Source organism: Canis aureus, chromosome 27 (genome assembly GCF_053574225.1).
Source record: "Canis aureus isolate CA01 chromosome 27, VMU_Caureus_v.1.0, whole genome shotgun sequence".
NCBI lineage: Eukaryota > Metazoa > Chordata > Mammalia > Carnivora > Canidae > Canis > Canis aureus.
Window position 1 is genome coordinate 44849703 of NC_135637.1, and position 71875 is coordinate 44921577.

General features: G+C 43.6%; 2 protein-coding genes, 1 long non-coding RNA gene and 1 pseudogene across 3 annotated transcripts; all 4 read left to right on the forward strand.

The window, feature by feature from the left end:
- The first annotated feature begins 7563 nt into the window (after positions 1 to 7563).
- Positions 7564 to 15884, forward strand: LOC144299396 (uncharacterized). The gene is made up of 3 exons (XR_013366135.1): positions 7564 to 7700; positions 8343 to 8437; positions 15555 to 15884. It is a non-coding gene; the product is annotated as an uncharacterized LOC144299396 (long non-coding RNA).
- Positions 11905 to 12881, forward strand: LOC144299620 (peroxisomal trans-2-enoyl-CoA reductase pseudogene; annotated as a pseudogene).
- Positions 15885 to 22546: 6662 nt separating the features above from the next.
- On the forward strand, positions 22547 to 27332 carry LOC144299375 (nebulin-like). Its single transcript, XM_077874930.1, has 7 exons — positions 22547 to 22698; positions 23359 to 23671; positions 24982 to 25086; positions 25193 to 25297; positions 26133 to 26240; positions 27020 to 27127; positions 27226 to 27332. The coding sequence occupies exons 2-6, from the start codon at positions 23531 to 23533 to the stop codon at positions 27038 to 27040; spliced, it is 480 nt and encodes a 159-aa protein (XP_077731056.1). The 5' UTR covers positions 22547 to 22698; positions 23359 to 23530; the 3' UTR covers positions 27041 to 27127; positions 27226 to 27332.
- Positions 27333 to 34349: 7017 nt separating this feature from the next.
- Positions 34350 to 56981, forward strand: LOC144299621 (nebulin-like). Its single transcript, XM_077875013.1, has 9 exons — positions 34350 to 34484; positions 34789 to 34893; positions 35523 to 35627; positions 36623 to 36729; positions 44559 to 44685; positions 44783 to 44887; positions 45730 to 45841; positions 53638 to 53744; positions 56840 to 56981. Exons 1-7 carry the CDS (start codon positions 34350 to 34352, stop codon positions 45733 to 45735), a joined length of 690 nt encoding a protein of 229 aa, XP_077731139.1. The 3' UTR covers positions 45736 to 45841; positions 53638 to 53744; positions 56840 to 56981.
- Positions 56982 to 71875: the final 14894 nt, after the last annotated feature.

Consider the following 71875-nt stretch of genomic DNA (forward strand, 5'->3'; position numbering starts at 1 on the left):
GTACCTGGTTTTGCTTTTTGTTACAAGAAGCGGTTACCGAAGGGAGAGATGTCACCCAGGAAAGAAAGGATAGAATCCACATTTACTCACCCTTTAAGGGGAGTGGCCCCCGGTTTGGGCACCAAAATGATACAGGAGAGCTTGGTTCTTGTCTCAAGGAGTCAAGGAATGAATCTAGAACAGACGACACAGAGTGAGCAAAGTGATAGAAGTTTTTTAAGCAGACATGCAGAGAAAGTTCTCAGAATTGAGACGGCCCCCCTGACAGGGGTGCCACTGAGGGCTTTTTATGGTCTTTTATAGGAAACTGCTCAGGGAACTTGGTAAATTTCTTGTCAGTATCTGGATGGATATTTAGAACAAAAGTGGTGGATTTGTAACTATCGTAATAACAAGATGTTCTTATAAATATCATGAGCAAGGTGTTCCTTTGTCTCTGGTTGATCCCTCCTCCATAATATTTCTCTACATCTGGGATATCTGTGAGCCTGGTCAGGTAGCCCATGAGCTTGCGATTCTTGTGATGTCTTGGTTTGAGCAGGGACTGTATTGAAAACATCTTAATGACCTATTTCTTTTTAGTCTGGTGAGTTTCTGTGATTACTTAGTAGCCATGCAAGGGGGGATAGTCCCTAGCATTTTGGAGTTAGGGAGCCACGTTTATTTCTTCTGTTTTTGCTGTCTTATGTCTGTTTTCTTGGGATGGGTAGGAGCCTGACTCTGGGGCCTTTCCTTGATCTTTCCCTGCTTAGGCCCCCATCTGCCACTAATTCGTTCCTACATCAATTCCATGGAGGTCAATTTGCAAATAACAGCATCAATCAAATTGAGTAAAATTAGTAAATAGGGAACATGTTGCCTTTGAGAACCCAAAAAGACAAAAAGATTTTCGACTTCTGTGCTGAGAAGGTTAACAACTGTTTCTTGACAGTGTCAGGGACGGTTTACCAAATAATTTTCAGGTACTTTAACTGAAAATGATGTGGTGGGACTTGCATTGTGTATGGAACATTGAGGACCCATCCTCCTTTTGTGAGCTCTGGGATTCATATCTTCATAACGAGTGTGTCAGAAGACTCTCTTTGGAGGAGGTATGTCATCAATATAATGTCATACCTGTGCGTGTCAAGAAAGTTGGGTCCAGTTAAGGTCTTGCCCTCAAAGATTGTATGTGATGGATCCCAAAGCTGTTGAGGTACCCATGAGGTACCCCCATGGGTAAAGGTGTATTGTATCCCTTGGGAGGTGAAGACAAACTATGGCTGAGAGGCATTGAAATAGACAACGAACAGAATTTATTAGCCAAATCTGTAATCTCAGAATATTTCTTTGTTACTGATGGGATGGACTTGGAAATTTCAATAATGTTTGGTAATGGAGCCTTAGGGAATGGGACCTCAGAATTAAGGTTGCAGTAGTCCACCATGAGGTGCCTGCCTTCTTTCCAAGTTTATTAACAGGCAAAGTTTAATAGGCAAATTTAACTTTTTAAACGGAGCAGTAGTAGGGATAATCACCTCTTCAATCATTAGGTTTTCCCAAAGTTTCAATCATTGAAGGAAGGCGTAATACCAGCCTTGGACCCAGAACCCTGAGACCAAAACCTGAGCTGAGATAACAGTCGGACCCTGAACTGACTGAGCCACCCAGGTGCCCGAAGGAAGTCCTATTTTATTTTTAATTTTTATTTTGCACTGGGCTATATTAACTGTTTTAATAGATGAGGGGCATCCATGGGGATTCACTTTTGTCAAGCCAATTTGTTACTACCAAAGTCTTTTTTTATTATTATTATTTTTAAGGTAAGCTCCATGCCCAGCATCAGGCCCGAACTCACGACCTTGAGATCAAGAGTCACATACATGCTCTACCAAGTGAGCCAACCAGGTGCCCCTGTAATTACCAAAGTCTTTTATTTATTTTTAAGATTTTTAAAATTTATTTTTTCATGACAGACACAGAGAGAGAGAGACAGAGAGAGAGCAGTAGAGACACAGGCAGAGGGAGAAGCAGGCTCCGTGCAGGGAGCCCGATGTGTGACTCCATCCCAGGTCTCCAGGATCATGCCCTGGGTCCAATGCGGTGCAAAACCACTGAGCCACCGGGCTGCCCCCAAAGTCTTAATTTTAATTTATTACTCACTTGGGCAGAGCTTTCTCACCCACTGTGGGATATTTTGAGGCAATGGGTGCTATGACTGTGCAGATTTACGCAGGACAGTAATAGTTTGGATGATTAAGGTAAAACTTACCTATTTGTCCTCCACTTCATATTCAGTAACTCTACTAAAGGGTTATAATGAGTACCTTGGTTAAATTTTGGGGGTCTCCAGATACAACTATAACTTGAGCCTCAGGATTAAGGCTGTGAAGCTTTACCAACTGACACATTTAAGGCAAATATTAAAGAATCAAAAAAAAAAAAAAGAATCTGTGTTAATAGCGGCACAAAGCCAATGTGTGTCTTTTTGTTATTGTGCCCAAGATGGCGTATCCGAGAAACCACCTAGAAGCCAACACTGATGCAAGCGCATGAGGGTTTATTTGCAAACTAGAGCTTGGGCCAAGTATACCCGACACAGTGGAGCAGGGACTTGTACCCCGAGGGTAAGAGGCGTAGCAGTTTTATAGGGGCCAGTGGCCAATGGGATTGTAACACACACAGACTTGCACAGTCATGTCGGTCCACACGCAGGTGGCCAATTGAATTACAGTTTACCCTACAGTGACCATTTGAACTAGCCTATCACTCTGGTCAGAATTGGCGCGCGGGATTGGCAAGCAAAAGGCGGGGTTTACATTCTTTGCGGTTTAGGGGTTCCGCATTCCTATATGAGCCCGTTTCCAGTAAGGGTGTGCTCAGTGGCTTTACTAGGGTGGGGGGAGTGCAATAAGTAGGTCTTGTGGGGGTCATACATGAGATGGCGGATGTAGCACAAAATGGAGTTAGCCCTGCTCTGCTTGTCCAGGGGTAGGGGATTTTTGTTAAATTCCTTGGGTCCCACAGTTATCATATGAAATTTTTAGTAGATTTTGAATTTCCAATTGGATCAAGTGGTGGATCCTTATTTTAGCTTTGCTTCAGTTCCTCACTGTCAGGTTTCTTCCTTCCTCTAGACACTCAGTATACACTTCAGTGATTCTCCTACATTTCTTCTCATCTGTATAAATTTCTTTCTCCAAAAATTTTCCAGTTAGCACCCTCAGGGTTAGGAGCCTCCCTCATGGTATGATGGCTTTATAGTGCTTAAGGACCCTGGGCTTCCAATTAGTTTGAATCAACCCCTTCACTGTGCTACAGGCATGCCGTAAGTGTTTTTTCCCTATAGCCCCGACAATAGGGATCTTTGTTACAACAGAGGAAAAGGTAGCAGAAGGGTGCTGGACCCCTAACCCAATGGTCAATGGATCAAGACCATCCTGTGCTACAATCCTGCTTTTTCTGCCAATGCCATTTTTTCTTCTCTTTTCTCTTTGTACAAAGATTATGTTGGGTTTCTGGCCACATAAAGTCATAGCTTTCAGTTTCTGTCTCTGTCCAGTCATTCCTACTGCAACTCTTCTGGGTAGTTATGGGAAAAGTTCAGGAACCCAGTAGCCAGGCTCATAGGTGGGTGTCTATTCCTCAAGAGAAGGCTAGTCAATCTCCCACAGAATGGAGTTCACATCCAGTAAGGTCATTTTGTCTATGGTATATTTATTACCTAAGCACTTATCTCTTAATTTCTTTCTAAGCACTGCTGTAGCTGTGCCCCACAGCAGGGCTCTTGAACAACATGTTTGAACTGCAAAGGTCCACTTAACGCAAGGGTGGATTTTCTCTTTTTGGACAGATACAGTACAACAGTATAAATGTGATTTTTCTTAATGATTTTATTTTCTCTAGCTCTATTTTAACAATACAGTATATAAGACTTGTAACATACCAAATGTGTGTTAATCGACTATTAGGTTATTAGTAGTTACATTTTGGGAAATCCAAATGTATATGTAGATTTTTGCCTGTGTGAAGGTTTGGTGATGAGAGGGTTAAATTTTTCAGCCTCATCCCTAACCTTCTAGGAGGGGAGAGGCATCAGAGATTGAGCTCAATCACCATGGCCACTGATTCAGCCAGTCACGCCTGTGTAATGAAACCTCCATAAAACCCCTCAAAACAAGTTCTAGAGAGTTTCTGGTTGGTGGGCACATGGATGTGTTGGTAGGGTGGCACCCTGGAGGAGCCCTGGAAGTTCTGTGGCACCCACCCTCTACAGTGTCCTATGCATCACTTCCCTTTGGCTGTGTCTGAGGTAGATCCTTTATAACCAGTCATTGTAAGTCAAGTGCATTCCTAAGGTGAGTCGTAATCATACCCGAGGGGTCAGGGGAGCCCCCACATTTGCAGTTGGCAGAAGCACAGGTAGCCTGAGCACCCCCCCCCATTCCTATCTGGCATCTGAAGTGCACATAGTCTTGTGGGACTGAGCCATTTAACCTGTGTGGAATGTGATGGTAACTCCAGCTAGGCGGTGTCATTAAATTGAATTTTTAGATACCCAGTTAGTGTCAGAATTGGTTGGTGTGGAAAACAACACATATTTGGTATCCGAGGAAAAAAACCACATTCTTCTCATCTTACTATTTTTATTCTGTTTGTTCCTTCCATTTTTCTATTCCTGTTTTCCCTTTCCTGCTGTCTTTTCCTTTCCTGGGTTCACTGTTAGAGGCGCCACTTGCCCAGGATGGGGAAGGGGCAGGAGGAGTGAGCTGGCTGAGGTCTCAGGCAACAGAGATGCTGACTTCCGGTTCTCCTGTCTCCCCCAGGACCTTGGAACCCTTCCCCCCATGGTGCCGCACATCAGAGGCTATTTTGTTGAGTTCCTCAGACTTTCTGACTCTGTGAGCCTTTTCGATCTGAACAATAGGCTTTTCTTCTCCCTGACAGGTGCTATTAAATTCAGTTTCTAGAAAGTACTTCTACCCCTGCCTAAACGAATTTAACAAACATTTTTAAGGACCTGAGCGATAGGTAGCCATCTCCCCGTGATATGCAGGGAGTGTTAAGTCTGCAGAGACCTGCTCCCAGCACCACTGAAGACAGACGACCCTGCTGTGAGTCCTGTTGGTCTTTGTTGGTGCCACCAATTCTTCTACCTACTGCTCACTTATACAAAAGCTCTCTATCTTAAAGGGTTAATAGAAAAAGAAACTGAGGGACACCTGGGTGGCTCAGTCAGTTAAGTGCCCTCCTCTTGATTTTGGCTCAGGTCATGACCTCAGGATCATGAGATCAGATCTTATGTTAGTTAGGCACCGAGCTGGGTGTGGTGCCTGCTTGGGATTCTCTGCCTCTCCCTCTCCCTCTGCCCTTCACCCTCTGGTCATGCTGTCTCTCTCAAAAAAATAAAAAATAAAATAAAATAAAGATTTTTTTAAAAAAGATCAAAACAAACTGAGGGCAGACCCCTCCTATTTGGATTGGTGGAGTTATTTTAAGTTTCATTCCAATCTCCTGATAGTGACCAACCCCTGCGTTTTATGGAATATAGGCTATTTATGGGAGTTGTGAAGTAGGCCACTGTGTAGACAGGCCTCAGCTCCTGTGACATCATGGAATAGCATGAACTTTGAACCAGGTTTTGGATGCTGTCACTTACCACCTTCGTGCCAGGAGCATCTTGAGGTCAGCACATTCCCCTAAAGGGACTGCATAGATCCAGAGCAGCAGGGAACTGCACAGAACAGGATGCAGAAGAAACCAGAAGTAGAACCATGAAAAGACGGGACAATCTGGTGAAAACGATGGACATGTATTTAGCCACCCAGGATCAGGGTGATGTCCAGAGTAAAAGAGTCTGTGGCTAGGAGTACGCAGTGGACTTGGTGGATAAGAGGTTTACGTGTGCATTGCAGGTCATTGTTACCGGAACTAGGATAGTCTGTGACCTGGCTTGTGAATTCAGTCATTTGAGAAGTAGTTCAAGTGATCTTATAAAACCAACTTGAAGAATCAGTTCCCCTCACTTTTATGAGGAGAAGACAATAACAAGTGGCTCTCAGAAAACAGCCGGAAAAAAAAAAAAAAAGAAAACAGCTGGAGCCTGGATACACAGTGCCATCGTGCCCCGACAAAGCTGAACAGAGTGTCTGCTACTTTGGCACCCCAGTCCTGCATGAGACCCCCAGGACACCACAACACTCTATGATGGGATCAGGGTCTTCAAGGTCCACACCATCCCTATTCCTCTTGCACCTGAACTCTTCTGGTCCCAAGCTTCTCAGAAGGCTTCCCTTCAAAGTCACCGGGGGAATGGTCCCCTGAGTCCACACAAAGCACTACTGGAATGCCAGGCGCTGCAGCCTCTCAGGCGGGGAGCCTGCTTCTCCCTCTCCCTCCCGTCTCCTCTACCCCCCACTCCTGTGTGCAGATACTCTCCCTCTCAAATAAATAAGATCTTAAAAAAAAAAAGAAAAAAGACTGGAGGACTCTATTTCAGGGTGGTCTTGGGAGTTAGCCTTTTGAGTTCTCAAACATATTTAATGGGAATATGGGAGGGGAACAGTCGATGAGCATTAAGCACAAACTCAGTATCCATTGCTGTTCCCCAAAATTAGTACCATAATAACTTGTAAGTTATTTTAACAACCAAGAAGGATCACAGTTCTCAATCTACATATCTCAGTCCTTCTTTGTTGCAGGGAGGAGATCATTGGGCCACAACAGGTTAGAGTTAGATATAAGCAGATGCCCATATCTTTAGGTCCAGAACACCAACTAGGGACCCAGAGCCTTAGGGGTCCTTGAACCTGAAGAAAGGAATAAGAGAAACTGGGAGGCTCCGTGGTTTCTGCTTATACCAGAAGCTGTGGCTCAGGGTGCAAGTGAGTGTGGCAAGTCGATCCCAGGGCTTTGGAGGGCAGCTGAGAGAGCAGACACACAGATCACTGGGCTGGGCCAGGTTCCACCTGCTCTGGGGTCTGAGTCCGAGGGGGCCGACCCATCTCTGAGGACTGTCCCTAAACTCAGTTCAGTGACAGGGCAACTATTTCCTGTTGAGGGAAAGAAGCTTAAGTTGACTTGCATCTAACTTGGGTTTACAACCTCCGGATGACATTAATTCATTCAAGCATATATTGAGTTCCTGCTATGTGTCAAGCTCTGTTCTAGAAGTTAGGGATATGGCAGTGAACAAACATCAGAGAACCTGCCATTCTAATGGAGGAAGGCAGACAATCTAGGAGGAAGTAAGATAATTTTAGGTAGTGATAACTGCTACCAGAAAACAAAACACATAATAGGGGAGAGATTTGGGGAGGAAGAACTCTGGTTAGGGAGATTCCCTAACTCTGGTTAGGGAAGTGATTTCCAATGGACCACCTGTGAGCAAGAATTTGTTCTCATTGCTAGGACAATAAGGGGATAGAATAGCCCCTTCTAGGAGAGCTATGTCTCTAATTATATATACGCAATTGATAATATGATTTAAAGATTACTTATTTGGTTAGTTTGGTTCATTTTAATAATTTCCAAGAGCCTCAGTAATTTTCCATAGACTGACTAAGTTGAGTTTCTGGACTGCAAGTGTTGAAAGTCAGACTCCAGAATGGAGTACCCATCCCAAAGTGCTGCCGATGGACTCCTGACCAGAACATTGTCCAGCAACTAGGATGGCCCTATTACCTATTACAACATCATCCTGACCCACAATTTCACAAATGGTGAGTTAAAATTTGAACTGTGAGTACTTCTGTATTCCTAGTCTTAACCCTTTATTAATTTATAATCACAAAGTTGGAGATATTCTCACTTGTGTGCTATATGATCTTGAAGTACAGGAATTGAATAAAACGGTTGGAAAACCTATACATAGGACCCAGATATGCACAATTAATAACTTAATTGTTTTATTTGTATTAATATAATTTAATATTAAATAGTAATGATTCAATACTAATGGCGATCATATAATGACTACTTACTCCATGGCAGGCAGGAGGCTAAGGAAACAATGTGCCTCAGCACATCTAATCCTCAGAACTGCCCTTTGAGTTCAGTAGCATCCCCAGGGTGAAAAGAGTATGCAATGTTAAGAACCCCTAGCTCCAATTACTAGCTGCATGACCTCAAGCAGAGCATTCCTCAGCTCTGAAATGGGAATTAAGATGCTATATACCACATAAATTGTATGTGTGTGAAGATTAAATGAGATAATGGTTATAAACTAATATTGAACGTGCTTAATGGGAGCTTTTAGAGTTACTGTTGTAAGTCTAAAATGTTCTGTACTGAGTAGAAATTTGGTAGTCATTCAGTTCCATTTTCTTTTTGCTCTCCATGTTTTTATATGACCAGTCTGGAAGGCTTCTGGCTGAATGTATGCCTGCTTACAATTTATCACAAAAAGAGCCTCGTGTGCACTTCCAGCCATTCCCCCAATCCCTGAAGCCGAAGGGAAGTAAGTATACGTAAGCCAGCTGGAAGGACTGTGTGAGCTAATGAGAATGTTTATAGCAGTGTGTGAAGAGTGAAAACAATAACATTTTGCTGTTTTTTCTTTAAGGTTTGTTTGGAGCATATATATCTGTTTTAAAAAGATTATTTATTTATCTATCTATTTATCTATCAATCAGAGAAAGAATAGTAGGGGGAGCAGCAGGCAGGCCCAACACGGGACTTGATCCCAGGACCCTGGCATAATGACCTGAGCCAAAGGCAAACATTTTAATTGACAGCTTCCCAGATGCCCCTGGAGCATATATATCTTAATAGATTCAAACACACTACAGAGAGAAAAAATTTTTTTGCTACACATAACTTTATTTTTCCTTTGGGTTAAGAAGCTTTATTACAAATTTGACAGCATGACCAAAACAAATAACACATGGATAATTACCATAAAGCTTTATGGATCTAAAAATATTTGCCATGAAAAATAAGTCACTGTGTATCTCTCGTTTTAAGAATCACAATGAGGAGCACCTGGGTGTCTCGGTTGAGCATCCAACTCTTGATTTTGACTCAGAGCATGATCTCAGGGTCATGAGGTCAAATCCCACATCAGGCTCCACATTCAGTGCAGAGACTGCTTGTCCCTCTCCCTCCTCAACTTGTGTTCTCTCTCTCTAAAAGAAATAAGTAAACTCTTTAAAAAAGAAAAAATCATAATGATACCACAATTTAGATTTATTGCCCACCTTTACAATTAAATATTAAAACCTTTTGGGAGATCCATGGGTGGCGCAGCGGTTTGGCGCCTGCCTTTGGCCCAGGGCGCGATCCTGGAGACCCGGGATCGAATCCCACATCGGGCTCCCGGTGCATGGAGCCTGCTTCTCCCTCTGCCTGTGTCTCTGCCTCTCTCTCTCTCTCTCTCTCTCTCTCTCTGTGTGTGTCTCTCATGAATAAATAAATAAGATCTTAAAAAATATATATCCAGCAATTTTACTTCTGGGTATATACCCCAAAGAATTGAAAGGAGGGTCTTGAAGAATTTGTACAGCTGTATTCATAAGCACATTTATTCACAATAGTTAAGAGGCGGAAGGAACTCAAGTGTCCATCAATGGATGAACGGATAAACACGATGTAATATATAAGTACAGCAGAATTTTATTTCAGTCTTTAAAAGGAAGGTAATTCCTAACACATTGTAAGCATGGATGAACCTTGGGGACATTATGCTAAATGAAATAAGCTAGTCACTGAAGGACAAATACTATATGATTCCACTTGTATGGATCCACTTATACCCCTTGAGTTGGAGCAAGGTTATTTTAAACTGAAGTCATTTATGACACAGCAAATGCAGAAGCCTTTCTGGGTCTCATGTATCTGACTAAAGGCTTATCCTTCTGAGAGAGAAGCTGCCATAAATCCCTCTTTGGGGTAGTTTCACTCTCAGCCTGGACCACTTGCATCTGAGAAGTGGCAAACATGACAATATTATACTTTCCATTTGTTTTCCTAAAAGCTCCTTAGTCTTTTCCAGAGAAGCTCTTTCTTTGCTTTCCATCGCTTTCCCCTGTTCAGTTGGTATATAAACGTCTATCTCCAGCTCTTTAGGGAGCCTCTTCATCTGAATGCTCCTGCGTGAGTGTGTAAATTAATCTTGTCTTTTCTCCTGTAAATCTGTCAGTTAATTTTTTTTTAATTTTTTTATTTATTTATGATAGGCACACAGTGAGAGAGATAGACGCAGAGACACAGGCAGAGGGAGAAGCAGGCTCCATGCACCGGGAGCCTGACGTGGGATTCGATCCCGGGTCTCCAGGATCGCGCCCTGGGCCAAAGGCAGGTGCCAAACCGCTGCGCCACCCAGGGATCCCAAATCTGTCAGTTAATTAATAGTCTCTAGATCACTGCATCTGAATTGGTAGGAAGTGTTTCCTCCTAGCACACTTACAAAGATATGTAGAGCGGTCCAATTTATAAAGACAGAAAGTTGAAGGGTGGTTTCCCAGGAGCTTAGGTGATAGAGGAATGGAGGGTTATTATTTACTGGGTACAATTTCAATTTAGTAGGATGAAAGAGTTCTGGGGATGGATGGTGGTGATGGGTGCACAATAATGTGCTTAATGCTTAACACTGACCCGCATATTTTAAAAAATGGTTAAGATGGCAATTTTATGTATATTTTACATAAATATACATAATATAAATATATTTTTACAATAAAAATAGATTATTTAAAAATGATAAAATCATGACTCATGCAGATACAAAAACGAACAAGTGTTAAAGATTTATTTAACCGGCTAGTGAGGAGAAGTCAATTGAATAGGACAGAATGTACATGTCCAGAGACAAGAATTATTTTGCATTGCTATCACTTGTCTTCTGAAGTAGCTTAAAAACCATGAAAGACTAGGAAATAGTGAAGACTAGACTGAACAAGTAAGATATGAGCAATGCATAGTTTTTCACGGAAGTATCCTCTTTCCACCTATCACAGGATAGGGTCTGTCATTCAGCCAGCTCATTCACCCCAGACCACACTAGATTCAAGTCAAAGTCCAACACAGATCAAAATTGACAGAGCTATTTCACTAAAAAAAAAAAATCCCAAACACAAATTCACAAAACGGTCTCTAAAAGAAAATTACAGACGAATCTCATTGATAAATACTGGTGCAATGGCATTGATAGTCATAATAGCATGTGACTAAGTGAGAAATACTAGAAATGCAAGGATAGTCCAATATGAGGAAATCTTTTAATAAAACCCACCATATTAGGGATCTCTGGGTGGCTCAGCAGTTTAGCGCCTGCCTTCGGCCCAGGGCTTGATCCTGGAGACCCAGGATCGAACCCGTATCGGGCTCCCTGCATGGAGCCTGCTTCTCCCTCCGCCTGTCACTCTCTCTCTCTCTCTCTCTCTCTCTCTCTCTGACATGAATAAATAAAGTCTTTAAAAAAGACAAAACCAAACCTCACCATATTGACACAAAAGAGAGGAAGAGATCCCACATGATCATCTCCATAAAGGAGAAAAAGATGTAAAGGAAGCATATACTCAATAACCTGAAATTTGGATAAAGGCATTTAACAAAATTTATTTCTGGGTTATTTATAGTTTGAAATTCAAAATAACTGTCAATAAGAGACTTCTGACGGAATATCAGTATTTAAAATGATAATCTATTTTTAATAAAATGAGATAATTTAGACAGGCTATTGATTTTTTTTTTAAACATAAAAATTTTCCTGTAGGGACACCCGGATGGCTCAGGAGTGGAGTGTCTTCTGCCTTCGGGTCACGGCATGATCCCGGGGTCAGAGATGGAGTCCCACATTGGGTTCCTTACAGGAAGCCTGCTTCTCCCTCTGCCTATGTCTCTGCCTCTCTGTGTATGTGTCTCTCAAGAATAAAGTAAAAAATATTATTATTATTTTTTTTTTTTTTACCATGTAAGTGACTTTAGCACTCCTAAGACTCAGATGCTTGGTGGAGATGGGCACTTGGGACAAGGGCAAGAGCTGGCTGGTTGCTGGCTTGCTGCAAGACCAACTGGCCATCATCACCAGAGGGGACACAGGTATCAGAAAGGCCATCATGACCAAGATCTTGCAGCTGGGGTGTAATGTGGTCATTGCGTCACGTAACTTTGATTGACTAAAATCTACTGCAGATGAACTGAGCCCACCAGGCTCAGGTCACTCCCATAAAATGCAACATCTGCAAAGAAAAGGCGGTGAACAATTTGGTCAAATCCACCTTAGATATTTATGGTAAGATCAATTTTTTGTAAACAATGGAGGAGGTCAGTTCAGGTCTCCTGCAAAACACATCAGTGCAAAGGGATGGCATGCTGTGATCGAAACCAAATTGATGAGCACCTTCTACATGTGGAGAGCAGTTTACAACTCCTGGATGAAAGAGCATGGAGGATCCATTCTGAATAATATTATCCTTGTTTAAAATGGATTTCCAGGACTTGTGTATAGTGCAGCTGCCAGAGCAGGTGTTTACAATCTCACCAAATCCTTGGCTGTAGAATAGGCCAGAACGGAGTAAGGAGCAACTGTGTTGCCCCTGGCGTCATTTATTCCCTGACTGCTATTGACAACTATGGCTCTTTGGCAAAAGACGTATTTGGATGGTTAAGAAAATTCCAGCGAAGCAAATTGGAGTTCCTGAGAGATCTCCCTATTGGTCTGCTTCCTGCTGTCTCCTGTAGCTTCTCTTATCACTGGAAAATTGGTGGATGGGGATGGGGCCAGTCTTTGTATATGGGAGTGTTTGATATACAACTGGCCTTAGCGAGCGGGGGATATTTCTGTTGTCAAAAGGATGAGGGAGTCTTTCAGGAATAAAGCCAAGCTATGGAAACTACATATGTTTTTTATCCCCAAATGTCTTAGTATCTCCAGAATGGCCTTTGGTACTTTAGAGTTATAATAATTTGTACGGAAAAATCACTTTCTGCCTTTTGAATGTTATCAGTTATGCCCAAGCAGAAACTATTCCTGAAATAAATGCATTCTTAAGCCCCAACCAATGTTGTTTAGCCTGTGTTTAAAGACTTTTTTATGAATGAAATTAACATACTTTATTTATTATTTTTTAAAGACTTTATTTATTTATTCATGAGAGACACACAGAGAGAGAGGCAGAGACACAGGCAGAGGGAGAAGCAGGCTCCATGCCGGGAGCCCAATGTGGGACTCGAACCAAGGATTCCAGGATCACGCCCTGGGCCGAAGGCAGGCACTCAACGGCTGAGCCACCCAGGTGTCCCTCTAGAAAATTATTTTTTCACGCTATACGTCCACCTACCAAAAAGTCCTATTCATTGTGCATCATGGATACATCAGGGATTGGCATCTCAGTAATCAGTATGGGCCTTACCCTCACTGGGTGTTTTATTGGTAGTGGATTTTTTTCTTTCCTATGTGATGCATCTTACAAATTCTTTTTTTTAAAGATTTTATTTATTTATTCATAGACACAGAGAGAGAGGCAGAGACACAGGCAGAGGGAGAGGGAGAAGCAGGCTCCATGCAGGGTGCCCGACGCGGGACTCGATCCCGGGCTTCCAGGATCACACCCCAGGCTGCAGGCGGCGCCAAACCGCTGCGCCACCGGGGCTGCCCGCATCTTACAAATTCATCTCTCTCAAAGCTATCCGATGTTTGTGAAGAGAGGAGCATTTTATTTTAAAGATTTTATTTATTCATGAGAGACACGGGGTGGGGGGGGAGAGAGAGAGGCAGAGACACAGGCAGAGGGAGAAGCAGGCTCCATGCAGGGAGCCCGACGTGGGACTCGATCCGGGGAATCCGGGATCATGCCCTGGGCCCAAGGCAGGCGCTCAACCCCTGAGCCACCCAGGTGTCCCTGAGACAGGGAAGCATTGCGGAGGGTTTGTTGCTGCTGGATTTGTGGGAAAGCTCTGAGAGTGGAGGTTGGAGGACGAAGAGTTAGCTGCCAGATTCTCCTGCTGCCTAAACCTTAACTGTGACAGGCAGTTTCCCTCACTTTGCTGAGCCACCTTTCACTGGAATCTTCTCCAAAGAAGCTCGTCTTTTTGTCTTAGCTATCTGTAGTCAACAATCTGGATACTGAAGACTAGATCCTTCTTTTTTTTAAGATTTTATTTATTTATTCATGATAGACAGAGAGAGAGGCAGAGACACAGGCAGAGGGAGAAGCATGCTCTTTGCAGGGAGCCCGATGCGGGACCCGATCCTGGGACTCCAGGATGGCGCCCTGGGCTGAAGGTAGGCGCCAAACCCCTGAGCCATGCAGGGATCCCCTGAAGACTAGATCCTTCAATAATACAGTGAGCTCTTGGGAGAGCTTCCTTTATTTATGTTCATCAGTTGGTTTTTGTTCTTGGGTCAATATTACTTTATGCAAATATCTGGTAAAGTTAGTATCTTTTAGCATTCTCTTATTTTGTTGTTTCTTCTAGATTAAAGTTATAATTATTTAGACAGATTACCAAAAATATTCTGATTATAACAATAAGTTAAGAATTTATATCTTTTCAATATTTGCTTTCTGCCCATTGACAAGTCTTTAGTTTTGTTAATTTTATTCCATTACATCAATAATTTGCTATTCTTAATTTTATTTCACATATTTATTATTAATGTCATCCCTAGTGATAGCCTGGTTAGGGTGTGGTTTCTTTCATGTGTCTAAGTTACTTTGCCATTGTACATTTACTATTCAGTTCTTGCTGGATATACTCAACATTCCCATCCAGTCACATCAATAAAAATATTCTTATTATATTAGCCTTTAAAATTTTTTTTTCTTTTAGCTTTCTATTGGTAAAAAAGGTAGAATCATGACTCTCATATAGAGTTATAAAGTGAATATATGAGGCAGATGTTATAGCCAATTCAAAAGAAGAATCCAAACAGTGCAGTTATATGACATAAAGGGATGGTGAGATGAATTATGAATAAAGATAAAACTGCTTTTCCACAGGTGGAAATTAGCGGAAAGTCACTACCAGGCTAGATAGAATTATATATCTATCAGTTACCTACAACATACAAGGAGTTACAAAATCGCACAAAGATAATGAACAGGAATCTGAGCTGATAATCTAGAATCTGATAATCTAAAAGGGTATACATTATAAAGGATGCATAGTTTTCCACTGAAATACATGGGTTTTTTTCTCTTTTTCTTTTAATTGCTATTGAGAGCACCAGCATTACATGTCATATTGCATTGGCCGCAGCTTTCCCAATGTTGATAGTGTGTATGCTTGTCCTAATTCAAACATCAACAAAATACTGATAGTGCTGCTCGTTCTGTCTTTGTTTCTCTTGGTTCTCATGATATGATCCGTGTCCATAGGTATAGTCACTTTGCCATTTCTAATTCTGATTAGTTCTTTTTCTCTTCTTTACAGTCTGCCTATTTTTCTCCTAATGCTGTTTTTCTGCTAATTATTTTATCTTCAAGTGCTCGTAATTATGCCCTTTCTTCTGCTGCCTTTGTGGTTGATTTTATTCTTATTAAATGAATTGTAGAGTTTATATGTTCGGTGTTCTTTAGTAATTGAAGAATCTGACTATGAATTTGCCTCTAACTAAAAACTTTACTTTACAGCAATGTCCACAATAGCCAAACTGTGGCAGGAGCCTCGGTGTCCATCGACAGACGAATGGATAAAGAAGACGTGGTCTATGTATACAATGGAATATTACTCAGCCATTAGAAACAATGAATACTCACCATTTGCTTCAACATGAATAGAACTGGAGGGTATTACACTGAGTGAAGTAAGTCATTTGGAGAAGGACAAACGTTATATGGTTTCATTCATTCGGGAAATATAAAAAATAGTGAAAGGGATTATAGGGGAAAGGAGAGAAAATGAGTGGGAAATATCATAGAGGGTGACAGCACATGAGAGACACCTAACTCTGGGAAACAAACAAGGGGTAGTGGAAGGGGCGGGGGGACGGGGGGACTGGGTGATGGGCACAGAGGGGGGCGCTTGACGGGATGAGCACTGGATGTTATACTATATGTTGGCAAATTGAACTCCAATTAAAAAATATACAAAACAAATAACTTTGCTTTAGTCTCAAGAACTTTGATGTGTCCCTCGTGCCAAAAGGGAAAGAACACTTTCTTCCCCTGCTTTTCTTTCCAGCATTTCCTTTTGAAAATTTGTGATCCTAATCTTCTTTGTTCTTTTCACACATATGTAATCTTTTAAAAAGCTGAACAAGCCTTTTGCCAGTTTTGCATTCTAGGTGTGTCTTTCTGGAGCCACCTCTGTGAAAGGTGAACACAGAGGAGTGTGGGGTTCTGTCTCCATAACTCTGTGGAAGTTTTGTCCAAGCACTTGGCTCCAAGTTTTAATTTTTCCTTTGGACTAAGACAGTTGTATGTATGTAATGGATTGTTTCTGCCTAGCTATCTAAAAGGGTGAGATTTCTTTATCATTCCAATTTCTTTAGCTGAATGCCTGTGATATGCATCATGGTCTGGTTTAATGCTTAATAACAAAACTTTCATTCTTGTCTACATTTTGTGAAGGGGTTGTACTGGGTTGACAGGAGATTTTTTTTAAAGAGTTATTTATTTATGATAGACAGAGAGAGAGAGAGGCAGAGACACAGGAGGAGGGAGAAGCAGGCTCCATGCTGGGAGCCTGACGTGGGACTCGATCCCGGGACTCCAGGATCCCGCCCTGGGCCAAAGGCAGGTGCTAAACCGCTGAGCCACCCAGGGATCCCCTGACAGGAGATTTTATTTAATTATTTCTCCCCCCCCCAAAAAATTATTTCTCCCAACAGTGTACTTTTTTAATTACTTTATTTATTTATTTATTTATTTATTTATTTATTTATTTATTTATTTATTTATTTATGAGAGCCCAAGAGGGTGGTGGGGAGGGGCAGAAGAAGAGGGAAAGAGGGTCTCAAGCAAACTATATGCAGAGCGCAGAGCCTGGAGCCCTCTGCAGGGCTCAATCCCACAACCCCTGGGAGAAACCAAGAGTTGGACGCTCAACTGACTGCACCACCATGCAGCCCCCCAGCAGTGTCCTTTTGCTGTCTTAACAATCTGTGTGTTATGGTTGTTATTATCTAAAACTTATAAGAAAGTTAAAAGTCAATTTAAGTGATTGTCACGTTATATATACTCTGGTCCAAAATTTTGAAATCTTTTAAAGACATCTTGAGAAACATTTGTTGCTTTTATTTATTTATTTATTTATTTTGTTGTTGTTGTTGTTGTTGTTGTTGCTTTTATTAAGGACCATCTAGTACACTTGTGATTGGGACCTTATAATCATGACGATTACATTTTTCCAATGGTTGTTACTGATACATACTAGCACCACTGATGTCTATATGTCAATCTTATGTGACACAACCTGGCTGAACTCTATTATTCTGTAGGTTTGTCTAGGATTGTCTTGGATTTCCTGTGTAAAGAGTCATATGATCTACATTTATTAGCACTTTTGTTTCTTCTTTTCCTGTTCTCATACAACCTTTTTCCTTGTAAAAGTGTGACAGGATGTCCAGTACAGTGTTGAATAGAAGCGGCGATATGACATCTGAGTTAGTCCAGGCCCCACAGGAACCAGATGCTAAGATAGGAAAATGTGCAAGGATTTTACTAGGGGAGTTGTCTATGAAGGAAAATGAGGAAGGAGCCAAGGAAGGCTTGGAGAGCTACAGATGGACATAGGCGATGAGGCAATTAGGGAGGCAAGGTGAGGTGGAAGTGTGCCAGATCCACCAGGCACTCTCAAGCAGGTTCAGCAAAGTCCTTGGCAAGTCCTCAAACCAAAGTGTCTCCCAGGAGCTAGTCTGTTGCACGCAGTCCTTGGTGCAGAGCAACACATGTGAGGTGTGGCCCTTGCTCCAGGCTGCCAGGGATTCTTGTGGGCAACAGGGTGGGCCCTGGATCAGTGACACTCCCTGAATTGGACGTGCAGGGTGCATCAGGTGTGCAGGATGTGAATGGTGGCTCTTATTTGACTTTAAAGGCAGTGTATATAGAACACCACTACTAAATATCAGGTTCAGGAATTTTCTTCCTATCCCTTACTTGATTTTCCTGTCGCCATTGACACAGTTAAATAATTAATGACATTAACCCTTCTTAAGAGAACGATTTGTCAGTGTTTCATTGTTTAGGACTTTTACATCCAGCTTCAAAAGTGAGGGGATCCCTGGGTGGCTCAGCGGTTTGGCAACTGCCTTTGGCCCAGGGCGTGATCCTGGAGTCCTGGGATTGAGTCCCGTGTCGGGCTCCTGGCATGGAGCCTGCTTCTGCGCCTCTCTCTCTCTCTCTCTCTCTCTCTGTCTCTCATGAATGAATGAATGAATGAATGAATAAATAAATAAATAAATATCTTTATAAAAAAGTGAGATTGGCCAATAATTGCCAATATTCACTGTTCCTTAAAAAGGGACATATTATATTTCTCAGTTTTCTTGCCAACGCCATAATAGCATCATAGGAGTGGATTTCATACCTTGGTGAGATTACGAATGAATGTTTCCTGTCTCTGACTTCTATAGATTCTAGTTTTGTACTGTCCAAAAATGTAGCATGTAGCTACATGTAGCTATTAATTGAAATTAAATAAAACTAAAAATTGAGTTAGTCCCATGAGCCACATTTCAAGTGGTCTGTTGTCACATGTGTCTCATGGCTTTCACATCAGACAGCACGGGTCTAGAAAATCTCTGTCACAGCACAAAGATCTGCTCTGTAGCCTGGGTGGCCTTGGAGGGTAATGGGATGGGGCTACACTTCCCTAGGAAGTGTAGGAAGAAAGCCTAGGAAGCCTAGGAAGAAAGGAGGGTTTAGGCCGTGGAAAGAATGTAAGTGACCTGAAATTAACCTGATGCTTCATGAGTGAAGAAAGAAAACCTCCGGTTAAGGACCATCCTGCTAAAAGATAAAAGGGTCAACCAGGAAATTAAGGAAGAATTAAAAAGATTCATGGAAACTAATGAGAATGAAGATACAACCGTTCAAAATCTTTGGGATGCAGCAAAAGCAGTCCTAAGGGGGAAATACATCGCAATACAAGCATCCATTCAAAAACTGGAAAGAACTCAAATACAAAAGCTAACCTTACACATAAAGGAGCTAGAGAAAAAACAGCAAATAGATCCTACACCCAAGAGAAGAAGGGAGTTAATAAAGATTCGAGCAGAACTCAACGAAATCGAGACCAGAAGAACTGTGGAACAGATCAACAAAACCAGGAGTTGGTTCTTTGAAAGAATTAACAAGATAGATAAACCATTAGCCAGCCTTATTAAAAAGAAGAGAGAGAAGACTCAAATTAATAAAATCATGAATGAGAAAGGAGAGATCACTACCAACACCAAGGAAATACAAACGATTTTAAAAACCTATTATGAACAGCTATACGCCAATAAATTAGGCAATCTAGAAGAAATGGACGCATTCCTGGAAAGCCACAAACTACCAAAACTGGAACAGGAAGAAATAGAAAACCTGAACAGGCCAATAACCAGGGAGGAAATTGAAGCAGTCATCAGAAACCTCCCAAGACACAAGAGTCCAGGGCCAGATGGCTTCCCAGGGGAATTTTATCAAACGTTTAAAGAAGAAACCATACCTATTCTCCTAAAGCTGTTTGGAAAGATAGAAAGAGATGGAGTACTTCCAAATTCGTTCTATGAGGCCAGCATCACGTTAATTCCAAAACCAGACAAAGACCCCACCAAAAAGGAGAATTACAGATCAATATCCCTGATGAACATGGATGCAAAAATTCTCAACAAGATACTGGCCAATAGGATCCAACAGTACATTAAAAAAATTATTCACCATGACCAAGTAGGATTTATCCCTGGGACACAAGGCTGGTTCAACACCCGTAAAACAATCAATGTGATTCATCATATCAGCAAGAGAAAAACCAAGAACCATATGATCCTCTCATTGGATGCAGAGAAAGCATTTGACAAAATACAGCATCCATTCCTGATCAAAACTCTTCAGAGTGTAGGGATAGAGGGAACATTCCTCGACATCTTAAAAGCCATCTATGAAAAGCCCACAGCAAATACCATTCTCAATGGGGAAGCACTGGGAGCCTTTCCCCTAAGATCAGGAACAAGACAGGGATGTCCACTCTCACCACTGCTGTTCAACATAGTACTGGAAGTCCTAGCCTCAGCAATCAGACAACAAAAAGACATTAAAGGCATTCAAATTGGCAAAGAAGAAGTCAAACACTCCCTCTTCGCCGATGACATGATACTCTACATAGAAAACCCAAAAGTCTCCACCCCAAGATTGCTAGAACTCATACAGCAATTCGGTAGCGTGGCAGGATACAAAATCAATGCCCAGAAGTCAGTGGCATTTCTATACACTAACAATGAGACTGAAGAAAGAGAAATTAAGGAGTCAATCCCATTTACAATTGCACCCAAAAGCATAAGATACCTAGGAATAAACCTAACCAAAGATGTAAAGGATCTATACCCTCAAAACTATAGAACACTTCTGAAAGAAATTGAGGAAGACACAAAGAGATGGAAAAATATTCCATGCTCATGGATTGGCAGAATTAATATTGTGAAAATGTCAATGTTACCCAGGGCAATATACACGTTTAATGCAATCCCTATCAAAATACCATGGACTTTCTTCAGAGAGTTAGAACAAATTATTTTAAGATTTGTGTGGAATCAGAAAAGACCCCGAATAGCCAGGGGAATTTTAAAAAAGAAAACCATAGCTGGGGGCATCACAATGCCAGATTTCAGGTTGTACTACAAAGCTGTGGTCATCAAGACAGTGTGGTACTGGCACAAAAACAGACACATAGATCAGTGGAACAGAATAGAGAATCCAGAAGTGGACCCTGAACTTTATGGGCAACTAATATTCGATAAAGGAGGAAAGACTATCCACTGGAAGAAAGACAGTCTCTTCAATAAATGGTGCTGGGAAAATTGGACATCCACATGCAGAAGAATGAAACTAGACCACTCTCTTTCACCATACACAAAGATAAACTCAAAATGGATGAGAGATCTAAATGTGAGACATGATTCCATCAAAATCCTAGAGAAGAACACAGGAACACCCTTTTTGAACTCGACCATAGTAACTTCTTGCAAGATACATCCACGAAGGCAAAAGAAACAAAAGCAAAAATGAACTATTGGGACTTAATCAAGATAAGAAGCTTTTGCACAGCAAAGGATACAGTCAACAAAACTCAAAGACAACCTACAGAATGGGAGAAGATATTTGCAAATGACATATCAGATAAAAGGCTAGTTTCCAAGATCTATAAAGAACTTATTAAACTCAACACCAAAGAAACAAACAATCCAATCATGAAATGGGCAAAAGACATGAACAGAAATCTCACAGAGGAAGACATAGACATGGCCAACATGCACATGAGAAAATGCTCTGCATCACTTGCCATCAGGGAAATACAAATCAAAACCACAATGAGATACCACCTCACACCAGTGAGAATGGGGCAAATTAACAAGGCAGGAAACAACAAATGTTGGAGGGGATGCGGAGAAAAGGGAACCCTCTTACACTGTTGGTGGGAATGTGAACTGGTGCAGCCACTCTGGAAAGCTGTGTGGAGGTTCCTCAAAGAGTTAAAAATAGACCTGCCCTACGACCCAGCAATTGCACTATTGGGGATTTACCCCAAAGATACAGATGCAGTGAAACGCCGGGACACCTGCACCCCGATGTTTCTAGCAGCAATGGCCACGATAGCCAAACTGTAGAAGGAGCCTCGGTGTCCAACGAAAGATGAATGGATAAAGAAGATGTGGTCTATGTATACAATGGAATATTACTCAGCTATTAGAAATGACAAATACCCACCATTTGCTTCAACGTGGATGGAACTGGAGGGTATTATGCTGAGTGAAGTAAGTCAGTCGGAGAAGGACAAACATTATATGTTCTCATTCATTTGGGGAATATAAATAATACTGAAAGGGAATATAAGGGAAGGGAGAAGAAATGTGTGGGAAATATCAGAAAGGGAGACAGAACGTAAAGACTGCTAACTCTGGGAAACGAACTAGGGGTGTTGGAAGGGGAGGAGGGCGGGGGGTGGGAGTGAATGGGTGTCGGGCACTGGGGGTTATTCTGTATGTTAGTAAATTGAACACCAATAAAAAATTAAAAAATAAAATAAAATAAAATAAAATAAAATAAAATAAAATGGTAAGAAAAAGGTCAAATTGTCTCGAAGGGTGCCGTTCAGATATGGCTCTCTGTGCTTCTAGTAGAGAAAGACCCTTAAATCTAGTGTGTCTTTGTCCTGCCTGAGAGGAAAGATATTTTCTTTCCAATAGAAAAAATACCGCCCAAAAATAGAAACTCTCAACTTTACTCCCGTGGATGATAGAGCTGATTACGAGACTGCAAAACAAAGCGGTGAGATCCTAAATGATGTGAGTACCTGTCATTCTAAAATTACCCGATCATGAAATGTCATTTCCAAAGATTTTCACCTACTTTAGCTCAGCGTGCAGTCATTGTCTGAGACACAGACTGTAATCATGAGATGATGCTAGCATTTTCCCGAGCAACATTATGATTTCTTAATATCAAGTATGTTAAACCTCTGGCTTCTCAATTCCAGAGTAAATACCAGAAAGATTGGAATGATGCCAAATCACAGTACACCCTCACCGAGACCCCCTTGCTGCACACTGCCCAGGAGACAGCCCAGATGCTGGACCAGGTATGGGTTTCAGCCAGATGCCTGATACTCCTGGGCGGGGGAACCGAGGACCGGAATGTAACAGTGGGGAGATGTATGCACATGACCAGCGCCCTTCTGACTCCTTAGGTTAAGCTCTGTTGTGGCTCTCTGTCTTTTACTATCTCTACAAGGAAGGCTGGGAGAAACAAAAAGCTACGGGCTACGGGTTACATTTTGCCTCCAGACGCGTACCATTTGTTCACGCCCATCACTCTGGTGACATTCAGAGCGAGGTCATTTATCCTTCTAGGAGCGCACGCTGGGGGCTCCTGGAGCTAGGAGGCCTGGGGATGTTTGGAGTCCTCTACCCTTCTGGTCCTCTCTGGGCTTTGAGAGTGTTTGTTTTGTTGGCTTCTTTGAAAGCTATGGTCTGAGTGTTTACTCTCTTCTATTCCCTCACTTCCTTAAAATCTCTAAGCTTTCCAATAAAACATAGGCAGAATTAGAAAACGAATGTATTTTTCCTACTTTTAAATCTGTATTTCTTCATATTTATTATGTCAGTGCTTTTTGTTCTTTATTCTCGGGGAGGCAGGTGACAAAAGGCTGAGGGGCTGTGTGTGCTGATGTTTCAAGCTCCCCTTTTCCTTGAGAGCTTGTCACAACCGATGGAATCTCTATTTTTTTTTCTCCCACCAGCTGAACTACAAAGCTGAACATGTAAAACAAAGAGGTCATTATGTTGGTGTTCGACGATGAGAGATGATCCTAAACTGGTTTGGTTTGAGCGCACAGGCCAGATTCAGAATGACAGACTATACAGAGAGGACTACCATAAAACAAAGGCCAAGATCAATATATAGCCGCTGATATGGTGTCGGTGTTGGCTGCCAAGCATGGGCAGGACCTCGTCAGTGATATTGATTACCGTAATTACCTGCACCAATGGATGTGTCATCCTGACCAAAATGACATTATCCAGGCAAGGAAGGCCTCTGACCTACAGAGCAATGTAAGTAATTTTTGTTTCTTAATGACCTAGGAATGTATGGTGTACTCAGAGAGTTACAGGCAGTACTCTGGAAGCACCGGGCTTTGAAACTTTGAGCCATAAATACTGAATTTGTTCCCAGAAGGGAACTGAGGCTGAATCTTTTGTAGAGAAAAACCAGGAGCAGTGATTGACAGCTTTGCCTTTTTGACGACTTATTTCCGAGTATCGTTCAAAGCCAATTTTTTTCATTGGTTGTTTTTTTTGTTTTTGCATCATCTTTGACATCACCAACATCTCACATTGGCCTGGGAGATTATCAGCTGATTTAAAATAATAAATGGCTTGGGGTGAGAATGGAGAGTAAATGGGGGTTGTAGTTAGTGTAGGCAAAGACCTGGGTATGCCCTTTGCCAAGCGTCTCTTCTTCAGGCGTTGATGTAGGACTTGCTTGCAAAGAATCAAAGCAAAAGAGAAACAAAATCCTGATAAACTACCTGAGGGCCCAGAATCTGCTTGCACAGAGCTTTGGGTGAGGGTAGGGAAGAGAATACATGACCTAGGCCACCTTCCAGTGAGGCCTGAGCCCAGACGTGTAGCTGCCGCCAGCAGTTCCTAAGGAACAGAAACTCCATGCATCGACCTGATGCTCAGACATACCCTGGAGCTAACCCACCTGGTCTTCTCATTACCACTTTGGAAACAGGAAATCAGAGGCTGCCTGCCACCAGGTGGTGAGCTTGAACTTGCCACCTCCCTGTTGCTGCAGCAGAACGATGGTCATGGACATTTAACCAGATCAGCAGCTCCATTGTGGTTGATGTGGGGTGGGGAGGGGGAGAGCTAGGCCTGGCCAGGGGCATGTGTCCCCTACTCTACCACACAGGAGCATTTAGTTGTATCACTTCCTTTGTGTAGTTAGTCTAAATTTCCCACGTACCAAGTAATTACATATAAATCCTTCTAAAAACCCACCCTCCCTGGTAAAACCCTTCCTTGGACTCAATGCTAGATACAATGGCTCCCTGCCCGTAGCTCCCATAGCCCTTGAGTGTTCTTGCTGTTACACTCTCCACTTATAAAGGACTTCTCTTCACACCAGATTCCTTTGTACTTATCTCTGAAAGCACCTAGTACAGTACTTTGCTCATAATAATAGGCTCACAGGATACCTCTCTGGTGAACAGGTGAAATCATGATTGCATCAAGAGATGACAGTCACTAGAGGGAAATCCTTAAAAAGCTCCTGAAAAAGTTGCTTCAGACCTACAGTCTGGAATCCTGTGCCTGAGTCATTTATGCCTGCGTTGTATCTCTCTTCCTGCTCTCAGGATGTCTACAAGGCTGACCTGGAGTGGCTCCGTGGCATTGTCTGGATACCCGTGGACTCTGTGGACTACGTGAGGGTTACGAAGAACCAGGAAATGGTGAATCAGGTACACAAACCCTGTTCTTACCTAATGCCTGGCCGCCTTGCCTGTCATGTGGGGGCAGGTACCCACTGGAAGGAGACCAGTCTTAATCATCTCTGTTTCCTTGCAGATAAAATACAAGAAGGCTGATCTCGACAACTGTCCTAACTTCACAAGTGTGGTGGATCCTCCAGAGATTGTTTTGGTGAAGATTAACTCAGTCAGTCAAAGTGATGTAAGTTTTCTTTGTGTATAGTGATGTGTGCATGGACTGGGGAGTTCATTGTGTCATTGACTGCATTTGCTCACCTCCAGGTAACTGCTTGTAAGAAAATGGACAGTGGGGCAGGAAACTAGAAGATCATCTCTGGTGGGCATGTCTTTAAAGTCCCTAGTAAGAGATGTACTGTACGAACATTTTTTTTTTCAGAGTGAGAATGCAGGTTTTATTTTTTTTATTTTTTTAAATAATAAATTTATTTTTTATTGGTGTTCAACTTGCCAACATACAGAATAACACCCATTGCTCATCCCATCAAGTGCCCACCTCAGTACCTGTCACCCAGTCACCCCCAACCCCTGCCCTCCTCCCCTTCCACCACCCCTAGTTTGTTTCCCAGAGTTAGGAGTCTTTCATGTTCTGTCTCCCTTTCTGATATTTCCTACCCATTTCTTCTTTTAAAAAGCATCCATATTCTTGTCCAAATTATTGTATTAGGCAAAATGAACTGAAATCTAACCAATTAGTTTGTTTTAAATCTCCAAATGTAGACTGGTTATTATCTTTTTGGGTAGAAACTATGAAACTTTATTTTTTTATTTTTTTTAAAGATTTTATTTATTCATGAGAGATACACAGAGAGAGGCAGAGACACAGGCAGAGGGAGAAGCAGGCTCCACGCAGGGAGCCCGATGCCGGACTCGATCCCGGGTCTCCAGGATCATGCCCTGGCCTGAAGGCGGCACTAAACCGCTGAGCCACCCGGGCTGCCCCGAAACTATGAAACTTTAAATATGCATTTATATTGACCAAAGATGTGGATTGGTTTTGTCTTGTTTTCTCTTGTTAGGTAAAACATAAAGAAACATTTAATAAAGTATTGAAGGGCAAGTATCTATTTTCTCCAGATACACCATATATCACCCACTCCAAAGACATGAGAAAACTCTACAGTACTGTAAGTTCTATTTTATTTGATTTACAACTCAGTTCTTAATTTTAAGCTCTTAATTCATCTTCTTGGCTGATTTTGTGAACAACTGAACTTAAAAGACCTATCATTGCATTTAATCTTCTTAGAAATAACTGCTGTTGTTTATTAGAAGTAGCATTTATTCAGCTGGTATTTTTCTTTTTGAGCTCCAGTAATGGGCCAGGCATTGGAGGAAGTGCTACGGGGCTAACACTCAGTAAGAGAAGCCCCTCAGGAGCCCATGCCAATGAGGGAGATGGACAGGCAAATAGATAATAAGGTAGCAGGTGCTATACCAGCTGTAGGTGCGCAGAGGACTGAACACCCACTAACAGGGAAAAGAGAGGAAAGGCCAGTCCCTCTCTGGCAGTCATGTATAAATATCTCCAGCCAACAGACGGAAGACTAATTTAATTCAGCTGATTTAAGGATGATGTGTGTGTGTGTGCGCGCGTGCCCTGTGTCTGTGTGTATGCTCAATGGGAAGCAGTCTTTGGTGATTCTCTACCTATGTGAAAATGTATTTCCACTTTTACCATAACTTTAAATACAGTTATTCTCTGTTATAGATGTCCTAGAACACCCTGGTGTTTGTAGATTCAATCTGCAGTAAGATAGAAGATTCTCCCATACTCTTAGGTAGACGCAGTAAGGGCTCTTGGCCTTTAAACATAAATATTTTACCTTGGTTTTACCATTTTCTTTTTAGCAATACCTGAAGGAAGTTGACTGCAAACTTGCTGACACATATTCCTTTGTTCCAGATACTGTACAAAGGGGCTTGAGAAGGGACCAACGCTTACGGCTGCACCTTGCATAGGCGCTACATTCCCATCGTGGGAGCTAAGCATGCCAACTATGTGAACAGCGAGGTCAGTGGTGGTTTTTCCTCCGTGCATTTAAGAGTCTTCTCTGGGGAGCTGGTCCAAAAATCCCAGAGATTCTCAACTAAGTTGTGCCTACTTCACAGCTTAAATACAAAGAGACATATGAGAAGCAGAAGGGCCACTACCTGGCTGGAAAAGAAATCAGTGAGTTCCCTGGTGTGGTCCAGTGCCTGGATTTCCAAAAGACGAGTAGTGCAGTAAGCAAAGCAAAGCTCACTGTGACGGAGGATTTGTACCCTGGAGGGTGCTATTAGGGGGTCTGTTTGTGACCCGTTCTTCGGTTGAGAGAGGCATGGGGTGGTGAGGAAGGAGTCATTCCTTCCCTGAGATTCATCCCCACCCCTGCCAGTTACCATTGGTAACTATGGGCTTTCCTCCCTTTCCTTCCCTTCTGCACTTCCAAACCCACAGTGAAGTACCTGTGTTTGGAAAAAGGAGAAAGCAACAAGGTGACTACTTACCCCTGTGTTTTGAAAGGAAGGGACATTGGGAATGAAGAATCTATTTAAAAAGTATCTTCTCTAGCCTTTGTTCATCCTAAAGGTACTGATCTATACTAGGGATAAGACCCCGAGAGAGATGGATCTGAATAATTAACATTTTAATCCTTCTTTTTGTCTTTAAAAAAAGGGGGCTTAATTGAACTACAGAAGAGATTATGCGGATACCAAAGCAAATGTGCACATCCCCATCGATATGATGAATCACGGGCTGGCCAAACACTGTCAGTACATCCTCCGTGACCTAGAGTACCAACACTACTTCCACCAGTGGATGTCTCTCCCGGAAGAACCCGGCGTAATTCGGGCCCACAGCATGCAGGACATCCTGAGCAATGTACGATGCCCTTTCTGCAGCTTGACTTAGTTACACCTTCACTCAACCGTGTCTTGGCCCCCTATGCTCCACTTGTCCCCGTTTTCATAAATTATACTGCTTTTTAAAGCACAGTGGCACGCGTAACCACTTTTTGGTGTGAGAATCCCCTCTGAGCCATGTGACCCCTGTGTTAAATATTTAACCTGTTTTTTACTCCAGACAAAACTTTAGCTCTTCCTCTCCTCCTAGGCTTCTTTAGGTCGGAGCGGGAAAGCCCTCCAGCTGGTGCGGGGCCCACCCTATGACTGCTAAGCACTCAGCACAGCCAATGGCTGATGGGAAATTATCAAAATGCCCGATTGTAAATTCACTTAGTACCTGTCACCTCTCATCATCCCTTCTTTCCTGCAGAACGTGTATAAGGATGACTTGAATCGGCTGAAAGGCATGGGATGCTACATTTGGGATATGCCTCAGATCCTCCAGGCCAAGAAATCCTGTGATCTCCAGAGTCAGGTGAGATCTTCCCAGAAGGACTGGCTCTCTGTGGATCAGTGAAATCGTGGTGCTTTCAGTGGGGTGACAACCAGGCCAGCCCTGTGCCCGGGTTAGAGAAAGCTGCTCTAACAGTACGTGAGCCACAGAAACCAGAGGCCCCTGCCTGATACAGCCTCTCCTGGTGACCTGCTCTGGTGTGGGACCTTCTCGGTTTTGGTCTCTCCAGGGGTTTAAGCATTTGAGGTTTACCCAGAACGTTTCCTGTGAGGTGTTTCAGAGTGAACCACCCTCAAGCATCTATACGGAAGTTGCTTAGGTTAGCCTGCAGAGAGTAGAATGCAAATGCATGCTTTGACCTTTGGGAGGTAAGTTCTGAAGTAAAAAAGTAGATATTTGGAAAATGTCCCCAGGATATGGTTTAGCTCTCCTAGGGCAGGTTCACGGACGGTTGAGGCACTCAGGGATGGGGGTGCATGCATGGAAAAGGCAACAAAATGGTGAAGAAGATCTGGCAAAGAGCCAGGTTTTGACAACCCTACAAAGTTGGCAGGAACACAGAACGACTGTGTCTCTGTTAGTATTAAAGCAGGAACCCAGAATGAAGTAAAGGCTCATCTAAGTTGGCACAAACTGCTCATGCTGATGGCAGACGTGTATTTTACCATTTCCGGTGCCTGGTTTTTCTTTACAGATACGGGTACATGGCAGCAGGTAAAGAAACTCTGCAGAATTAGAACCTGGTCACAGATACACCACTTTAGGTGACTGCTCTTCAAAGTGGCATTAATGCCAGTGAGGTGCGTCTTCTTGGACTTCTCTCCCGACACAAGCCATTCCTGTCCTTCTGTATTTTTGAACAGCAGAAAAGAATAACCCATCTTTTTTGTGTGTAGGTGAAATGTAAAGAAAATTATCATCAGATTAAGGACAAAGATACAACAGTCCTAGAAACAGTGGATTATGACAGAACCAAGAACCTGAAGAATCTTTACAGCAGAGTGAGTTATTTTTCTCTTCTTCCCTGGAGACAATAACGGAATAGTTGGGATAAGCACCTTACCGCCCAGGTTTTTTCAGGCACTTCCAGTTTCCTATTTTATCTCCTCAGTAGTCCTAGTGACAATTCATTGAGCCCGAAGTGGAATATCACACCATGCTGTGCATTGGCACAGATTTGGGAGCTCCTTCCTTATTGCAGGTGAGCACTGTTGAAACTAGGCTACCCTCACCCTGGACTTGTCCTTCCCTGGCTTCTCCAGGGACAAGGGGCGTACAGCCTACAAAGACACTTTTTTTTTGTCTCCTCTGAATTGGTTAATTCAACAAACTTTTTAAAACTTTATTTTGAAACTCTTTTAGGTTTCCAGAAAACTTGCAGAAAGAGTCCAGAGAATTCCAGCATAGTTTTGTCTGTAATACAATCATGGAAACTAAATTAACCTTGTTGCAGTGTAACTTACAGACTTCATCCAGATTTCACCAGGGTTTTTCCACTAATGTGCTTTTCTATGTCAGGCGCCAGCCTGTCATCCCATTTTGCATTTAATTCATATGACTCATTAGCTTTCTTCAATCTGATCATTTCTCAGTTTTCCCTTGTCTTTTTCTGATTGTAACACTTTTGAGGAATACTTTCCGGTTATTTTGTGGAATGCCCCTCCATTTGGTTTTATATGATGTCTTCTTATGATTAGATCAAGACAGTCCATTTTTGGCGAGTTTAACACAAAAGCTTCTCTCCGGCATCATGGCAGGTGGGACGTGATGCCGGTAACTGGTGATGTTGAACGTGGTGACTTGGTTAGGTGGCTGGCTGCTGAGCTTCTCTACTGTAATGTCGTGATTTTTCCCTTTGTTGTTAATACATATCATGGAGGGAGATATTTTGGGACTTTGCAGATAGCCTGTTTCTCTTCAAATGTTCTCTCATGTATTTTACCATCTATTGATGGGTCTTGCCTGAAACAACTTTTAGTATAAAATATGCCTATTGGTGATTTTCTGTTTTTTTTTTTCATCCCTCCTACATTTATCAATTGGAATTCTTCGGTAAGAAACCACTCTTTCTTCCTACCATTTGGGTTTTTTTTTTTTTACTTGTATCAGTAAGTAATTATATCTGAACTCATGGATATTTAATTTCTTCTACGTGATGTAGTCTAATACTGCTATTTATTTTGTTGCTCAAATCATTTCACCTTTCCCCATTGGGTGCCTTTCAGGGTGGCTCCTATAAGAACTTAACATACTCTGTCATTGTTTTTGAGTGCTTCCTTACATTCTGGCACCACAAGATGTTCATCTTGTATTTACCTGCTCCAGATACCCCCTCTCCAAGGAGCCCTGGTTTATGTATTAAGGATTGGCATTTCAAAGGCAAAAATCTCAGCACTAGGCGTGCTCACTGCTGCTGGGACCCTTCTATGGACAGAGCTTAGAAATATATTATGGATACTAACCTCTATATGCATACATATCAGTATTTATTTCTATATTTGTCTAATTATATGTGTGCTTTGAACCATGAGTTCCTATTGATGCTTCCTATATCATTCAACACTACAGACTTTAGACTTCTATCTTTTATTTTTCCAACTTGTGGCTTTTTTTTTCCTAGAAAGCCTGGCCCTCATTACCTATGACATGTTTGCTTATTTGTTCAACTTTTTTAAAGGTTGTATTTATTTATTCATGAGACAGAGAGAGGCAGAGACACAGGCAGAGGGAGAAGCAGGCTTCTTGCGGAGAGCTCAATGCGGGACTCGATCCCAGGACCCCAGGGTCACGCCCTGGGCTGAAGCCAGACACTCACCCCTGAGCCCCCCAGGCGCTCCTATTTGTTCAACTTTTATCGGCACATAGTTTTGAGAATTGCTAACCCATATTCCTGTGAGAAACAAATGTAGTAACTACAGTATCTTATTGGTTATTTTTGTCTATAGCTTAATGAGTCAAAATACCATTTTCAAAAATAAACTAAATTGTTTTCTAACTCACTTCCTTCAGCATAGTCTTGTTATGCATTTGTAACACAGTTAGGTTTATTTGTTATGATTTCTATTCCATTGGCGTCCTCTTCCCCATTCAGCTTGATTCTGTTTTAATTTACACACAGTAAATCACTCTTTGTAGTATATAGTACTACAGGATGTTTTTTAAAACAAGATTTTATTGATTTGAGAGAGAGAGAGAGAGCATGAGCAGGAAGAGGGGCAGAGGAAGAGGGAGAAGCAGACTTCCCTCTGAGCAGCGTTCTCCAAGCTCATCTTGACCTGAGCTGAAGGCAGATGCTTAACCCACTGAGCCACCCAGGTGCCTCTGGACTATGGCTTTTAACAAATGCAAAGTCATGTATTCACCCCAGTGAAGCCACAGAAAATCTATCACCTCAAAATTACCCTCTTCCTTTTCCTTCTTTGAGACCCATAGAAGCATTTTCTGGACCTATTTTTAAAGAAACAAACTTTGAAAAACCTTTTCCAGAATGTCCTGCAAATGGGATTATGAAGTCTGCAGCCGTCAGGTCTGTTTCTTTGTCTTAGTAAAATCCACTTGTGTACTCTACACATTGCTGTAAAAACCAGTAGTTTATTGGATTTATTGCAGAGTGTGATATTCCATTGTATGAATATACCACAATTTATTCATTCACAGTCCAAGGACACCTGGATTGTATCTAGTTTGTGACAATTATGAATAAAGCTGCTATATACATTTGAGTATAGGTTTTTGTGCATATGTAATTTTTGTTTTCTTGAGTAAATAAATACCTAGGAGTGGAAATCTTTCTTGAGCTCCCACTAGCTACAAAAATGTAAGATAGGATAAATAGATTTTAAGTTAGTGGTTTTCACCCTTCAGGAATTCCTAGACCTAGAGCAAAGGAACACAGCGTCAAAAACTTTGTTTTCATTTCCATACAGTAAAATGTCACTCTTTGTGGCCTACAGTACTATAGCTGTACAAATGCATATTCATACATTCACCACTGTTGTCAAGATGCAGTGCTCCATGATAACTGCCAAACTGAAATAAGTACTATGGAAGAGAACAGAATAATGGACCAGAAAATTATGGTCACAGCATTAAACCCATTATTTACTGAGGGGGACTTGGGTCCTGCTGAGTATGAAGATCAGGGGTTGTTAAGCAGTGTCTGAAAAAAGATACAGGAAAAATCCCCTTCTAAAGATCCAACCAGAGTGCATTTTCTGTACTCACAAAATGGTTTATAACCCCTGTAGAACCCGTACAAGGAAGCTTGGGATGGAGTGAAGCCACCAGCTACATCCTGCCTACCAGTACCATGTCCCTGATGCATGCTAAGAACCAGAAGCATCTGGCTAGCAATGTAAGTCAAGTGCATTGTGATGGCCTCTCACCCACCCTCTACCTTCCCCAGTTCTCCGCTCCTAGAATTTTTCTACTGATTCATGTGTTTTATTTATTTATTAATGAATTTATTTTTTATTGGTGTTCAATTTGCCAACATACAGAATAGCACCCAGTGGTTATCCTGTCAAGTGCCCCCCTCAGTGCCCGCCACCCATTCACCCCCACCCCCCGCCCTCCTCCCCTTCCACCACCCCCAGTGTTAGGAGTCTTCATGCTCTGTCTCCCTTTCTGATATTTCCTACCCATTTCTTCTCCCTTCCCTTTAATTCCCTTTCACTATTATTTATATTTCCCAAATGAATGAGACCATATAATGTTTGTCCTTCTCTGATTGACTTATTCCACTCAGCATAATCCCCTCCAGTTCCATCCACATGTGTTTTATATATTATATGTTTGTGTATATTGTAAAAGAAAATCTAAAATTACAATGAGCTATCTAGATATCGTATTAAGGTTTATGAACTTCGGGGATCCCTGGGTGGCGCAGCGGTTTGGCGCCTGCCTTTGGCCCAGGGCGCGATCCTGGAGACCCGGGATCGAATCCCACGTCGGGCTCCCGGTGCATGGAGCCTGCTTCTCCCTCTGCCTGTGTCTCTGCCTCTCTCTCTCTCTCTCTGTATGACTATCATAAATAAATAAAAAATATATTTAAAAAAAGTTTATGAACTTCAACCCTTTATGCCCAGAATGTTCTTAAGTAAAGCCTTTTATTGTAAAATTACCTATAACCTTCATTGCAGTCCTAAGAAGCTAGTTCTCTTTCAGAAGTTAACCTCCTTTAGAGACTTTTACCTCTTAATTGTGAACCTTTTACATAGCATTTTATTTTATTTTATTTTTTAAAGATTTTATTTATTCATGAGAGACAGAGACACAGGCAGAAGGAGAAGCAGACTCCCCACAAGGAGCCCGATGTGGGACTCGATCCCAGATCCCAGGATCACACCCTGAGCCGAAGGCAGATGCTCAACTGCTGAGCCACCCAGGCGTCCCTTACATAGCATTTTAGATCAGTATTTCTCAAACCCTGTTTTTTACCAGTGAGAATGTTGTATCAAGTACACACACACACACACACACACACACACACAGCTGACGTTTATGTGACTTCCTTCTGACATATGACAGAAGACTATGTACTGCCAAACTAAAGACAATACACTCTGATCTTTTCAATTCTATTCCATTCGTTTAAATGCTAGTGGTCCAATAAAATTTTTCAATGCCTTCTGGCCTAGAGATGCGTATTTAGTAAAAGACTTTGTTAGACAGTATACGGAATTAATTTAATATTTACCAGATCCCACCTGATTGCCATACATTCTTTACCTCGACTTCTCTGGTGTATAAGAAGGATTTAAGAACCAGATTGCCTTGAGACCTTGCACAATTTCCTACATAATTGGCATATTATTTTATCTTCCCAGCACCTATATAAATCAGTTTATGAAAAGAACAAGATGAGAATCCACATCGTGCCTGACATGGTGGAATGGTTACTGCTAAGGAATCTCAGAAGAAAGGCAGTGAGATTGATTACTGCCTACACCTCTGTGAGTGGATTTGCCACCCTGACTTGCAAGTCAACAGCCACATCAGGAAAGTCACAGATCAGATCTACAGCAACGTAAGCCCACTGCTTGTGAAGGTCCCCCGCGCTGCCTCCACATGCCCATCCTGAGGGGAAGCAGACCCACCTGCATGTACCCTGGCCTTCTTCCAGCGTTGCTGTCCTCTGTACCCATGGGTCTGTCCCTGGAAGCAGGGCTCTGTGTGCCAGTGTTTTCATGGCACCCACAGCCTCATTGCATAACACCTTTCGAATGTCATTCGATAAAGTCCTCCCAGGCCCACTGGGTGTCTGTGTTTTTGGTGTTTGAGTTACGGTCAGTTTCTTTTTTCTAATTCCCTCTATCCACCGCAATCTTTAGATTGTATACAAGGATGACCTCAACTGGCTAAAAGGCATTGGATGCTACATCTCGGACATTCCTGAAATTCTTCATGCCAAGCATGCTTATGTTCTATGTAACCATGTGAGTTTGCCCTATCTTATGGTTTTTTTTTTAAAGTGTATTTCCTTTTCTACGTAGTCTAAGTCAAAGGGGGAGTTATGTACATTGTCACAGACCAGCTATGTCTTAAATGGTGTTGAGGATGGCTGATCTGGAGAAGAATGCTAAGGAGCAGGGAACGGCTGTTTCTTGGAATGCGCGTAGCTCTCTATTCAACAACACGGTCGAGCTGTCCTGTTGTCCTTCCCTGGAACCTCTCTCTACATTTGGACTATTTCAGATCTATCAAGCACATGATTCTCCTATTAGGGAAATCTCACTTGTGAGGTGTTTGTGACGCTATAGACAGGACCTATTTATAAAGAGAGAATTTGCTAAGCAAATTAACACTGTAATAAAGGTTTCAGTAAAAATGCGTAAATGTTCCTAGAAGAGCAGTTGTCAAGCCTGCTAGAAGGCTCTAGAAGCTCCATAGGACTATAAGCATCGATTATGCAGATTGTCCTAAAATTCAAATGCCTCCTGGTCGATTGAATATGTGCTAATGAAAGTAAATGTCATGAGTTAAAAGCAACCAAACCCTCCATGAAAGCAGCAATTTCTAGAACCGTAAACGGTCTACCACAGGCTTCTTTTATTCCTCTTGGCAGATCAAGTACAAATCTCACACACAGAAGACCAGGAATGGCTACAAGTTGGTCACAGACACACAAGTCTATGTGCAGGCTGTGAAAAGTGGGAAACAACTGAGTGATGTAAGTCCCCGTGGGGAAGTCGTGTGGACAGTAATAAATGGGGCCACCACTCAAACAGAAGTGGCAAAAAAAAAAAAAGAAAAGAAAAAGTAAGTGGCTTTTGCTAACTGGGAGACCAGAGTTAGTGTCCTAGATAGTACTTATGGTTCTGCTCATATTTCCTAAAACCTGGTGTGTTCAATCAGTTCCCAAGGTGGAGGTAGAAATGCTATAACTATGGAATACTCAGTGTTTTAGAGTTTTTTGCTTTAAAGTTGTTTTTTGAGGCCTCGTGTCAAGAGCAGCAGTTGTATCTTGCTGGTCAGCCCTCTGGAAAATTAGAGCTGGTCATGGCAGGGTGAGGAGGGGGCAGGCCGTGCAGTGAGCGGTGTGGGTTTCGTGGGGCCCCTCGTCCGTGGTCTGGGAAGGCCCGGTGCCCAAGCCTCGGCCCCATGCCACATCCACTCTCTGACTTGGGGGGCAGAGCCAGCACACGGCTGCTCTTTTATTTTCTTTTAACTAAGCCCGCAAATTAGTAAGTAAATATCAAATCCCACCAGCGAGTTAGAATGTAAAAACCCATTGTTTTGAAACTTAGAGCCGTACCATAGCCGCTGTTCCCTCCCTTTGCTGAGCCATGTCCTCTGCTTCTCTCATGCTGCGGGGTCCACATGCCTGCGAGCCTGTGGACAAGACAATGATGGATCAGTTGTTGAGGCAAAGGGAAACCTACCTACCTACTTCCCTTCCCCTTCCCCTTCCCCTTCCCCTTCCCCTTCCCCTTCCCCTTCCCCTTCCCCTTCCCCTTCCCCTTCCCCTTCCCCTTCCCCTTTCCCTCCCTCCCTCCCTCCCTCCCTCCCTCCCTCCCTCCCTTCCTTCCTTCCTTCCTTCCTTCCTTCCTTCCTTCCTTCCTTCCTTCCTTCCTTTAAGAGAGACTTAGGTTTCCATTTACTTTGCTTCTTTCCAATGATGCTGCTGTGATCAGAATCAGCTGACCCCTCTTCTATCTGACACAGGCCATCTACCACCATGACTACATGGATAGCGTCAGAGGCAAGGTGGCTGCAACTATGAAAACCATGGAACTGGATGGGCCCTTCATGCACACAAGCTCCAGAGTGAGGTGAGCAGTGAGAACCCAGTGCAGGGGGCAGCAGAAGTCTAAGCGGCGGCCTCCGAGGGCCAGGCCACTGGCTTTTGCAGAAACCTCCTTGGCTTGTGCTTTATCTCAGCCTGACCTTCTCAGTTGTCAATGCTATTCCATTCACCTGAGTTAAAAAACAAAGAAAAAACCCAAACAGTACACAGTCTGTCTTCCCTCCTGGTTGGTGGGATTCTTACACCACGCAAGCAATGGGCATTCTTAGAGCAACATTGCATTTACATTTACAAGATACGAGGGAGAAAGAAAGCCAACCTTTCTCAAACAACTTAAAACCAAGATGACAAAGAGAAGACACATAATCATAAGGGACTACTAGTAGTAAGAGAAAGGGCTAGAAATTACTGTTGGAATTCAGAAGAGAAAGACCTGGATTCCACTCACGTACTTAATATCCCTTTTGGGTGTTACCTGCTCAGGCAACATTGGTTTCCCTCTTTGATGTCACTCTCCTGTACTGAATATTGAAAAACATTTGCTCTTTGATGTCTCTGATACTATTCCTACTCCTGGATCTCCCCCCCAAAGACAGGCTATTTAGGATCATGGTCAGAAACTCCTTTCCCCCATCTGCCAGGGATTGGGGAATCGTGACCTCTTCATGGCCTGACACTGTGTTTATTGGAGGAATGGGGTTCCAGGGATGTGCCTTATCATTATGACTGTCTCCGGGACTGTGATGATGTGAATGCCACCTAAGGGTTCACGACACAGGCGGCACTGACTGCCTGTTCTCTCTACTGCTCCCGTTTTCTTGCTCGATTCCATGCAGGTAATTGGGCATACGTTCAAAACATAGAAGAATTATTTCCTATGGGCCCCTTCACTCATCGTTCACTCGCTCACTCTCTTTTTTAAGGTTTTATTTATTCATGAGAGAGACAGAGAGAGGCAGAGACACAGGCAGAGGGAGAAGCAGGCTCCCTGCGGGAACCCGTTGGGGACTCAATCCCATGACCCAGCGTCACACCCTGAGCACCCCCAGGCATCTCTCTCGCTCTCTGTCTCTCTCTCTTAAAGATTTGGTTTATTTACTCGACAGAGTGGAAGCGAGGGAGCATTAGCGAGGAGGGTGGGGGTCGAGCAGGGAGACTGATGGGCTCAGAGATGTGACCTGAGCCCAAGGCCTGGGCAGTGGAGCACGCAGGCACCTGTCGGTTTCGAAGCAGGGGGTCAAGGATGATGCATTAGTTACCTGGCCCTTTGAACTCCTCTGACTCCTCATGACATCGGCCTGGTAAACAAGAACACGCTGCATCCCGACCGAAAGCCTGGCATGGGCCGCGTGCGATGCGCATGACTCAATGGGCCCCGGCGCAGCCTGACCCCTCGCCCTCCACAGGACCTGTACCCAGGTGCCGGCCGACGTGACCAGCGCACAGGATACCGGCTCCCTGGTGACACAGCCGCCTTCCAGCATTCCAGGGAAAAGCACTACCAGATCACCTATGTAGGTGCCTCCCCGCACCATGGCCTGCCAGGGGAGGGGCACTGACCTGGGCCCCTGGGGGCCGGGGGTGTGTGTGGAGGCCCCCGCTGAGTGTGGTCATCACGGCGCCTTTGCCTCAAGAAGCGTAGGAGCATCCCTGTGACCCCAGGCACCCCATGGGCGGCTGCAGCTGCCTGGGGACAGGATGTTGTGTGCGTCCCTTGGGCAGACAGGACTGCTTGTGGGCTAGCTGGCTCCGATACTGGCCCCACCACATGCCCTCTGCACACTGAGCAGAAAGCTGGGGGTGAAGGGGCTCCTGCTATCTGGGGCTTCCTAGCCCAGTGGCTCCCACCACCCTGCAGGGATGCTGGGGATGCTAGGGAGCCCCATGCAGGGCAGAGCCCGGGGGCGCTGCACACAGCCTGCAGCCCTCTTCTGCTGCCTTCGGAGTCTTGGGACCCAAGCTTGCCGGCCAGCCAGTACACAAAACCAAAGACCCAAACCTACAGTATCCAAATCAGACACTTGCAGATCCAACCACCTAATATGTCTTTTTTTTCTGGTAAATCCATCTGGAAAGCCACTTGTTGGCCTCAAAAATAGTCGCTCCTCTCTTCCCTGCAGGTCCTAACTTCCAAGCTGTGCTGGGACTAAAAACACAGGCCTTCCCCCACCTAAAATGAATAAACACCGCTCAACACCTCGACATTTAATAGTGAAGCTTGCAAATTCCAAAGATAAATAGAAGATCCTTAAAGCAGCAAGAGACAAGAAATCTCTAACTTTTATGGGGATGAATATTAGATTAACAGCAGACCTCTCCACAGAGACCCAGGCAGGCCAGAAAGGGCTGGCAGGATATATTCAGGGTCCTACATGAGAAGAACATGCAGCCAAGAATACTTTATCCAAGGCTCTCATTCACAATAGGAGAGATAAACAGCTTCCAAGATAGGCAGGAACTGAAAGAATATGTGACCAGGAAACCAGCTCTGCAAGAAATTTTAAGGGGGACTCTTAAAATTCCTCTTGGAGAGGAAGTCCAATGGAACAATCCACAAAAACAGGGACTGAATAGGTATCATGATGACACTAAATTCATATCTTTCAATAGTAACTGAACGTGAATGGGCTTAACGACCCCATACAGAGGCACAGGGTTTCAGACTGGATAAAAAAGCAGGACCCATCTATCTGCTGTCTACAAGAGACTCATTTTAGACAGAAGGACACCTACAGCCTGAAAATAAAAGGTTGGAGAACCACGTACCAATCATATGGTCCTCACAAGAAAGCAGGGGTAGCCATCCTTATATCAGATAAACTGAAATTTATCCCAAAGACTGTAGTGAGAGATGAAGAGGGACACTGTATCATACTTAAAGGATCTATCCAAGAAGAAGACTTAACAATCCTCAATATATATGCCCCGAATGTGGGAGCTGCCAAATATATCAATCAATTAATAACCAAAGTTAAGACATATTTAGATCATAATACACTTATACTTGGTGACTTCAATCTAGCGCTTTCTACACTAAATAGGTCTTCTAAGTACATGTCAAAGAAACGAGAGCTCGAAATGATAGACTGGACCAAACGGATTTTACAGATAACTACATAACTTTATATCCAAATGCAACTGAATACACATTCTTCTCAAGTGCACATGGAACTTTCTCCAGAATAGACCACATACTGGATCACAACTCAGATCTGAACCGATACCAAAAGATTGGGATCATCCCCTGCTTATTCTCAGAGGATGATACCTTGAAATTAGAACTAAATCACAACAAGAAGTTTGGAGTACTTCAAACACGTTAAGGACCATCCTGATAAAAGATGAAAGGGTGAGCCAGGTAATTAAGGAAGAATTAAAAAGATTCATGGAAACTAATGAGAATGAAGATAAAACCATTCAAAATCTTTGGGATACAGCAAAAGCAGTCCTTGGGGGAAATATATCTCAATGCAAGCAGCCATCCACAAATTGGAAAGAACTCAAATACAGAAGTTAACCTTACACCTAAAGGAGCTAGATGAAAAAGAGCAAATAGATCCTACACCCAGCAGAAGAAGAGATTTGACAAATTAACATTCGAGCAGAACTCAATGAAATAGATATCAGAAGAACTATGGAACAGATTAACAAAACCAGGAGTTGGTTCTTTTGAAGAATTAGTAAGATAGATAAACCATTAGCCAGCCCTATTAAAAGAAGAGCGAGAAGACTCATATTAATAATATCATGAATGAGAAAGGAGAGATCACTACAAACACCAAGGAAATACAAACAATTTTAAAAACATGAGAAGCTATACGCCAATAAATTCAGCAATCTATAAGAAATGGACGCATTTCTGGAAAGCCGCAAACTACCAAAACTGGAACTGGAAGAAATAGAAAAACTGAACAGGCCAGGGAGGAAATTGAAGCAGTCATCAAAAACCTCCCAAGACACAAAAGTCCAGGGCCAGATGGCTTCCCTGGGGAATTTATTCCAACGTTTAAAGAAGAAACCAAAAAAAAAAAAAAAAACCCATACCTATTCTACTAAAGCTGTTCAGAAAGATAGAAATGAAATACATCCAAGCTCGTTCTACGAGGCCAGCATCACCTTAATTCCAAAACAAGACAAAGACCCCACCAAAACGGAGAGTTATAGACCCATACTCCTGATGAACATGGACGCAAAAATTCGCAACAAGATACTAGCTAATAGGATCCAACAGTACATTAAGGAGATTATTCACCATTACCAAGACGGAAGTATCCCCGGACGCAAGGCTGGTTCAACACTCATAAAACAATGTGATTCATCATATCAGAAAGACAAAAAACAAGAACCATATGATCCTCTCAATAGATTCAGAGAAAGCATTTGACAAAATACAGCATCCATTCCCGATCAAAACTCTTCAGATTGTGGGGATAGAGGGAATATTCCTCAACATCTTAAAAGGCATCTACGAAAAGCCCACAGCACATATCATTCTCAATGGGGAAGCACAGGGAGCCTTTCCCCTTAGATCAGGAAGAAGACAGGGATGTCCACTCTCACCACTGCTATTTGACATAGTCTTAGAAGTCCTAGCCTCAGCAATCAGACAACAGAAAGAAATAAAAGGCATTCAAATTGGCAAAGAAGAAGTCAAACGTTCCCTCTTTGCTGATGACATGATACTCTACATAGAAAACCCAAGAGACTCCACCCCAAGATTGCTAGAACTCATACATCAATTTGGGAGCATGGCAGAATACACAATCAATGCCCAGAAGTCAGTGGCATTTGTACACGCTAACAATGAGACTGAAGAAAGAGAAATTAAGGAGTCAATCCCATTTACAATTGCACCCAAAAGCATAAGATACCTAGGAAGAAACCTAACCAAAGAGATAAAGGATCCACACCCTAAAAACTACAGACCACTTCTAAAATAATTTGAGGAAGACACAACGAGATGGAAAAATATTCCATGCTCACGGATTGGAAGTATTAATATTGTGAAAATGTCAACGTTACCCAGGGCAATTTTCATGTTTAATGCAATCCCAGCAAAATACCATGGACTTTCTTCAGAGAGTTAGAACAAATTATTTTCAGATTTGTGTTGCATCAGAAAAGACCCCTAATAGCCAGGAGAATATTAAAAAAGAAAGCCATAGCTGGGGGCATCACAATGCCAGATTCCAGGTTGTACTACAAAGCTGTGGTTATCAAGTCAGTGTGGTCCTGGCACAAAAGCAGTCACATAGATCAATGGAAAAGAATAGAGAATCCAGAAGTGGACCCTCAACTTTATGGTCAACTAATATTCGACAAAGTAGGAAAGACTATCCACTGGAAAAAAAGACAGTCTCTTCAATAAATGCTGCTGGGAAAATTGGACATCCACATGCAGAAGAACAAAACTAGACCACTCTCTTGCACCATACACAAAGATAAACTCAAAACAGATGAAAGATCTAAATGTGAGACAAGATTCCATCAAAATCCTGGAGAACATGGGCAACACCATTTTTGAGTTCGCCCACTGTGACTTCTTGCAAGATACATCCACGAAGGCAAGAGAAACAAAAGCAAAAGTGAACTATTGGGACTTCATCAAGGTAAGAAGCTTTTGCACAGCAAAGGATACAGTCCACAAAACTAAAAGGCAACCTACAGAATGGGAGAAGATATTTGCAAATGACATATCAGATAAAGGGCTAGTATCCAAGATCTATAAAGAACTTCCTAAACTCAACAGCAAAGAAACAACCAATCCAATCATGAAATGGGCAAAAGACAGGAACAGAAATCTCACAGAGGAATACATAGACATGGCCAACACGCACATGAGAAAATGCTCTGCATCACTTGCCATCAGGGAAATACAAATCAAAACCACAATGAGATACCACCTCACACCAGTGAGAATGGCGAAAATTAACAAGGCAGGAGACTACAAATCATAGGATGTGGAGAAAGGGGGAACCCTCCTGAACTCTTGGTGGGAATGTGAACTGGTGCAGCCACTCTGGAAAACTGTGTGGGGTTCCTCAAAGAGTGAAAAACAGATCTTCCCTACGACCCAGCAATTGCACTGCTGGGGATTGACCCCAAAGATACAGAAGCAGTGAAATGCTGGGATGCCTGCACCCCAATGTTTATAGCAGCAATGTCGACAATAGCCAACCTGTGGAAGGAGCCTCGGTGTCCATCGAAAGATGAATGGATAAAGAAGATGTGGTCTATGTATGCAATGAAATATTCCTCAGCCATTAGAAATGACAAATACCCACCATTTGCTTCAACGTGGATGGAACTGGACGATATTATGCTGAGTGAATTAAGTCAGTCGGAGGAGGACAAACATCCTATGGTCTAATTCATTTGGGAAATATAAAAAATAGTCAAAGGGAATAAAGGGGAAAGGAGAAAAAACGAGTGGGAAATATCAGGGAGGGAGACAGAACATGAGAGACTCCTAACTCTGGGAAACGAACTAGGGGTGGTGGGCGGTGGTTGGCGGTGACTGCGTGACAGGCACTGACGGGGGCACTTGATGGGATGAGCGCTGGGTGTTATTCTCTATGTTGGCAAATTTAACACCAAGAAAAAATTTTTAAAAAACATAAAAACACACGGTTTCCCTTTTATTTTCATAGCTGCCTGCCAGCAGGTTTTTCTAGGCAACACTGAATTTTATTCCTCTCTGCACCTGGCTTATATAGCCAAGAAAATAATTGCCAAGGTCCTGTTTACTGGTGACATTTTGTCCCTGACTTTTTCTTGTACTTAATCCATGGAGAGTGATTTTCAAATGTAAGCAGCAGCTCCTTCCTGTGTGAGGAATGTACAGCTACTCTTTGTGACCCAGCAGCGAACTCGTTCTGACTCTGCCTTCCCAGTACAAATACAGAGAAGAGTGGGAACACATCAAGGCACACAGATACACACTTGGCCCTAAAGAAATCCCATTTGTCCATGTCCAGAGGGTGAACAATGTTACCAGTGAGGTACAGTGAATGTTGATTCTGCGGGGGGGGGCGGGGGGGTATTGAGTTTCAGAGGCCATGGCTTTGTACTATATGTTAGTTAGAAATCTCTGTATCATCAAGGAATGAGAGGGTCCTTTTTGTTACCATTTTGGTGTTTGTATCCATCGGTGACGTCTTTTTGTATTTGGCAATGCCATTGTCAATCCCAATTCACAGATTATGATGTAAATTAATTCCTTTTTTGAGATTCGTTATGAAACATTTACTAATGAATTTGCATTTTAGTCTAATTCGTGACCCTGGTTTTCTATATACATGGTTGGCCTGTATATCTGACCATATCCAACCATCTGATAGAATGTGGAAGACTTTATGCTCAGAATTCTTCACCTAACTAAAATAAGTACCATTTCCTCTTTTTTCCTGTCAGACACTTCCTTGATCCTTAATTGCTCCTCTAATGGCTCTTTGTGTAGAATATTTGATTATTGATTAGTCAACAGTTGCCCTCATCTTCCCACACTAAATACCTGCAGTGGTTTTGCTTCCAGTGTAGAGATAGTGTCGACAGTTTTTTTTTTTTTTTGGAGTTCAATTTGCCAACATAGAGCATAACACCCAGTGCTCATCCCATCAAGGGCCCCCCTCAATGCCTGTCACCCAGTCACCCCCACCCCCCACCCACCTCCCTTTCCACCACCCCTTGTTCGTTTCCCAGAGTTCGGAGTCCCTCATGTTCTGTCTCCCTTTCTGATATGACCCACTCATTTTTTTCTCCTTTCCCCTTTATTCCCTTTCACTATTTTTTATATTCCCCAAATGAATGAGACCATAAAATGTTTGTCCTCCCTGATTGACTTATTTCACTCAGCATCATACTCTCCAGTTCCATCCACGTGTATGGACAATTGTACCACAGACTGAAAGACAAGATTCACACAACTCCTGATACACCTGAAATCCGCCAAGTCAAGAAGACACAAGAGGCTGTCAGTGAGGTGAGTATTTTCTTAAGAGAGAGGGCAGGCTGTGGCACCCCGGGAGGAATGTCAGCCATGCGGTCTCTGATGTGTGTGTTTTGGGCCATTTTTTCAGTTGATCTACAAATCAGACTTCTTCAAGATGCAAGGCCACGTGATCTCACTGCCTTACACACCCCAAGTGATCCGTTGCCGCTACGTGGGAGACATCACCAGTGACGTAAGCATCTCGTCTGGGTCTTTCAGAAAAGCTCATACCAAGGGGCTGTGTACATGTAAGCCAACTGGTGATCTTTGAACTGCCTGCTGCATTGAGTCCTTCTACACTGGGTATACAGCTTGGAGGTGAAATTGTGTGGAAGCGGGACCCCGCATTTCTCCAACCACGGAAACAGTAGTAGGAAGAACGTTTAGGAATTACAAGCATTGCTGGCCACCACTCTGAATTCAACACTGAACCATGACCGGCCCCTCACCCTACCTCGTCTCGTCCTGGGTCCCATGTAGTATCCTTCTCCTGCTCATCCCCATGCCCATACTCATTAGCAACTTCCTCCTCCCATGTTTGTTTCTCCTTAAATGTTTCCATCTCCTGAAAGGCCACTCCATTCAATCCATGCTTTCCTCCCATCAGTATAAGAACAACAAATAGCAATATTTTCCTTAGCTCAGGATTAAATTTAAAAACCTGTGATTCATTTGAGTGCAAGCCAACTAAGAGTATAGGGTGGACGTGTTCAACCAAAATGAAACCTGTATCAACATGAAGGTCTCACTACTCTTATTGGTTCCTGGTTTGCATTTAATCCTGGCCAGCTTTATTTCTGTTTCTGCCACACAGATTTAATATAAGGAGGACTTGCAGATCCTCGGGACTGGGCTGCTTCCTGTGTGACATTCCTGACATGGTCCGCTGCCGGCACGTGCGCAAGTTCTGGGCGAGTGCACATCTTCATGACACATAGCTACCCTGGCACAGCTTCCATTACCACGTCACCAGCCTCAATATAATTCTTTCAATGACTGATTAACTTGTGCTTCTGTTTTCTTTTTTTTCTTTAGGTCTAACTACCTGTACACTGATAAGGCGAGGAAGATGTGAGACAGATACCAAGTGGTGCTTGACACTCCAGAATACAGAAAAGTACAGGAACTGAAGACACAGCTGAGCGAGGTAAGGATGCTGAACCTGTCACTGCAACTGACTTATTCCTCTGTCAAACAGGCAACTGCGCTTAGAAAAAAAAAAAGTCTCCCCTCTGATGTAATTATGGAGTGCCTACCGTGTCTAACTAAGCAAGTCAGTTGACCTTGTTTTGCCTCAGTTTCCTTATTTTGTCCCCTTTTGGTAAGATAAGGATGTTGGTACTTGACTACCTGTGACTGGAGCTGCAGAGAGTTAATTTTATAAATTGGAAAGGCCTATGTTACACTATTGTTGTGGTCTCCAAACCAAATTTATTTAATTTATTTCAAAACTTGCTCTTTAATCCCTGTCATCAGAAACCCTAACCTTGGTGGTGCCATTTGAAAAGTCTTTCATGGCTCCCTGCTCTGCAGCCCACACACCAAATTCTGAACTATTTTGTTTCATTGTCAGTTGGCCTCGGGGCTTCCAGTCTATCACAGCTAGTTGGGTATAGATCTTGTGCTCTCCCCTCCATTCCTCGTTCCTTGAGGGTTGGACCCCGTCTTATTTAGATGTGTGTCCCATAGTGCCTTGGCTGTAATAGATGTCCATGTTGGCCAGTGATTAAATGTGCTTTCTAAAGGTAAGGGCGTTCCACAAATGTAAATGCTTTTCTTATTACAGATGAGTTGGCTATTCTCGTTCAACTCATCTTTGTCGTGTAGCTTCATCAGACTTCACTGAGCGAAGCCACACATTGGCAGTCAGGCCACTTGACTGACTCCCCATTTTCAATAGTTTTAGTGGCTGCCTATTAGGAATCACTTATGCTCTTAGACTTAAAGATGTCCTGGCACACCAAAGGTTGCCTGCAGTGAGGGGGTGGGGGTGTGCAGCTTCCTACACTCCTAGTGAGCTAGCGGCAGAGGGTGATAAGTTCTTTAGCTTTCATAAATGCTAAATTGAGCCCATTTGCTTTGCTGAAAGCTTACCTGCGTCCCTTCCCCTGGCACCAGCACTTAGCCAGGAATGCCTAGGTTCTTGTATCTCAGCAAAGTGCTTCTCTGCACTGGCCATATATTAGAACCACCTGGGAAGTATTTCTAAACTCCCCTTGAGTGGGCTCTGACTCCCCAGCCTCACAGCAGACTTTCTGATTCTCTGCATGTAGGCATCTGCGTGCTTTTAGCTGCTCCATGATTCTAATAATGATTCTAATATGCAGCCAGTGTTGGAAAGCACTGCTTTAAGTAGCACGCCTGTCCTCCAGCTACCACGTCGTAAAACATTGTATGGTAACTTGAGATGGTTATTGGGATCTCTGAAATACCTTTATTTTTCTTGGCTATTTGGATTCAGAATTATTTAAATCTTCCATTTCTCCTTTTCCCAATTCCTGTTAGGATTTTGTGTGTCTTGTGCATCCACATTGAGGAATAAGACTGGCTATCCTTTAGTCATTCCTTTTCTCCCACACTTGCCTCACTGGAACAATGATGTGAGCATGATAAAATACTGAGCCACCTCCTCTATTTTTTAAAAGACTTTGAGAGGATTGGTATTCATTCTTTGAATGTTTGGTAGAATTTAGCAATGAAGCCTTCTGATCTTGGACTTCTGTTTGTTAGGAGGTTTTTGATGATTGATTCCATCTTCTTCCTCATCATTGGTCTGTTTAGATTTTCTATTTCACCATTATTCAGTGTTGGGGTGTTGTATGCCTCTAGGAATTTATCTATTTCTTTCAAGTTGTCCGGTTTGTGTAGCACATCATTGTTTATAGGAATCTCTTTGATACTTTGTATTTTTGTGGTATCCAGTATTCCATCTCCTCTTTCATTCTGAGTTTTTCTCTTTTAGTTGGTGAGTCTAGGTCTAGGTTTGTCGAGTTTGTTTATCTTTTCAAAGAACCAGCTCTTTCATCGATCTTTTCCATTGTATTTTTAGTTTGTATTTTACTTCTTCCCTGATCTTTATTTCCTTCCTTTCTCTAACTTTGGGCTTATTTATTCTTCTTTCTCAAGTTCCTTTAGGTGTAAAGTTGGGCTGCTTTTTGAAAATGTCCTTGTTTTTAGAGGTAGGCATTGTTATAAACTTTCGCCTTAGAACTGCATTCCGTAAGTTTTGGTATGTTACATTTTCATTTGTCTCAAGATTTTTTTTTTATTTCTCTTTTGATTTCTTCTTTGTCCCGTTGTTGTTCAGTATCCTACACTTGAAAAGAATGTGTATTCTGATGCTTTTAGATGGAATATTTTTAAGTATCTGGTCTACTGTATGGCCAATGTTTCCATATCGATTTTCTGTCTGGATAATCTATGCATTGACATAAGTGCGAAATTAGAGTCTCCAGCTATTATTGTATTGCTGTTTCTCTGCTTAGGTCTGTTAGTATTTGCTTTATATATCTAGGTGCTCCTATGTTGGGTGCATATTTACAAATGTTATATGTTTTGTTGAATTGGCTCCTTTATCACTATATGATGCCCATCTTTGTCTCTTATTAAAGTCTGTCTTGTCCATATAAGTATAGCTACTCCTCCACGTTTCTTTTGGTTTTCATTTGCACAAAATATCTTTTCCTACCTCTTCACTTCTAGTCTCTCTGTGTCCTTACATATAAAGTGAGTCTCTTGTAAGCAGCATACAGATAGGTCTTAATTTTTATTTTATTTTTTAAAGATTTATTCACCTATTTTAGAGAAAGAGCAAACAAGCGTGAGCAGGAGGGGCAGAGGGAGAGGGAGAATCTCAAGCAGTTTCTGTGCCAAGCATGTAACCTGACTTGGGGTTCAATCCCACATCCCTGAGATCATGACCTGAGCTTAAACCAAAAATCAGATGCTTAACTGACTTTGCTACCCAGGTGCCCTGGTAGATTTTGTTCTTTAATCCATTTCGCCACTCTGTCTTTTGATTGGGGAATTGAGTCTATTTACATTTTGACTAGTTATTGATTATGTATTATAGGCTTAGTGCTATTTTATTAATTGTTTTCTGGCTGTTCGTATAGTCTTGATCTCTTCCTTTCTTCCTCTCTTGCTCTCTTCCTTTGTGCTTTGATTTATTTTAGTGGTATGCTTGTATTTCTTTCTTTTCATCTTTTGCATATTTCCTATAGGTTTTTCCTTTATGGCTATCGTGAAGCAACTTCTATAACAGTCTATTTAAGTTGATAACAACTTAAGTTTGATCCCATTGTAAAGCTCAACATTATTTCCCCCCATGTTTTATGTTCCTGATGTCACATTTTACATGTTTTTCTTTTGTGTATCCCTTACTTAATTGTAATCAGTTATTTTTATTATTTGTCTTTTACCACATATGCACCTTTCCAGTGAGAACTATTCTTCATATGTGTTCTAAACACTAATTAGCACCCTTTCTTTTCAATTGAAAGAAATCTCTTTAGCATCTCTTGGGTTGTTTCTGCTTTTTTTTTTCTTTAACATCCTTTGTAAGGCTGTATTAATGGTGAGAAAGTCCTTTAGCTTTTGCTTGTTTAGAAAAGTCTCTCTCCTTCACTTCTGAATGATAACTTTGCCAAGTAGACTAGTGTCGGTCAGAAGATTTTCTCTTTCAGCCGTTCGAATGTATTGTGTTACTCCCTCTGGTCTGCAAAGTTTCTGCTGAAAAATACCTGATACTCTTATGGCGGGGGGGGGGGGCCGCAGGGAGAGGCGTGTGTTCTATTGTATGTAACGAATTATTTTTTTCTTGGTACTTTTAATGGTTTCTTCTTGTCTTTAAATTTAACATTTTAATTATTATGTGTCTTGGTGTTTATTTCTTTGGGATCCCCTAATTTGAAACCCTCTGTGCTTCCTAGATCTGGATGTCTGTTTTTTTTCTCCTGGTTAGGGAATTTAGTATTTCAGCCATTATTTTTTCAAATAAGATTTCTGTCCCTTTCTCTCTTTTTACTTTGGGAAGCCCTATGATGCAAATGTTAGTCCATTTTATGCTATCCACAAGTTTATAAGGCTATCTTCACTTTTTTTTTTTCATTCCTTCTCCTTTGCTGTTCTGATTAGGTGAGCTCCCTGTCTTATCTTCAAGTTAATTGATCTTCTGCCCTATCTATAATTTTCTGTTGAAACCCTCTAGTGTATTTTTCAGCTCAGTTTTGTATTATTCAGCTCTGTGTCTTCTATTCCATAGTTTCCTATATTTTCCATCTTCTTGTGACATTCTTACTATGTTCATTCATTCATTCATGAATGAATACTGTAGGTCATTCAACAACCTGCGTTCCTTTTTAGCAGCTCTATTGACCACTAGATGTGTGTCAGACCTAAGACCTACCCCTCAGGCCAAAGATCTAGGACAAGAAAAGAGGCCTCCTGCTCAGAAAGACTGGGAATTTGCCCGAGTATGCTGTCTGTGCAGTGCCTTTGGGGTGGTAGCCTGCTAAAAACTGTCCTTCCAATTACCATAGTCCTGTGGAACTCAGGAATACAAGCCCCCCAGGCTACCAGTGACAGGCAATCAAGGGGTATCCCCTGTGGCAGCTGCATAAACCAGGGACCAGGTGTGTAGAAATCTTCCTTCCAGGATATATTGGCACTGTGAAGCACACCAGAGGGTTAAAGACGATGATAGAATATGTCCTCTAAATTCTCTGAAAAGGATTATAGTCCGCCCCAAGATGCATTTTTAATTAGAAGCCTGCCCCTCAAGCTGCAGTCACAACGATTAGCTAACACGCCTCCTTTACAGGAAGACTGAGCTCCTGACTCTGTTTTCTCTAGCTATGCCCTGGGGGGTGGTTGCTATTGAAGAACTCTTTCTCCATTGGTTACAGTCCTAGGGGACCCACAAGAGTAAGCCATACCAGCCACCAGACCTAGATCTTAGAGGGGTGTCTCCTGGTTACAGTTTTAAAAATCAGACCCCAGACAGGGCTATGAGCTCCTTTCTGGGTGTTCTTTGTTATAAGAGTTTCATGGGATCAAGAGCACAAGCTTCCTTGACCTTCAGAGCCAAGTGACTAAGAGGTGTCCTGTAGGAGGCAGCTACAAATATCAGAATGAATGAAAGTTTGCCCTTTGTGACAACTTGAATGGACCTCAAGGGCATAAGCAATGTGAACTATGCAGACAGAAAAAGACGAATATCATATGACCTTTCTCATATGTGGAATTAGAATTCTTTCTGAGCGGGATCCCTGGGTGGCACAGTGGTTTGGCGCCTGCCTTTGGCCCAGGGCGCGATCCTGGAGACCCGGGATCGAATCCCACGTCGGGCTCCTGGTGCATGGAGCCTGCTTCTCCCTCTGCCTATGTCTCTGCCTCTCTGTGTGTGTGTGTGTGTGTGACTATCATAAATTAATTAATTAATTAATTAAAAAAGAATTCTTTCTGAGCATTAAGATATGATTAGATCAGAGCCTTAAGTAAATCTCCTTCTCAGACTTGTGAAAGATGAATGAGTGGTCCAACGGAGGAGGTGTTTTGGGAGGCTTTTGAAGATGTGTTGAGAAGAAATGATATAAGAGGCCGAACTAGGGCTGTATCTGTGAAAAAGGAGAAGGTGGGTCAGACTTAAAGGCTGTCACAAAGTTAGGAGCCCCGAACTCGTGATCATTTGTTGTGGGAATGAGGGAAAAGTCTAGGATGACTCCCCCAAGTGTCTGGTCTGCATGACGGGGAGATCAAGGAGTCTTTTAGCAAGGTAGAGAAAATAGATAAGGAAGCAAATTTGGGCTGGAGATGGAGATAATATAAAAAATTCTGCATTGAACATGGTTAAGTTCAGAACATTTTTGAAAATTTGGGCCTACGATAGCCAAACTGTGGAAGGAGCCTCGGTGTCCAACGAAAGATGAATGGATAAAGAAGATGTGGTTTATGTATACAATGGAATATTACTCAGCTATTAGAAATGACAAATACCCACCATTTGCTTCAACGTGGATGGAACTGGAGGGTATTATGCTGAGTGAAGTAAGTTAGTTGGAGAAGGACAAACATTATATGTTCTCATTCATTTGGGGAATATAAATAATAGTGAAAGGGAATATAAGGGAAGGGAGAAGAAATGTGTGGGAAATATCAGAAAGGGAGACAGAACGTAAAGACTGCTAACTCTGGGAAACGAACTAGGGGTGGTAGAAGGGGAGGAGGGCGGGGGGTGGGAGTGAATGGGTGACGGGCACTGGGGGTTATTCTGTATGTTAGTAAATTGAACACCAATAAAAAAAAAAGAAAAGAAAATTTGGGCCTGACTTAGGAGAAACACTGGATATATCCATTTGGAAATCCTCCATCTCACATTAATGATTGAAGTCACAGGAACAGACGAGATTACCCAAGGGGAACGTATCCGGTAAAAGAAGCCAACCCTGACTCCAGCTAGTGGCAACCTTGGGGAAGGGCAGAACCATAGATGGAGGAGTTCCTAGGAAGGCCACTTAGGAGAGAGCACCAGGATGGGGAGCAGGGAAGAACATTTTCAGGAATGAAACAGCTGAGCAGTTTCAGTTGCTACAGAGAACCTTTCTTGCATTTGGTCGTTGTGAAGTTTTTGGCAGTCCTAAGGACAGTGACTACCTTGGTGTGGTTGCACGGAAGCCATACTGTTACCTTGAGAAATTAATTAAGGAGAAAAAGAAGAAATACGTAGTCGGCTTGGCTGTGAAAGGTAGAAAGAAACAAAATCATTGGTAGAGATTGGAAAAGGCTTAGTGAAGGAAGGGAGCAAACTTTGTTTGCAGATGAAGGACTGAAGAAACAGGAAGGTCGAAGATATAGAGAAGATATAGAGGGGAAGCGGATAATTGCTGGCAGAGGCTCCTAGAATGGGACAGGGGAGAGCAGGACCCAAGAACACAGTAGGAGGCTTGAATCATGGGCAAGCTACAGAATGTGTCTTCGTTTGACACAAAGGAGAAAAGAAAAGAAAAAAAAGGATAAAAGAAAGGGAGGGCTAAGGAGGTAAATATATTATTGGTTTTTTGAGCAGCAACCAAGATTGTTGCAGTAGGACAGTAGGACAATCCCCGATTTCTCTATGAAGTAAGCAGTAAAGGCATCTCTCAGCAGAGACCATAACATGCAAATAAAGCAGAAATAATGATAATGACTATTTTATGTCCAGGTATTGTACAGGGCTGCAGGCAAAAAGCAGAAGTCAGTCTTCACCTCAGTTCCTGATACTCCTGATCTTTGAAGAGCCAAGCGAGGGTAGAAGCTTCAGAGTCAGGCGAGATTCATAAGCAGAGCCTCACAAACCTGCAGCGCTGGCGTCACAGTGGGTGGTTATGTATACTTGCCCACTGCAGCCCAGCAACAGATTGTCACACTGGGTTGTCCTTGATGCAGCCTCGTGGCCCTTAACTTCAAGCAGTTCTCTTTGGGGCCATCATAACTGTGGCTGTGTTTTACCTAAGCAAGCAATACCACGTCTGTCTTTCTAAATCGTGTACAACTTTCGTCATTGGGTGGATGAACGGTCTGTGGACCGAACTGCTTGATTCCTTCTGTAGGACCCATCTATTGTTCGTGACCACTTTTATGCATTCAGACAAAATGGGGGGAGAATGTGTTGAGAGCTTTGTTAGAATCCTCTCATTCTTCCATCAGCATTCTTTATCACATGGATTTAGATCAGGCCACACTCAACAGTAAGGGTATTAGGTGACTCGGATGTGTGTGTATGTGTTTCCGAATGTGAAACAGAGGGAAACAAATGAAAAGAAATGCATATCATACGTGAAAACATCAGGACGAAAACAAGGAGACACTCCCATTTAAGGGTTAGAAGTGAATGAAAATGACTGAATACTAAATAACAAATGTTTTGTCTCTATAACATCTGATCCCTATTCTCTGATCATTTAGTATCTTTATGTTGAACTTGCCACCAAAGAGAGACCCCACCATCATGCTGGGAAACAGACCAAAGCCCTGAAACACGCTAAAGACGTAAAGGATATATGGTCAGTGAGGTAAGTTGGGAATTTGGCACCGAGGTACACTGGGTTAAAGAAAAATATCCTGGGGTGCCCGGGTGGCTCAAATGGATCGTGGAAACAACACCACTGAAACAACAAAAGGCACCAACAGTATCAGTCGGGCACGGGAGCCAAGAATGATGCTAAGAGATGCTAAAAGCCTGTTGTTTTTCTCATTGGTCCTCTCAGTTAGCAAAGCTAGGACCCCTTCTTATAATTCCTTGGTAGCATTTGCTAGGGACTCCTGAGAAGTCATTGCTATTTATCCATAAAGTCATGGTCTTGGAGTCAGCCAAACATGGTTTCAAATCCTGTTGTTGTCACCTGCCCACTATGACTCTATATGATTTACTTAATATCTCTGAGCCTCTGTTTTCTTATATGTGGACTATGGTTAAAAATCACGATAATTAAATTAGGTGGAACAAGGTATCATATATAACATTCCTGGCACAGAGATGGGCTCTTAGTGGACACTCAGAAAAAGTTCGTTCCCTTTCTTCTCTTGACCACCTAAATCGTGAGAATGACACATTGGTTAGAATTAGGAGGGGACGGGCTTTCATCTCCCATACCACATGATCAAGGACGCAGCTGGCTTTTAATGATAATGAGATTACCTGTTGGTAAAGATCTGAAACTAGAGGAGCCTGGGTGGCTCCGGTCATAATATCATGGGTCATCAAGCCCTGAGTCAGGCTTCCTGCTCAGTGGGGAGTCTACTTCTCTCTCCCCCTCTGTGCTCAAGGTCTCTCTCTCTCTCTCTTGTTCTCTGTCTCAAACAAATAGTATCTTTAAAAACATATGAAATGAATCAGTTCAGGGTAGACAGTCCGTTCTTAGCAGCATATTTTTCAGAGCCCACCTACAGATGCACTACACCCATTACCAGAACTGGAATCCCTAGAGGACTGGCTGCACACTGGGACTTAAACTCGGACAAAAGACCAATCAACCTCTCATAACCCCTCAATTTAAGAATATACTGCTCTAGGCTTTCAAGGCATCTTAAAGTCATTAGAGTGATCTCTAAAGAGAAATGTGAATTGAAACAGCAGAATTGAAACAGTATCTCAGTTCCATAATTTTCATTTGGAGCTGAAAGGAGTCTGCTAGTTGGACTAGCACCTTGTCCCCTGACCCTGTGAGACATGTAGATCCCACCCCTGGTGTCTAGTGGCGTGAGATCCAGTGGGCTGAGCACATAGTGCTGGCATCTCCCGAAACATCCAAGGTAGTTAGCATGCTCTTCCCTAAATGTATAATGCGCATGTGTGCTGCTCAAAGCTGCACTGTACCAACACACCAAGGCACTGGTTCTCTATTGTTGGGGGCCAGGGGCAGACCATTTTGCTTCAAATAGAAGCTGAGAGAGTTGTATACTACCCTCAAAGTCCATCCCCTAGGATAATTTTAGTCTTCTTGTGACATCCCCAATCTTTATCACTTCAAGGATAATTTGAACGAGCCTTCTCTACATCACCCCTCTCTGGGGTGGTCACTAAGTGAAATTGGCCCCAGGGCTCCTTACACCCCAATGGACAGCCCGACCCTACTCCTAGTCCTCTCTCCTACCAGTACTGATAACTCTAACCTTAAAAATAGTCCAATGTAACAAGGATGGTATCTGGCATTGAGTTTGGCTTTTCTACGGTGTCTGTCTCCCCAAGTGGAGCTAAGCAACTTTATGGGATTATTCATGTGAAAACTAAAGTTACGATGTCAGAGAAAAGACCGCTTTAATTATGGGTTGGTTCAGCTACCCAAAAGACTTGAGGTTGAAAACCGACTGCTCAGAGAAGTACTCATCTTGTGTAAATGGGATTAATCTTCTGTGACATTCTTAAAGTTAAGAGATGTCATCTCTTGAAATACCACAAAGATCAAGATTATAAAATAAAATTTCAGGACTGCCTCATGGAGAAGGTATTTTGATACTTGGAGTTAGAAACTAAATCTTTGTCCTCTTTCCATGTACATTAATAAGTCTTTGGCTCCACAAGATTGTTTACTTTTTTTCTCCTCCCAATCAGCTTTTCGTTTGCTTGCTTGAGTTTTATCTATCTATTTATTTTAAGGGTTTTATTTTTTTTATTTTTTTCATAATAAATTTATTTTTTATTGGTGTTCAATTTGCCAACATACAGAATAACACGCAGTGCTCATCCCAAGTGCCCACCTCACTGACCGCCACCCAGTCACCCCCACCTGCCGCCTTTTTTTTTTTTTTTGCAATTTGGGATATTCTTATTATTTAAAAGGCCTTACAAATAAAAGCAGAAACAATCACATTAATCAAGTGTATTAACTCATAGTTCTATTAATAATCATTAAAATTGTGTGAGGAATACATTAATAAACATTGAAAATGATAGTATTTTCCCTGCTGTGACATTGTCAAAGAAAATAAGGAAAGTAAGGGTGAGGAGTTACCCAAACTGTCAGAGACTCGGGACTTTCCAACGGGGGTGTGGGGTCAGACAAGACTTGTTGTCCAGCAGCTTCCACTGTATTGCACGCTCTTTTCCCAACCGATGAGTTAGCCAGTGATCTTTTTTACTAGTTGCCAAAATACCAGCTTGTATCGGGATAGGTAAGTGATGGTTATGAGAAGGATCCTGGGACAGCCTCTGGAATCAAGGCAGGCAGACATGTGTCCCAGACGGGAGGCGTTTAGTGGCCACCCTGCAAACAGGTTGGCCCTCGACCATGGGAGCCAGGCCGCCGCTCACTGCGAGGACAGGTCCCCCCAGGGGAGGACCGGAGAGCTGGAGGAGGAACAGCCCCTCCAGCAGACAGGCGGAAAGCCAGGAGGGCTGCTTGCTGAACGCAGTTCCAGGTGGCCAGTCTCACCCCAAAAATGCATGCCTGACAGCCTGTATCATTGCTTCCTTTTCAGAGTGTCCATCATCAGCAGTGATGAGGACCCCCCGCTCTGGGTGTGGTGTCCATCTCCGAGGGTCCCTTTGTCATGTCCTCTGGGATCCATTCTGCTTGTGAGAAGCACAAAGGTCTTTTGTTGTGGAGGCCTGCCATGTCACGTCCAGGGGAACAGATCCTCCAGGCGTGTTTCTTCTCCTTCTGTCCAGGTGCATCCAGTTCACGCCTTTCCAGCCTCTGAGTCCCCACCGAAGCTGCATACCTAGGCCGAGGCATCTCGTGGCTCGCCGTCTCTGAGGACCTCAGGCGAATCTGGAGCTTCTGGGATGAGGTCAGACTGTCCTGCTGTGCTGCTGCGGGAAACATCAGGGGCAGTTGTAGGAGATGGGGTGCTGTGCTGTTTGGGGCAGCTCTACCTAGGAGTCTAGGGTTTCTTGTTGGACCTGCCTTCTGAGGATTTGGGGGTGGAGGTTGCCTGCAAGACGCATGTGTGGCATGAGCAAAGTGAAGCCTCCAGGCCCCCGGGGCTAAATGAAGGCTATATCCCCAGTGTCCCGGGGGCCCCTTCCCTGACTGTGGCCCACTGTGACTGCCGGGTCCTCCTCCTGCTTAGCTGTGCCTTTCCCACTGTCTCGGGGAGCCCTCAACCTGCCCATTTTGTGGAGGAGACTTTGTGCCCATGAGCATTGCAGGCAGCCTGGCAGGGATGATGTGCTCTGGTCTCGCACAGGAAGTGACTTTGCACGGTGCTCACACTGAGGGATGGACATGGGTGAAATTGGGAGTGGACGGCGGGTCCTTCACCCCGATGGCCGCCTGCAGATTGAGAACAATCGATAGAGCCTCACACTCACATGGTGAAACGGTGCATGAGGTTACCCCCCAACATCCTCCAAGGCTTCGCTGAGGCTCAGGAGACCCCGGGAGATGGGCAGCTCCCAATTGAGTGGCAATCCACATGTCCCTGCTTGATGCCCGGGTCTGCTCTGTGCCCCAGGGATGCACCCCTAGTCGAGTTGAGTTGTGCTGCTCGCATGGCCCTGGGGCTCTGTGTGATGTTCACTCATTCCTCAGACACCTGAAGTGTGGGATCAGGCCACCACCCCAACTAATGATGTTCTGGGGCAACCTGTCTGCTGCCATTAGCAGTAGGAAGGGCAGGGCTGGGTCCTGCACAACAAGGGGGTGCACAACTCTGGGGGCCCTCTGCTACAGGGGCGCAGTGCACAGACATTCTTGAGTCCTGTCCCTCCAGGTTCAGCAGCTTCTGCTGGTCATGGCTCAGCCCCCTCAGGGCCTCTATGGGTTGAGTCCCATTCCCTGTAAGATGTACTCAGGTCATCCTTCAGCGCCTGTAGGGATCATGGCCTTCCTCTTGTCTCCTCTTATTGCTCAGCCCAGAAGGGCAGCACCCAGGCTTTTTGGGTGGTTTTCCTGAGGTGCCAACAAGTAGGTCAGGGAGGTGATAGAGAACATGTGCCTGTGTTGCTTCCTCTATTTCTGCCAAACTCACCTTGTTCCTAGTTCCTCCTTTTCTTCCAACTTAAATATTTCTTCCCTCGCTGCTTCCCTGATGTCCGTGGAAGGGATGCTTCTTGAGAGCTGAAAGGGAGGCAGAATCGGGCATGACCACAGATAGATAACCAAGCAGGGAGTGGGGACACTGAGTGGGGTCACCCAGCAGGTACCCTTCCCTAGGCTTCTCCTACAGGGTGGACTCCATCCTGCTGACCCCAGCCCCACTCCCTGCTGGGCTGTTCAGGTCTGATCCCCAGACTCAGTGGTGAAGGGTCAGTGTGATGCTGAAAGAGGGGTAAAGAGGGCTGTAGCATCATTCCATAGACGGAGCAGGTGCCAAGACCCAATGCCTGCAGCAGACAATGGTCTTCAGGGTGGGCATCATCAAGGTGGGAGCTGGGGAAGAGCTAGGAACAAGTGCTTATGAGCAGCAGAGCGAGGAGGTGAAAGAGAGAGTGGAGGAGAAGAATTAATTACAGGCACAGTGTTGCTCCTTTCACGTGAATCCCCGGTATCCGTGGAGTTGTCTTCCAGTGCGCAGGGCAGCAATGAGGTTGGCATGGCCATGGGAAAGGAAATGGAAACTTAGCAGGGGTGAGAACCCATGGCTTGCTCCTCTTGGGATGAGGGACTCTGACCTCAAGATGATGGATCCTCAGCCCTGGGGCCTCCCTGCACTTAGTCCCTTCATGTCTACAGGGTGGAAGTGGGTCTCTCGTCTCCCAGCTGCGTGTCCCACCCGTAGGTTCTCTCCATGCCTAGGAATGATGTGTGTGTCATCCTGTCCCTCCTCTGGGAGGTACTGTCCCTGTGACAGTGTGACCAGGACATGACCTTTCTCTCTCCCTACTCCCCTTCCTCCTTTCCTAACAACTCTCCATTTCCTTCCCCTTTCCATCCTCCAACAATCATATTGTTCTTAAATATTGGTAGCCAAGGACTGGCAGGAGATATACTGGCACCCACTCAGTCAATCCCCTGAACCCTCTGTGTGAGGAGAAACTATCTTGGTCTGGGATGGCTGGGGAACTTGAATGAGACGGTGCCACACGTGTCCACATATCCAGTGTTTGCTCTTGGGACAAGATGGTCTTTCTTGGCACACGAGCCCGCCTTAAGCAACCTCATCTGTTCCCAGAAGTGTTATAGAGCAGAAGTGGAAATGAGAGGGTAGTCAATTTTCAAAATTCCCCCTGAATTTTCAAGTGAAGTGCTGGAAAATATCCAATAGGGTAGCCCACTGAACACATGGTGCCAGCCAGGCCTGGCGCTGAACCTTACAGGGAGGGTAGGGTGGTAGGGCCCTGGTGCAGGTCTGAGGACAGGTGACGGGGTGGGCATCAGGAGGGTGTAGGGGGACAAGGCCTATGCTGTGAGGCTGGAGAATTGGATGGTGAGAAGAACAGTGACCCTGTAGCCCTGCTAGCATATGTTCTGTCCTCAGCCTCGGCCGTTCTCGGTGACAGGTCCGAGGGATGCTTGGGAAAGACTGTGTGTGTGTGTGTGTGTGTGTGTGAGAGAGAGAGAGAGAGAGAGAGAGAGAGAGAGAGAGAGAGAGAGAGAGAGAAGCGGGCCCAGCCACACCTTCACACAGGCCGGTAGGTGCCTTGTGGCCAAGGAGCATCTCCAGGTCTTCAGTATGTGGCCTCTCACTCATGGAAGCATGTTTATGACAGACTGGTTTGTGTGGTGAAGCTGGCATGACCTAAGCAACCCAGGCATGTATGTAGTGACCGTAGGGGAGATGCCCCTTAACATCTCCAACTCTGGGAGTCGACTTTAAGGTATGGGAAATGGGTCAGGAGCATGAAGGTCCATTACACGTCATGTATCTTACACGGGACAGAGTTTCCTTCTCATCCACCTCTGAGCTCACATGACAACTTAGTTTCCTGGTTCTCAGATTTGGGAGAGGGTTGCTCTGGCACCCAGGTCATGTCCATCATAGGGCAATGACAAGAACGATACCCAATCTCTGCCACACGACTGCTGAGTGGTGCTGGGCAACAAAACCAAGCTTTGACGTTTGGCAGCAGAGAAGGGTGGGAAGTGCACATTGTATGGGATAGATCATAAGACAGCAAACCCAGGGAGGGGGATTAGAAATGCGGCACACACCGAAGGCCCCTGGACACAATTTCTGGTCCTATGACGTCAGTAAAATAGGAGATGAACGAATCAGATTGCTAGCCAGTATTTCCCTTTCATTTTTGATTTCTTGCCCACCCTCTGCATTCTCCAGAGTAGGAGATGCAACCCCAGGTTCCCAGGAGCCCTCTGCCACTGTTCCCTACCTGAGCCCTGTTCCCTACCTGCCGAGTCTTCCTCCCCACTGCTGGAGCCGTCTATGCTCTCCAGACACAAATCTGTAGGAACACAAGCATGAGCAATCCTGTTATTGGAGGGAGGGGCTCACCCATTCATCCTACTCTAGTTGAGTTCTCTGCGGGTCATGCGGCATCTACCTGCCTGACCTTTCTGGTGTGTTCTCAGATGTGCACTGTGCTTAGGGGAGTCAGAGACCTTCAACGGGGCAGAGATCACAGTTTCGAATTTTGCAGTGAGACCAAGCAGCTGTGGAATCCACTTCATCATGTCCATTCTACTCGCCCTTTACACTGTTCCCCTCCAAATGTGGCATGTGAAATTCCACCAGTTATGGAGACCCCTGACATGTGGCTAGGGTGAGTGAGCATTGGAGGGTTTATTTTCTGTAATCGTTTTCATGTAGTTATCGAGGTAATGATTGTGACAGATGGAGTATAGACAGACTCCCCTTGGACTGCAGAGCACTAGCGTCCAACAACGAGCAAGACATAACCCCTGCTCATTCCTCCTGCTTTAACTGCTGGCCCGTTAGCAACATCCACGTGTAGGTTGTCCTGGTCACACACACAGGTGCCAGGCACTATGTGAGCCCACTGAACACTAAAAGGCTGAGGTGAACACCTCGTTTCTAGGATAAATGGGCCCCAGAGGCGATGTCACAGCCTTCAGTCACAATGTCACGTTAAAAAAATGGAAAACCTGCTAAAATGCAAATGTGACCACAAAGGAACACAAATAGCCAAAACGTTGTTGAGAAACAAGAAGAAGGTGGTGGCTTGGTTATTGCAGATTTCAAAGTACCTGAGACAGCTGTACTAGGCAAGCAGCACGGTGCTGGCATAAAAGTAGGGACACACTGCAGCAGAATAGAGAGTTCCAGAATAAATTCACTCGTTCATGCCTTGTTAATCCTTGAGGAGACCACAGGATGGGGAAAGGATACCCTCTTCAACAGGGAACAGAATGAAAAGGCATCCCGAAAGTGAACCCCACAGCAATGCTCCTGAGGATGTAGATAATTTGAGGCTTTGTATGTTATTAGGCAGGGAGGTCATCAAGATGGACCGAGCTGATGCCAGGCGATCTTTGCTGGAGGAAGGAGGTCCGAGGAGAGGAGCAGGAAAGTGCGTAGAAACACTGCCTCTGACTCCTTCCTACAGGGAATCGAATCCTTATGAAATAGTCTGTCTGAAAGAGGGTACACCCCAAACGCACAGGGCCTGTTACGGACAGAGTCCTGTGAGCCCGGCGCCGCTTTGAAGTTCAGCAAAGCTCCACTGCGTTGCGGACCTCTTCAAGACCGTTGCTTTGCTCCGGTTCAACAGGCACCGTTCCTACCTGCATCTCAGCTCATCCATAAGATGGGAATTGATTCAAAGACACTTTGCTGCAGGCTCATTCAATCCAAGGAAACCTCCGCTGAGTTTTATAATTGTTCATTAATCATTCATCATAAGGAAAATTAAGTATATAAGCTTTCAACCAACCGACATCCCTGCATTTTAACAAGGCCTACATCCTATTTCTTTCCAGTCCTTTTCTCTGCAAAATGCCGGTGTCCTTCAGGTCACTGGGGATCCCTTCACTCAGGAGCCACCCAGCCAGTGGCAAGTGTGTGACTGGGTGTGGGGGCACCTGTCATGAGCACTGGCGTACTTTTACCTGGCCCTGGCCCAGGCCATGTAGGCGATTTGCAACAACTTGGTGTTGGGCACCAAGTTAATGACAAAGCTTTACTTTGAGCTCCTATTTGCCCCTCACACTTCAGTGTGGGCTTATAAGTTGAAAGCATTATTTTTAAAGATAATGAAGCTCTTAGGAAATACTCTGAAATATCTTCCTGAATCTTCTCTGCTTGGACCCTGCATGAGACACATCCCCAGCTAGGACTGATGTTGTGCCCTTTGTTACTGACTCATCCCCCTCTGAGGAAAGGGAATAACTAAGCAAACCTCCAGGTGCAGCTGTGGTGAGGGAGGAATGTGGCATCCTAAGCAGTGTGCCCGGTGGGGGTGAGGTTTACTTTTGATCACTGGACACTAGGGTTGATTTGCATAATTGGGAAATGTCTCGTGAAGGAACACACACACTCAACGCACTGACCGGCACAGTCACGTCCCATCCACTCACATAGGACCAACCCCCAGCCGTCATACACACAAGCCACAATACCTAAATGACCTGCTTGCTTCCAGAGTCTGTAGAACATAGTCAACCTTTTTTTTTACTGGACAGTCATTTTTTCCCACCACCCCACCCTCCATCGCAGTAGGAACCCAGGATCAGGGAGGCTCTCCAGGCCAAAGCAGAGGGGAAAGACCCACCTTGTGCATCAGTCACATTCCTCCTCGAGAAGTGTCTGATAAAGAAACCATCTTGGTCTCCCTCCTCCTGCAGTTAGTGAAAGGGAAACACTATGAGGATCACATCCCTCTGTGCACATCTGCACATGACTTTTGTTCTCTTGGTGACATTAGCAAGTGACTTGGAGTACAGTCCTCGAGTCAAAGATCACAAAAAAGTAGTAAATGTGACCTGCAGGAAAGGCTCCAAATTTGAATGTCAGATCTCATAGCTCCATTTTGTTCAGCAAACAAGCTATGTGACATGAAGGAAAAGCAACTCCTAGAAAATGCTTGATGCCATTTGTTGTGTAACCAATGGTGATGGTTCTAAAAGCCCCTCTAAATTTGGTATCAGTGGGTGATTGAAACTCGGGACTAACTGGCAGTGCCAAGGAAATTAATTCCTTGGAAATGGAAAGAAAGCATCAATTGCATTTCCTATGCAGAAAATGACTTTACCTGAGAGAGCTGAGGTTTCTTCTTCCGCCTCTGAGTTGGGAATTTCCTGAGTCAGGGACTCAACTGGAGCTAGGAGGACACAGAGCCAGCGTGAGGATGCTGGAGGGGCTGCCTGGGAACTTGTCAGGGAGTTTGGAAGGATGAGGACAGGAGTCAAGTGTGTGCATGTGGGTGGCTAGGAAGTACGGACTGCGCTCCCCTCTATGGGGCCTCACCCTGTCCAGGATCTGTGGGCTCTCCAGGAATATGTGGCCTTTCCTATATGCACTCAACACCAGTGACAGGCCCAAATCATTGATATGTACACCTATAGCTGCCCTTGTTTACATGACCATGGAGGCCTCTGGGTAATGTTGGGCCGTGTAGGGGGCTTTGGTAGAATCGGTGTTTTGAGAGAAGGACCCAGTTGCTGGATCTCCTTTGCTGCCTACTTTGAGAGCTAATGACACCATGACTGAGTGATTAGTGAGCATCAATAGCCCAGAGCCACATTCGGACCAACCCCTGGGTTCCCACCTTGGCTGTCAACGTGGGGGGGGTCAAGGGTTTGGGTCATTCATCTCTGCCCCATCTCCTTCTCAGGAAAGTAAATGGAAGCATCCTCCAGATATAGCTGTGGTGAGGGAGGGATGAGCATGTAAGGGGTGTCACAGTGATGAGATGACTTTGGAAAGCTGACCCCTCGATTGTGCTGCAAGTGTGGGAATACCTCCTGGGAAATCACACACTCACGTTCACATACCACATAGATACACAGACACACACATACTCGCTAGTGTGGACACAGACGCCCTTTGACACACATGCACACAAACCATCACCTCCTACATGCCATAGTTCCTCCAGGCCCTGTACAACATGGTCTCACAGCTTTAGTGGACAGTTTTCTCTCACCACACCCGGACCCTCATTCCCAGGAGGAATCCGGGATCAGAGGCCACACTTCTATTGACACGAGATTTCACTGCCAAAAATGTTACTTTAAAATACATACAGTTTTGGATAGTCTCAGCATCCACCTGCGATTGGAGAAAAGAGAAAAACAGTGAGGATCACACCATCATGTACCCTGTTTGCAGAGCTCTTTTGTTTGGTGAGAACTGAAGGAGACTGGGTGGAGCACAAAGGTTGGGTCAGTGTTCCCCCGCTCCGGTGAAAGAGGACCCTGTTAAAGATGCTTGAGCTTTCAATAACAGATCTCTGAAATCCAATCTGATCAACTGATCCAAAATTCTTTTTGAGAGGGAAGTACTTTCTGCTGTTGAGGGTGCTGTATGCCACAGAATTTGTAAGGCAGGCTGCCCTGTTATACCCCCCTTTTTGTGTCTGCTGTCATTGGCAATAGTCTTTCATTCACCATTCTCCCCACAAAGGAGACTGCTTGTCTCATCCCTCAGGTGTATTATCCAAATTTGGTCCTGTGTTCCTTGAAGTAGAAACCAATGAAGCAACCTTCCTTCTCAGAGAAAGAGAGGCAAGCTTACCTCAGGGAGAGATGAGGCACGTTCCTCTGCCTCGTCCGTGGGAAGGTCCTCGGCTGGTCCCTCCGTGGGATCTAAGGACACAGGGTATCTGTCAGGAAATAGGTTTTGCTGCCCAGGAATGGCCTAGGGAGTTTTGCTTGAGGTGAACACGGGGACACGGTGCTCAGGTGTGAACAGTGAGCAAGCAAGACCCGACCTGCTGTTGGGCTAACTTCCTCGATGGACAAAGAAATGAAGAGCAGATGAGCAAGAAGGAAAAGGAATCTGGACTTTGCTTTCAAGCTTAATGGATCTATATAGTGAGCAATTGTCAGTCTCAAAATGCAAAACATTCGATGCATTCTGCATTTCATGACTGTGTCCCCTGAGTCATCCTTCCCACTGTAAAGGCCAGCCACCTTCCCACTTCTTCACCTGTCAGAGGACCAGTTCAGCTTCCATGCCTTCACACATACTGCTACGTACGTGTCCTCTATTCCTTTGGATGGTTATTTTTGTGTGATGAAATAGACGTTGTTGATGCTATTATTAATAAGTAAGTAATGCTCCGCAGCCCTGTTTACAGTCATGGTGCTGTGTACTTAGCACTGCCATCTGATCTACATCCAAACCTTTCCATCCTAAGGAATCTCTGTCCCCATAAAGAGATGAATGTTCCTCCTCCCCTCACCTCCTGCCTCCAGCCATCCGAGTGTCGATTTTCTGGGTCTATGGGTTTGCCTACTGTAATTTGATCCCTTAAGTGGGGTCAAGTAATTTACTTCTTTCTCCCTATGCCTTCTTTCAAACAGCATATTGGTTATTCAAGATCTATCCGTTTTGTAGCATATTGAGCCATTTGGGGTTTTTTTATGGCTGAGTTACATTCTGTCCTGTGTGCATATCACATTTTAGGTGTCCTTTCATCCCATGCTGGATTGGGGGGTTGTGCCTATCTCTAGCTCTTAGGAAGACTGCTGTCGCGAACATGGGTGCCCAGATTACACTTGGAAATGCATGTTGACTTCCATGGTTATAGTAAGGTGATGGACTTGAAACAGTTAAATTTGTACATTTGAAGTCATGGAAAAATGTGTCACTGCATTTTGTACTGTTCTGCTATTTGTATGTCACTAGTGAAAGAATTATTCTTAAATCCACTTAATGAGTAAATTCTCACAATACCTTCTTCTGTGTCACTGATCGGGTATACCCGGTTGTGCAGAGAGAAGCGCACTTTCTTAAATCTCTTCTTTCTCGAAGTGGACTGGGCAGCTTCTGTCTCATCCTCCCCACAGGTTCCTGGGAAATGCATAGCAATAGAAAGCAGTGTTGGCATCTTGTGGGCAGAAGTCCATGGGGAATTAGTCCAAATTGACTCTTGTTTCAGCCTTCTATTCCCCCTACACAACTGTTGCCCCATGGAGTGTCATGCCTCCAACTTGGACTTAGGAAGACTTTGCATTGAGGTGTGCACTGAACCACCCCCATAGACAGGTTTTGTGGGCAAATACCCCGATTTATCAGAGACATTAAAGCAACGCAGCAGGGATCCCTGGGTGGCGCAGCGGTTTAGCGCCTGCCTTTGGCCCAGGGTGCGATCCTGGGGATCCAGGATCGAATCCCACGTCCGGCTTCCGGTGCATGGAGCCGGCTTCTCCCTCTGCCTGTGTCTCTGCCTCTCTGTGTGTGTGTGTGACTATCATAAATAAATAAAAGTTTAAAAAAACAAAAAAGCAACGCAGCAAAGCACCATGAGCAGGCCTTATGTCCTGGGTTCTCATCCTACTTAGAAGGTGCACGTACCTGACAGAGTTCCAGAAAGCCCAATGTGCCTCGGTTCCCTGTTCTGAGATGTGGAAGTGTCCATACCACCTACTCACTGGAGTGCTGTTAGGAGGCGAAATGGGATTGACTGCAAGTAGAGCCCTGGGCACAGTGAAGGTTGGATGCTTCACAATTGCTTTGTAGGTATGCAGCACTCAAATGGCTACAGAATGAGTTAGAGGTCTGGTCTTGGGTGGATCTAGACAGGGGACTCAGATGGCTCCACAGCATGGAAGGATGGAAGTTCCCTCTTTAGCCTTCATATGGAAATGACGCTCTAGAGCTCATGGAGGCCACGTGACAACCCGCTGCTGGAATGCCCATAGTAGCACCATCAGGAGGGGAAGCAGGGGGATAACTCATGGTTTACAATGTAGGCTTTGATAGATAGGGAAATGAGGGAACTTTCCAGAGTGGCCACACTGTTGTGTGATGGATCATGGACAGGAATTAAACTCATGATGCTGACTGTTCTGCATTTGATCTAAGGTATGGTCTAGGGACCTGGAATAAAGCCTGTCCAAGGGTAAATGTAGCTACCCTGGCTGGAGGGAGTGCCTCCCTGCTCCTTCCTTCTTCCCTCCTTCACACCTTCTCTCTACTCCCAGCTCTCTTCATCCTCTCTAGACCCTGTCAGGGCAGGGGACAGGCTCCTGTCTCCTCTTAGACAGTCCCCTGCCTATGCACGGCCTCGAGACTCCATCCCAGGACTCTCTTTGAGGACCATCCAACCATCCATGACTCGCCTACAGATGTTCACTCCACCTCCCCGATGGCCAGGTCCCTTCTCATTCACTCCAAGGCATTGCTCAGACAGCCACTGAAAGCATCCACATCAACCCCTGAAAATACCACAGGGAATCCCAGTTTCCTTCCATCTGAAGATGTCTGGATTTAGACTGCTCACATTTGCTTTCAGATTTTGACATCTACACTGAGAAGAGCTGACCTTTCCCCGTCATATGTTGCCAGGTGATCCATAAGAGCAGTGTGGTGTGTTTCCTGAGTGTGTTCTTTATAAGAATATGGACAAAGTTGACATATAGAAGTAGACATTCTTTTAAATGTAGAAGATATATAAGGAAGCCAGCTTCATCAAACAATCAAAATTAAGTAATGCAGGAAAACCAGAAAAATACATTCATCTTACAATGTGGACAAATGGGACGGTGGAAATGAAAATGCAAAAAAAAAAAAAAAAAGAAGAAGAAGAAGAAGAGTTTCTGAACCAGTCAGCAAGCCAACTTGAGAGAACAGAATTCAGAAAATCAGAATGAACATACCTTTAAAACAGCATTTCAGATTTCCCATTGTAGGGAGCGTCTCACCTGCTACAAAACTGCACTTGATTGGCTCAGAGAGTGACAGTTGGAATTAAAGGTGAGCATCATCACATCACCGTGGTGATGGGTCATGATAGAACTTTCAGAGTGAAGGCAGGTCTGCACGTGCTGCTCCAGCTGCTGCTGTCTGGCCCAGTGGTATCCTCACAGACCAAGTGTGGCATTAAGAGGACATGTCTTTTCTCAAAAATGGAAGGTGGCCAACACCCTGTTCCCTGTTTGTGAGAACAATGATAGCAGAGAAAGTGACCCACACTCTAATAGAGGTGACAGTAAAAACTTGCAAGGTCAAGAGGGATCAATCATATTAGGTATCAAAAGAGGTTCCTTTCTTGATTAGAAATCCTCCTTCCTCCCATATCTGCTATTCCTCAGTTATCAGACACTTTTAGAGACAACATTAACATTTGCTGTAAGAGCAATAGAGAACAGTAATTTGAATTGAGTTTTTAAAATCCTTTCCATTTGATGAGTCCTACGTGATAAATCTAAGTGATGAATCACTAAATTCTACAATTGAAAGCAATATTACACTATATATACATTAACTAACTAGAATTTAAAATAAATTTTGAATTATAAATCAATAAATGAATTTCAAAACCTAAAAAGCCATTTTCTCCCTCTCAACACATAATTATCAAATTAGATAAAGTCCCCTATTCTATTAAGTTTTATCCTTTTCCTTAGTATGTAACTTAACTTGTACACTTAGTTATCTCAATCGCTATGAATTGCTTGAGTATTTCCCTGGTGCTATGCCTATTGATGACCTACTATTCACTGAGCGAGTAAGAAAACGAGACTCCAAATAGCCTCACTGGAGGGTTCCATGAAAACACAGGGTCAGTCCTTTCTTTCATCGAAGCATGTTAGCTAACGAAACTCTAGGGTTATCTTTGTGTTCACACTCATCATGCATCAGAAAGTAACCCCATCCTCGTGTTGTGGTCACAAGTCCCCGCCATACAGATGTAAGTGACCAGTGCCCAAAAAATAGAAGAAGTGAACATTGCAGCATACACCGAGGGAGTTGCCATAATTTAAAATGAAGGAGATACACGACACTACAGAATGCTATGAGACAAATCTCTGACATTGCAGATTCATTCCAAGCATCTAGAACTAAGGAATCATTGGGTCATTTAGGAAGTACACAGAAAATTGCATTAGTACTCATGGCTCTCTATTTTCTCTAACAATTACCTCATTGAGGGGTGATTGGGTGGGAAAGAGCAGGTAATAGGACATTGTTCTAAACATAGAATTTTATTTTTTTTCCATTCATCTTTCTATTTTTTTAATAAAATAATTTTTATTGGTGTTCAATTTACCAACATACATAATAACACCCAGTGCTCAACCCGACAAGTGCCCCCCTCAGTGCCCATCACACATTCACACCCAACCCCCTGCCCTCCTCCCCTTCCACCACCCCTAGTTCATTTTCCAGAGTTAGGTGTCTTTATGATCTGTCTCCCTTTCTGATATTTCCCACACATTTCTTCTCCCTTCCCTTATAATCCTTTTCACTATTATTTATATTCCCCACATGAATGAGAACATACATTGTTTGTCCTTCTCTGATTGACTTACTTCACTCAGCATAATACCCTCTAGTTCCATCCACATTGAAGCAAATGGTGGGTATTTGTCATTTCTAATGGCTGAGTAATATTCCATTGTATACATAAACCACATCTTCTTTATCCATCCATCTTTCGATGGACACCGAGGCTCCTTCCACAGTTTGGCTATTGTGGACATTGCTGCTAGAAACATCGGGTGCAGGTGTCCCGGTGTTTCATTGCATCTGAATCTTTGGGGTAAATCCCCAACAGTTCAATTGCTGGGTCGTAGGACAGGTCTATTTTTAACTCTTTGAGGAACCACCACACAGTTTTCCAGAGTGGCGGCACAAGTTCCCTTTCCCACCAACAGTGCACCAGTTCACATTCCCACCAACAGTGTAAGAGGGTTCCCTTTTCTCCACATCCTCTCCAACATTTGTGGTTTCCTGCCTTGTTAATTTTCCCCATTCTCACTGGTGTGAGGTGGTATCTCATTGTGGTTTTGATTTGTATTTCCCTGATGGCAAGTGATGCAGAGCATTTTCTCATGTGCGTGTTGGCCATGTCTATGTCTTCCTCTGTGAGATTTCTCTTCATGTCTTTTGCCCGTTTCATGATTGGATTGTTTGTTTCTTTGGTGTTGAGTTTAAGAAGTTCTTTATAGATCTTGGAAACTAGCCCTTTATCTGATACGTCATTTGCAAATATCTTCTCCCATTCTGTAGGTTGTCTTTTAGTTTTGTGGACTGTATCCTTTGCTGTGCAAAAGCTTCTTATCTTGATGAAGTCCCAATAGATCATTTTTGCTTTTGTTTCTTTTGCCTTCGTGGATGTATCTTGCAAGAAGTTAAGGTGGCCGAGCTCAAAAAGGGTGTTGCCTGTGTTCTCCTCAAGGATTTTGGTGGAATCTTGTCTCACATTTAGATCTTTCATCCATTTTGAGTTTATCTTTGTGTATGGTGCAAGGGAGTGGTCTAGTTTCATTCTTCTGCATGTGGATGTCCAATTTTCCCAGCACCATTTATTGAAGAGACTGTCTTTCTTCCAATGGATAGTCTTTCCTCCTTTGTCGTATATTAGTTCGCCATAAAGTTGAGGGTCCACTTCTGGGTTCTCTATTCTATTCCATTGATCTATGTGTCTGTTTTTGTGCCAGGACCACACTGTCTTGATGACCACAGCTTTGTAGTACAACTTGAAATCTGGCATTGTGATGCCCCCAGATACGGTTTTCTTTTTTAAAATTTGCAAGGGAGCTTCTCTGTACCTAATACCTGATGATGCCACGGCCTCAAGTCTTTTGATTTTTCCCCACCCATCCAACGGAGTGGCAGCATTGGGCAGTGCCTGGTCCCCAGCCAAAGAGCCAAGATGCATGGGCCGATATGAGCTTGAACTGACCTATTGTAGGAGACGTGGTTCTTCATAGCTGCCAGTAAGTCGCAAAATTGGTTCCAAATAGTATCCCATGTATGGCAGAAGGAATGCTGTGCTTACATTGTATTCCACATGAGGATAGTATGAATCACTCACTGAAAACCCATCTGCTAATGTGCCCTAGGCAGACCCTGTGCTGGTCTCTGGGAATGGAGTAAATGTGACACAAGAGCCAGAACAGGGGCAACAAACACACACACACAAACCACTCTTGTATCGGGGTGTCGATGGTAAAATCCACTGTGGCAGCCACATGTGGTAGGAGAATCCAGAATAGGGCATTTTTCTTTCTCCACAGGCAATCTGCCCAAGTTCCCATAGCTGGATTCGATATTGCAAGTGCCCTCTAAGGACGATCTCATGACAACTGAGCCAGGCATACGGATCTGAGTGAAGGACAAAGGGTGGCAGCGGGACACAGGAGTAAGGGCAAGCGCAGCCACACTGCCATCTGAAGTACTATCAGATGAGCAAACTTCCAGTTAGGTAATGCGAGGAATTAACTCAATTCCAATTGGTTATATCATGGAATATATATACTCTGCATCTATTATATGACTCATAGTGCTAGAATATTTTTAGGACTACCTGAAATTCTTTATAAATGACTGAAAAGATAAATGAATGAAAGAAAGGAATGAGGGAGTTTATATGATCTTCAGCTAGATCAAAAAGTGTGTGCCTGTGTAGAGAACTTGAGGGAATAAACGAAAATCAATTACAGGAAACTTAAGAAAGTGTAATCATCTGACCAGAGGAGCAGCATTAAAAGAGCAATGAAAAAATGTTCAGACTCTACTCTCATTTGGGGGGAACAGTCGCAATGAAGCAGAGGCTTTTAGGTAATACTTGTTGTGGTGTCATAGCTACTAATTTCTGAATTCATACATCTGGAGGGATGTCCAGAAGGGCAATGGTTGTTGCTTCCAGCAGGAGAACCTGGAAGGCAGCAGA

Bases quoted from the DNA above. Each gene is read 5' to 3' on its own strand.
- LOC144299621 (XM_077875013.1), top strand. From the start codon at position 34,350: ATGGTTACTGCTAAGGAATCTCAGAAGAAAGGCAGTGAGATTGATTAC. The intron at 35,628-36,622 runs GTAAGTCCCCGT...TATCTGACACAG, and splicing joins GTGGGAAACAACTGAGTGAT to GCCATCTACCACCATGACTA. The intron at 44,686-44,782 runs GTGAGTATTTTC...CCATTTTTTCAG, and splicing joins CACAAGAGGCTGTCAGTGAG to TTGATCTACAAATCAGACTT.
- LOC144299375 (XM_077874930.1), top strand. From the start codon at position 23,531: ATGGTGTCGGTGTTGGCTGCCAAGCATGGGCAGGACCTCGTCAGTGAT. The intron at 25,087-25,192 runs GTACACAAACCC...GTTTCCTTGCAG, and splicing joins ACCAGGAAATGGTGAATCAG to ATAAAATACAAGAAGGCTGA. The intron at 26,241-27,019 runs GTAAGTTCTATT...CCTTTGTTCCAG, and splicing joins TGAGAAAACTCTACAGTACT to ATACTGTACAAAGGGGCTTG.